General features: G+C 43.6%; 1 protein-coding gene across 1 annotated transcript; it reads right to left on the bottom strand.

The window, feature by feature from the left end:
* Positions 1-47,949: 47,949 nt before the first annotated feature.
* On the bottom strand, positions 47,950-69,006 carry Pctp (phosphatidylcholine transfer protein). Its single transcript, XM_048446872.3, has 6 exons — positions 68,826-69,006; positions 54,800-54,917; positions 52,173-52,252; positions 50,653-50,824; positions 49,527-49,594; positions 47,950-48,162 (listed from the first exon to the last, which is right to left on the bottom strand). Exons 1-6 carry the CDS (start codon positions 68,964-68,966, stop codon positions 48,097-48,099), a joined length of 645 nt encoding a protein of 214 aa, XP_048302829.2. The 5' UTR covers positions 68,967-69,006; the 3' UTR covers positions 47,950-48,096.
* Between the last annotated feature and the right edge of the window lie 3,083 nt (positions 69,007-72,089).

The raw sequence follows: 72,089 nt of genomic DNA, 5'->3' as shown, positions 1-72,089 counted from the left end.
CATCTCTGATGATTCAGCTCTAAGAAGAATTTGGATAGGAAAAAGGGGGGCTATACTTGTGACTGGCAATGCTGAGGCCAGAAAAGGCAGCAAATCATTGAGGCAGAAGCAATGTAGAAACCAGGAAGTGGGAAGCACACTCAAGAAACTGTGGAGCCTTTCACAGCAGGTTTGTCACCAACCAAGAGGAGAGACTGAGAGTCAGACACTTCTGCTGCTGCTCCCGCCCAGGAATTCACTCTACCATTTAATCATCTAGGGGTTCGGTACCGAAAACTGAGAGCCTATACAGCTGGCTGCATGCTGTTAGGGCAAGCTCCATACTGGACCTCAAGGATAGTGCTGATGAGCAGGGCAGGGAACTGCTTTGTTAAGGGACCTCAGCCACTATCCGGAAGCTGAGAAATCACACCATGCCAGTTAGCCAAACGTCTCTCTCCTACCCACATTGGTTCCAAATTTAGGTCCTTTCCTGATGAATCTCGACTAGTGTCCTAATTGCAGCCACAGTTCTAGCATCAAGACGCTTGGGAAAGACAGCACAGAGGTTTAGACTGGAGAGAAGTGGGAAGAGACACTGAATGAGCCGATCTAGGGCATCCACCACCCTCAGGCCTGTGGCACTGCATTTCCTGAAGCAAGTCAAGACCATGGGACCGTTTTCTTACAAAGTATCTTGAGAGAAAAAGTACTCTGGGAACATACTTTGGGAAATGCTGACCTAATTTTGCCTTCTTATTAGGGGGGAGGAAGGAAGTAGATGCCCAAAAAGGTTGGCTTTTTGGCTGACCCCACCTTATGAAAAAAAAAAAAAGCAGCAAGGAAAGGCCAGAACCAGGGCCAAGTCTCCTCTATCCTGACTCTGTAAGCCTCTCCCTGGGTCCTCTCCATCCCCTCAACCACTGCCTAAAAGGACCGCTTGGAAGAGCGTCCTTTGCAACCCAGAGGCTTTTAAAGACGCTTGAACTGAATGCCTGAATTATGCAACAATAGAGCAAGCTAATAAGCTCTCCTGAACCTCCAATTAAGTACAAGGATAATTGTACCCTGGAGCAGGGAGAGCGGCTGAGGCTTAGAACATCCCAGAGCCGGCAGTAGCCACCATGCCTTTTCAAGCTGCCATTTCACCCCCTTGCTCTTTTCTGCAGGGAGGGGGAGGAGGGAGAAGAAAGAGGCTTGGCCAGAGCCCTCTCCCGGATGGACTGTATTGACTCAACCAAATCTTCTCCTGTTTTGGCGAAAGGATAGAAGCCCGCTGTCCCTGCCTGTAAACCTAACTGCAAGGGAAGGCGCTGACAGCCAACAAGAAAGGGCTCTGTTAGGAACACGTCTGTCTTTGTGCCGTTGAGGCTGACCTCAAGCTTTCAACGACTCCTTTCTGAAGTCTGATTTTTTTTTTCCCTTGCTGTGTGGTTCCACAGCTGCCGTGCAATAGTCAGCCTTGAGGCCACTTGCATGTTCCTGGGGAAGATTAATCCTTTTCTAGAACTCATCTTTTATCTTGGCGACCCCTGGCCACCCCCTCTTCCTTCACAAAGATCCGTTTTCTTGGAGTCTCTGCTTGGCCCTTGAAATCTCTTTTGTACGACTTCAGTCACTCTGATTAAGGACTGAATTGTAATCATGGTCCCCGTTAGGCCCCTCAGACCATGAAACATCAAAGACAAAGTTTCAGTGGTAGAAAGGGAACCTTCTAGATTCACCATAATGATGTTTTTTTTTCTTTCAAATCAGAATGAAGGATTTCATCCAACCTTCATTGTTCAGGTGACAGGTACATTCTCATGTGGCAGGATGAAAATCGTGAAGTGGGTTGATCAAAACTCGCAAAAATTAAGCTGGAAATAAAACGCCCCGGATAAATAGATAATCAGGCCCAAATCAAAAGAAAATTGTGTGGCAGATAAGGACTGTCAGAAGTAACAACTGTCCAGGAACAAAGAGTAATAATGGCATGCCCAGCCACGGCTGCCACTCACTGGGAACAACCCAGCCTCCCTGCCCCCACTTCGAACTATCAAATCTCCCGGAGCTTTGAAAGTCTCCCATGATTCCCAGGGTACAGTCTAGACCCATTTCATGAGGCTCCCCTGGAGCGGGACCCAGACATCAGTCTGGGATTCGCATACACAGAGCTGGTGTTGCTGATCACAAATTATTATTGATAGCAATTCGTGTAATATAAATGTTTACTCTTAATTCGACATGCCACATCTATTTGGTATTCTGAAAACACAGCCAGCAGGAAACATAAAACGCTTCACAAAATCAAAAGCAATTTCACATCTCATTTAATCTTCCCATTAGCCCCCTGACTCATGCCCTATTTGGGTAGATGAGAAAATGGAGTTAAAAAGAAAACAAAAAAAGCTGAGTGTACATTATGTGATACCATGGAAGGAAGAAGTAGGAAAACAAAAGTGCCTTGGATATTGACCTCATGGACAACGGCGTCTCCAAACTTAAAAAGTTCTTTCATAGCCACATAGAAGGTGTGTGTGTGTGTGTGTGTGTGTGTGTGTGTGTGTGTGTGTATTGGTATGTACTTGTATATGTGTGTGTGTGTGTGTGTATTTAAGAAGTTATTATCTGAGCTGTATAGATTAGAAAGCTGAGGAGGGTAAGAGCTTTGCCAAAGTCAAGGACTGTTGACTTGAATGCCTGTGACTGCCCTGCAACCGTCTGGCTCATGGGGGGATTGTGTGTGGGGGAAAGTTCCTCCTCTTTCCTGCCTCTTTAAGATCCTTCCCCAGCCCTTGATTATCTTGCGAGCAAGTCTCATACCTGTGGCTCCACTCAGGCTTTAAAAAGTCAAGTTCAACACCATCACGTCTCAAAAGGTCAGGCTTAATGTCATCAGGTCTCAAACAACCAGCTCCTGGTAGGCTAAGCCCTCACTCTCTCCTCCTTGGAGGTTACTATGGTCCTGTGTGTTCATTTCTAGGACACTTCCTCGTCTGTCTGCATCTCTGTCACCTCCATCATGCAGGGCATTGGAAGGCAGACATGAGGGGCAAGGGCAAGTGTCTTTATCTGACATTCAGAAGGCCCTGGCTTTGTTGTGTGGGTAATCGTAATTCTAAGAGAATGGTAGGGTGCATGTCCTCTAAGGAGTTAGGCTCCAACATGTCACACTGCTATAATTATATCTTATTTGCTAAAAAACAAAAAGCAACCCATAAACTAGCTTGTGTTCAAGATTGAGAAATAAACTTTTCCCGAGTAGTGAGAGAAAGCACAAAGTTAAAATGAAAAAGCCTGGGTACAAGGAGCAGGGAAGAATTGTGGTCATTCTTACTTTTTGTCTTTAACAGTCTACCCTAATATAGATCTTCAGCTCTGTTTGCTTCAGTCCAATTACATTAAATGATAAAACAAACAAGACTCGTATTTTCTGTTTTGTTCTGTTGTTTACCACCTAATCCAATGAAGAGAGAAGAATCTGCTTCAAGTAGTTTTTGTTGTTGTTTTCTTTTTTGTTTTGCTTTTGTTTTTAAGGACCAAGGTTTGATCCCATTTCATTCTGAGACCTCAAAGTCACTCCACATCTCTTCCCTGGCTAAAGAAAAAAGAAAAAATCACATGCAGGGTCTTGCAGGAGGCTATAGATACCAGACCTGGAATGAAATTTATCATGTTCATTGACTTGAACTTTCCCAAAATTTCATCAAGCATCAGGTACAAAGGCAACAAGATGCTTTTTTGCTGCCAAGGGAGAAAGTGGACCGAGTTCATCTTCACTGGTTTCAGCTTCTGGCTTTCATCCAATTTTCAAGATAGTAGAAGTCGCTCTACATCTGGTTCATCGTCACCGGTGTCCTTTCCTCTGTACACCAAAGGGACCGCTGGGACTGGACTTCTCGCCTCTCTCACACTTCTTCTTGCCTTTGTAAGCTTTCAGAGATGGATACCTTTAGGAAACACGACTTTCTTCAGAGGGAGGAGTGTTCATTTTACAAAAACTTGCCAGAGTTTCAGCCTTTTGCACCCACGTCCATCTGTGCTCCCCCTCACCTTGCACAAGCACCAGAGGAAGCCATCTGAGGGTGTCCAGCTCAGTCCTGAGTTGAGGGAGCACATTCCACCATCACGCTCTCCGTGCTCCTTCTCACCCACATCACGGTGCCTTCCAAGGCACATGCTCCCTGTACCAAGAAAGCAAAGGCATTGGCTTCATGCTGTAGCTCTACCATTGTAGTTGGCTGGCTGTGTCATCTCTGGTCATTTGCCTAACATTCCTGCCCTTGAATTTTCTCATCTTTCTCATTAAGCCCTAGTTATTAGGACGTTCCTACTGCCCAGAAACATGGTAAGGGCAGCTGGCCTAAGGCAGGCAATCCATCCTTTCTCAATCATCCTATTTTTCTTCTGTCTTCCTTCTCTCTACGTAGCACTCAGCAGAGCTCCACTTCAGGTCGCTTCCTCATTCCCTCCGCACTCACGTACATCGTAGCTGCGAGTGAGCTCCGTTATGTAGAGACAAGGCTTGTGCTAGGCACAGCAGGGGACCAGGATATCACAGTCATGATTACAGCTTAGGGATCATGGAGTTGTCAGAAAGAAATTGCCGAGGTTGACGAGAAGGCTCAGTGAGTAGAGGTGCTTCCTGCAAAGCATGTTGGCTTGAGTTCCATTCCCAGGACTCACATGGTAGGAGAGAATTGATGCCTATAAATTGTCCTGTGTCCTCCTCACATGTGCGGTTACATGTGTATACACACACACACACACACACACACACACACACACAATCAAAAACTTAGTTTAAGAAAACGTTCGCTCTTCCAATGAAGGTTGTTTTAAAATGCTTTTTACAAGTGTTTGTGGGAGTATATGTGGCTCACATGTGTGGGCACACATGTGCATGTGTGTGCAGTTGTGTTTGGAGACCAGAGGTTAACACTGGGTATCTTCCTTAATCACTTCCATATTCATGCAAGGTCTCTTACTGAACCTGGAGCGTGTTGGTTTGGCTAATCTAGCTAGCCAGTGCCCCCACTTGCTCCGTGTATTCCCCAGTCTCTCTCTCCTGAGCTCTGGCATCAAGCATGCCAAGTCCGATGTTTACATAGCTCTGTGGGTGTTGTGAGTTCAAATTCTTCACGGTTGTGCAGGAAGAGTTTTACCAACCATGCCATCTCCACGGGCCCATGCAATGAATACTACAGCAGACGACACGGAGTTTCCCTTCTCACCCGCGAGGAGAAGGGCCTTGTGCCACCATTCCTTCCTCTAGTTACCCAGGCTCTAGGCCCAAGCCTGCAAGGCTAGGCTAGGCTGCAGGGCAATGCCATACCCCTTTGTAGTGAAAATCCGACTCTGTCAGCGGGAGGTTGAGTCATCACTAGATGGCAGTAACATCTAATGCTTCATTTTTCTAAGTCCCACCCTCCCACTTCTGGGTCCCTTTTGCTTCTGTTTGAAGCAAACACTCACTCGACACAAAACCGAAATGATCTAGTGTTTGTTTATCTCAGTCCTCATTTTGAAGTTGACTTAGAGACACAGTATTTTAAAAGGCAGGGATCCAGGCTACAAACCACAGGCCTGGACTCGCAGGACTCCAACTTGGGAACTTGCACTCTGCTTAGGACATGGATCAAAAGGTCAAGTGTTTAGCATCCTCTGTACTGAACGGGGAGTCATGAGCTTGGGACAGTTTCTCCCTTCCTTAAACATGAAAAAAGAGGCATTTAAGAAAGCCATCTGTGCACCTGGCGGGTGTAAGCTGACTTGCCTACAGCCATTTGACTCACCAAACAGCTTCTGTTTAGCTTCACTTTTATTTTCTTACCCACAAACTCATTACCACATTCAATGTTAGATTTTCTTTCAAGGCATAATTAGAATAAAGACGAAAGGAAAATGGAGCACTGTTGAAACTCGGCATTACAGCAATGGTCTAAAATCCGTGCAGCGCTCTGCCTACAGCAAGAAATAAGGGCACATGGATACTGTGTTGTTTCAAGACGGGACTTAATGGGGTCTTTTCTTAAACCCAGAGAGCTTCTCTAGGCCACTCCTAGTTTCAAAATGTTGACTTCCTCTAGAGGACTGGACCCAGGTCTGTCTATCTCTATAGCTAGGGCCCAATCCATCTGGAGAAAATCTAGCAGCCCTAATAAATACTGACACCAAATGTCTCCCTCCTGACCGTGAAGACGAGTCAATTACAGATGGGCAGGGTTTAACGACTGGACCTTAGAAACTTTGCATTGCTGTCTACAATGAAGACTGGGCTATAGTTCAGCATGAATTAACTAGAGACACACACCGTGAGACAGACCAGGTAGACATTGAGACAGACATATGCACTGAGATAGCTCAGGTGCCGGTATCAGTTTACACTCACTACTCCTGGGTCTACACCTGCCTCCATCTTGCTTTTGCGAATGGCCACACTAATAACGTGTATGTGACAAGCGTTGGTTAGAGTGGATTGCTAGACAAGGGGTGTCTAACAGGCACATAGTATAAAGTCATATCCTAAGCAGACAGACAGGATTCGTCACTGTGTTACAGGAGCTACCAGAAAGGGAGCTAGTATGCCAGGTAAGCTAACTGTTCAGCTAAAGAGGAACCACTGGGGATCCAGCTTTGCCCTGCAGAATGAGTGGACAGATGGGAACAAGACCTAAGAAGGAAGCTGAGCGCGCATTTAGTCTGGGTACCATGGTCGTCCGCATCACCAGGAGTTCTGAGACCTAAGTACCAGCAATTTGCTTGGGAACCCTTTGTCATCCACTGAGTCTTGTGTCTGACAGGCGGAGTTAACAAATTCGCCAAGAATGAGGAATCATGGTACAGGATTCATTTCATTCAGAAAAGCCCAGGAAAAGCTGAACCTCCAGCTGGAGAGCATTAATGGACCAGCTGTGGCCAGCTGGGGATGCAGCGGCAGTGGCGGCAAGACTGAGACAAACACAGAATTCAGAAATCTGTGCCGCGGGGTGTGTGTGTGTGTGTGTGTGTGTGTGTGTGTGTGTGTGTGTGTACGTGTGTGAGCTACATGTAGAGTCTATAACTCGACATCAAGAGTCTTTCTCAGTCACCCTTCCCCTTATCTCCGAGGCATAGCGTCTCACTGAACCTGCAGCTCTTCAATTTGGTTAGAGAGTCTGGCCAGTGAGCACCAGGGGTCCTAGACTGGAGCTGAAATTTCCCACTAACGTGAATTAATATTTGATTCTGATGGGCAGAAAGGGAGAGACAGGGAGACTGGAAGCTATACTTCTGTCTTGAAGAAAAAAAAAATCCAAGACTGCTAGTTAATTTTTTCTTCAACCTCTAATTTCTCTTTTTACTGTAAAATTTACCTTTCTCTGTGATTAAAAAAAAAACACAAATAACTCATATGTGATAGAGAAAGGACAAAATTCTGAAGAGGAATCTTTGGTTCTGTGTTAATGTAAGTACTTCTTAATCTCTATGTTTTTTCATCATTTTAGAGGAAATATTTTAAAATAATCATCTAGTTTTCCTCTTCTTAGATAATTTAATTTTAATTGCAGGATATCAAAGAAAACCACAGAAACAATAGCCCCTTTCTGAAGTGGCAGTGTAGTGGTCAACGCTAGACTTTATGTCAAAATAGAATAAACATTTGTAGTACCGGGGTAAAAGTTCTGAGAAGGAATTATGGGAGAAAATCTGAATTGTACTCTTGTCTAACTAAACAATTGACCTTTTAAGAAATTTGTAATTTGAGGCCAGGCTAGAGGATGTAGGTCAATGTGAGAGTGCATGTTAAGCATGTGTGAGGCCCCGAATCTCATATCCCAGGCCCAGAGAGCAAAACAGTCTCGATGATTTAACATGCTATCTTGCAAATGACGAGTTACCCATCACATTGTGAACAACAGGAGGGTAAAGAAATTTGTCTATTTCATTTACAGTTTGAGCTGCATAGACTACAGTAAACACCCAATAACTCCTGTAAATCAAAGAGTACATTCGGGGCCTGTGGGAGATGCCAACAGCAGGCCGTAGCACCTGCCCTTAGGTAACCACGTGTCAACTCTCTTCAGCAGGAACTCTGTTCTCTCCACCCTTACTGCTGTCTAGTTTCTTCTTAACCTTCTTCTTAACCCTTGCGGAGAGATGAGGCTGAGTGATCTCTGAACCTCAACACCCCGTTTGGTTCTGCTCTGATATTAAAGAACCCAGTGGAAAGACCAAAGGATGCGAGTACTCAAAGAAATAGACGTTTCCTGATATCACTCTAGAGTACACAGCCAGTGAGATTGAAACCGGCATGAGATGCACCCCTCTAGCCTCTGCTCTCTATCACACAGAACATGAGAAGAGATGCCTCTTCCCTCTATGGCTGCATTCCTTCCCTTGGCTTCTTTCTCAAAGTCCCCTTGAATATAGCCCTGTGCACAGTTAATACTCCAAGGGTATCACTCCAGATGACAAAGGGGACCACTGTACCACTTCCCAAAAAAAACCAGTCCTGTCCATGGCTTTGTCAGACCTGAGTCGCTGTAGCTATTCATGAATTTGTTGAAGGTGGGACCACGGTCAAGATATGATTCTGTCAAGCTCAGTCAAATCTCCTAAAACAGTCTCCAGCCTTTGGAAGTTGCCAAGACCCCAAGCACGTTTGGCGCTTGTCCCTCGTTTTTCCCTTAGTTGCTGAGTCCAAATGAAATGGGAATCCATCTGCTTTAGAGGCATTTTCCCCAAATGCATCCAAACTCTCCTTGGTGAGAGCCAGTCTTCATGGACCTAACACTTTTCTCACGTTTTTCTTCTTGGTACTGGGAAGCGAACAGAGCCAACAGCAACAAGACTCCGTTTCAAACACAACTCACAATCTGCAAAATCAGGCGCTGGGGGTACAGGGTCATGAGTTTCATGCACAGAATTATACATCTTGAGGGACATTAAAGGCATCTTGAGAACAAATTTGTGAGCAATAGGTCAGACACAGTTCGTTGAGGACAGAGGCCTCTATAGGAATGGCCCAGCAGGAGCAGGGAGCTAACACCTCAGCCCAGTTCTGTGGTGAGAAATTCAAGAATTCTCTGAGACATCATTGACTTTGGCTGTTGAGTGATTGGTCAGTGTGGTGAGTGGCTCAGATTGGGATTGTAAACGGGCTGGAAGAATCTGGAAAAGACTAATCTGTAGGACGTTGAAACTCAAAGCAAGCCAGAAATTGTTCAGGATCCTAACTTCTGTTTTATGATCTCAGATTATTAATTCATGATCTCAGATCTCAGAGTCTCTTGTTCCCATCTACATGTCTTTTTGAGACAGCCTCTCCTCTCTCCCTCCCTCCCTCCCTCCCTCCCTCCCTCCCTCCCTCCCTCCCTCCTTCCCTCCCTCCCTCCAGCCCTGACTGTCCTTGGAACTGCTATGTAGACCAGGCTGACTTCAGCTCACAGAGATGCACCTTCCTCTACCTCCTGAGTGCTGGGTGCACACGTCATCACACCCAGTTCCTTACCATCTCTTAACTCAAGTGTTTCCCTTGTGAATAAAGAAAATAAACATTCTTGGCAGATTTCTAACTGGTAGGTAAGATTACCTATCTCAGGACAGTGCTTGGCATTTAGAAAGTGTTCAATTCAAGAGGCTTAGTTTTGCTACTATTCAGTACTGCGGATGGAGCACTAGGCTTTCAGGGCATGCTCTACCCCTGAGCTGTATCCCTTGCCCTCAACATTTTACAATAGTTTTATGAGAGAGAACTCACACCATACAACACCCATTTCAACTCTATGGCTCGGTGGTTTTTAGTATGTTCAGAGTGAAACAAGCATTGCCACATACACACAAGGCATGACAGCTGACAATCAGTTTCTTCCCCTAAAAGAATCACTAGGCAATCACCAATATACTTTTAGTTCTTATAGATTTGCATTACAGGCATCTCATGTAAGTTCAATGATGTAATAAGTATCATTTCCAGTACTAGGCTCCCATTAAGCTGGTCTTTGATAATTTGCCAGTCTTTCATTCAACACAGTATTTCCAGTTTCATATACATTATAACATGTATCATTTATTTCTTTTTATTGCCAAGTAATATTTTATTGTATAGATATACCACAGTTTGCTTACCGATCATTGGAGCCTTATGTTATTAACACTACTTAGCTAGAACAAAACCTATATGTGCATATTTAAGCTCCTGTGTAGGCCTCTTGGTTACATACCAGGAGTTGATTTCTATGTTTAATTGTTTTAAGGAAACACCGTGTGTTTTAATGAAAGCGACTACATTGTTTTATACTAAGCTATGTATACGGATTTCAACTTCCCCAAGTCTAGTCATCAGTTGGCACTGTGTTTTGCTACAGATGTCCTAATGGGGGTGAAGTGACACCACTTAGCTAATGACATTGGTCACATTTTATCTGTCTGCCCTCCATTTGCACATCTACTGCCAAGAAATATCTACTCTGTTCTTTGTGGCTTTGACTTGAGTTGTTGGCTTCTATTTCCTAGTTAGGATGCTCTTTATCTATTATGGGTATGGGCCCCACTATGGTCTGAATGTGTCACAGTAGAACTTTTACAATTCTCATGCTGAAACTTAATCAGCAGTGTGACAGATTTTGGAGGTGGGGGCACTTGGGATGTGATTAAGTCACCAGAGAGGGGTCCTTGTGAGTGAGATCAACCCCTTTTAGAGGGTTGCTAGGGAGCTGTCATTCTTGGGCTTTCTGTCCCATCAGGAGAGCACACAGCAGCAGGTGCCATCCTAGGAACAGAGAAGTATCCACCGACCCTGATAGCACTGTTGTTGGAGGCTCACAGCCTGCACAGGACGACAAGCATGTCTCCACTGCTCATTTATCACCCAGCTGTGGTCTTGTTGTCTAGTAGAAAGAACAGAGGAGTCGGGCCTCCTATGGATGGTTTCCCTCCATTCCAAGGCTGTATTTCTCTCTCTCTCTCTCTCTCTCTCTCTCTCTCTCTCTCTCTCTCCTTCCTTCCTTCCTTCCTTCCTTCCTTCCTTCCTTCCTTCCTTCTTTCCTTCTCCTCCTTCTTTTTTTTGAGACAGGACTTCTCTGTGTCACAGCTCTGGCTGTTCTAGAACTCACTCTGTTTACCAGGCTGGCCTTGAACTCACTGAGATCCTCCTCCTCTGCCTGCCAAATCCTGGGATTAAAGACATGGGCTACCACTGCCTAATTGTATTTTTACTTTCTTTAAGGCAGTCTTGGAAGCACAAAACTTATTAATTTTGGCTGAGTATCTAGTTTTCCTTTTGTTTTTCATATTTTCCAATGTCAGGAAATTTCCCAACCCCTCTGAGGGTTCTGTAGTTTTTGCTCTTACATTTAGGTCTTTGTTTCACTCTGAGTTACCTTTGTGTATGACAATAGGTAAGAGTCCAACTTTATTATTTTGCATGTAGAGATCCAGGTGTCCTGGTACCAATGGCCAAAAGCAGTGTTTTTCCCCACTGAATTTTCTTGACCCATTTTGTGGAAAAACCAACTGACTGTAACTGAGATAGTTTATTTCTGGACACCCAATTCTGGTTTTATTGATTTCTGTATCTGTGTGTAGCAAAGCAAGGCTTGAAATCAAGAATTCGGCCTCTCCCAAAATTTGTTCTTCCTTTTCACAATTATTTTATATATATAAATTATATATATATACAAGATCACATTATCTGACCAACAGACCATTTTCATTATTCTTTTCCAATGTGGACACTGTTTGTTTCTTGCATAATTGTCCTGTCTAGTAACTCTGATACCATTTTGATGTTTTGATTGTAAACCTAACCTTGAACAGCTGAGTCATCTCTTGAAACCCTCCAGCATCACTTCGAATAGATACATGAAGAAAAGACATCTTTATGTTATTCTTGATTTTTAGGGAGATTGCATTTATCAGTTTATCATGTAACACAGTGTTCCCTGCAGGGTTGTTCATGCTTCTGATCGAGTTGAGTCAGTTCCTTTCTCTAAGTTTGTTAAATGCTTCTGTTGAACATGTCTGCCATTCCTATCGCACCAAAAAAAAAAAAAAATTCTTTCAATGCCCGGTAGGACCCCAGGATAATAGGAGGGAGGAGGAAGCCACCAGCTTCTGAGTATTCCTAGGCACCCTCTGATCAAAGCTCTGGCACCTCCTCCCTTCTGGCCACCCTCTGCCCCAGCAGCACCCTTGTTTAGGCACAGGGTACACACCTACACTTTGATCTGCCTTGCTAGCTTGCTCTTTCCTGATGCTGGGGTGCATGGATTCCTGTCACTCCTCCTCGGGGCTCAGATTCTTTTTCTCCTCTTTCCAGGTGTCCTAGACTGCTTTGGCAGCTGCTAGTGTTTGGAAAGCTGAAGGTTGTTTTTCAGACAGTAGAATTTCCTTTCCACTCTTTTACCTAGTTGGATTCCACAAATATTTTATGAGTACATTTGTATGCCAGGCATCATTCTTGTTTGAGGCTGAGAATATTCAAAATAACCCCATAAATGTTTGGCCTCAGAAAGAAAAAAAAACTCAGAAAGAGGCTCCATACAGCCAACAGATATGTCCAAGGCTGTGTATGTGTCTGGCGGCAAGGACAGGATTTGATTTCAGATTGACCAATTTGGAGCAGAAGAGACGACACTTAGGTAATTACAAAGGCTGAGCCAGAAGTCAGGGTCCCAGCTGTCATTCACCAAGAGAACCTGGTGAGGCATGTCTCATTTCATTTCCAATACAAAGCTCCTGTGAACCTGACTTTTGCCATCTTGGCTGGATTCTTCTTTAGAAAGACACACACCCAATGCTCCCCCTACAAGATACACCAAATCATCAAACCATCTCTACTTCTCTACATTTCACCGACTGGCCCTTAACTTCAACCAAGTCATCTCTTCCATACAGCTGCCAGCTCCTGCCTGCCAACTGCCTACTCTTCCTTCAGTACCCCACCTGGTATTCATTTCTCCTGGAAAGTCTTTCTTACCCCCATGCTCTTCTTGACCACACTCTATAATGGACATCATGCTAATCTGTCTCCCCTCTCCTTATTCCCTGGAGCCAATCAGCAAGCAGTCATGAGCACTTTCAAGGTGTCTCCTCAATAACACTGCAACTCCATTCCCGGCACGGCTAGTGGATCTTAGAGTTAGCATTTCCTAAATAACCCATTGAACTCTTTAGGACACATTGCCTTCTTTTCTGGGAAGACTATATGCTAAAGCCAGGAGAGTCGTGTGAAATGTGAGCTTGAGACAATAAGACTGTTCTTTTACATTATAGAAATTAGCCCAGAGTTACCAAGTGACTCGGGTTGACCTTGGGCAAGATGATAGTAAAAGGAAGAGACTGGGGGCTTTGCATGAGTCACTCCTCCAAAGCATCTCCTGGCTTTTTGGAAGACTTGACCTTCTTAGGCACTTCTCCCAATCCAGGGACTCATTGTCCTGAGACCACCTTTGGGCTAGAAGGGTGAGTCATTCATTTCTTCAACTACTAGACAAAGCAGTAGTTTAATTGCTAGCCCAAATGCCGGCTCATTGACCGTGAGCCAAATGAAAGCGTGTTGGTTTGAGATTGTGGGATTTCTTTGGAAAGTAATGAAAATGCTCTAGAGTTGGTTGTGGCTGTGACAGAGACTCCCCTTTCAATGCACACTGCTCTCCTCCTTCCATGACAATGCAAACAAGCATCGACTTTGGGCAGCTGCCACATTTCTGGTATGGCTCTTGGACCTTTGGCCTCCCCAGCAATGATGCCACCAGCTGAGTGACACAGACCTATTTCCTGCCCAGATGCAAAAGGGATTTGGTGGGCTATTGGTGGCGAGACTGAGACAAAGCATTAGTCTCTCCTCCAAGCAAAGATTCTTAGGCCCCAAGCAGGCTGATAATGCTTAGCACCCTCCAAAACTCTTGGTGTTCATCCTGGCTAATTTCTCTCCAAGCCTTGGCACACCTTGGGCTGTAGGCACTCACGTTATTTTCATTTAAACTTAAATGCTAAACCGGTGGGTTGTTTTCCCCCTGGGCTTTCTGTTAACTCTGACTACCAGTGTGGTTTTGAGGACTTTTCCTCTTGGTCATTTATCTAGCAAGACATACTGGGATCCGTACCTCCATCCTCCTTGCAGCTTTCACATTTTATTAAAACAGGATCTTTTTACCAGGAAATCAACCCAGATGGGGAGTTCATTTGAGGTTGGAGCTGTAAACTGGCCAATTATCTCTCAGTCATTGGTTGCATATGGTCTTTACCCCAAGCATTGGAAATAAAGACAACATTTAGCAAACATTCTGCTCCAAAGCTAATGCTTTGGAAAGAATAACAGCATGTTGGGAATAAATTACATGGTCTTTAGTGCGTTTTAGTGTTATTGCCTGTTAACGCGCAGTGTGATGTGCCAGCTCATGAGAGAACTCCATTCTCTTAAGGAATCGATTTCTGGTTGGTTGGGTGCATGGTGCCCAGATTATATCATCAGATAGACTGAAAGTACAAGGGCCTAGGAAGCCCAGGTCATCCTTCCAGTCCGATAATATTGAGATCATTCTCATACACTGAACACTGGCAGGGTTAAGGATTGTCCAGTTTCTCATTCATGGGTTATCTTGATCCTAAAATGATCACGTAATATTCCAAATACAGGGTCTTGCTAAAAACCTACTAGGCACGGGGTCTTCTGTGAGGCTCTGTTGGTGGATAGCAAGGTATTTACAAAGAATCACTATCCCATCTACAGGAACCATGTAGAATTAGTAAATTCATCGAGACAGAAACCAGACTAATGGTTTCCGAGAGCTGGAAGGACAGAGGGACTAGAGAGGGCCGGGGTTTCTTCAGGAGGTAAAAAAAAAAAAATGCTCTAGAATTGGTTGTGGTTGTGAGAGAGATTCCCTTTTTAGTGCACACTCTCCTCCTTCCACGGCAATGCACGCAGCACTGGCTTTGGGCAGCTGCCACGTTTCTGGTGTGGCTCTTGAACCTTTGGCCTCCCCAGCAAAGGCGACGATGCCACCAGTCAAGTGACACAGCCCTATTTCCTGCATGAGTGATGGCTCAGGTGCCAAGGTATGTGAGGCATTTCTTCCTCCATACTCTATCCAGCCTCCGTAGAACTGTGGCACAGCCAGAACTGCCTGCCCTGGGAGCAGCGTCTGGGTGCCAGCCGAGGCTCCCTGAGGCACAGCTGCTTGTTGGCTTATGTGTATTTCTTCGCCCTCAATTTTCTTAACTTAAAAAAAAACTAGTATAAAACTTATTTTAACCTTTTATTTTGATCTTTTCTCCCTCTTTTGCTTTTGTCCCTATGCAATGAATATTTATCTTCAATGGAAATACACCACAGAATAGACTAGTTTACATGTGTCTAATTCACAGTCCAACCTACCCTCTACCCTCTAAAATGGATGTCAACAAACAGAGAGTTTAAGAGCAGAGATGACAATATGTGCCAAGAAGACAGGAGAGAAGCCTAGGAAGCCACGCATTGCATTGTGTTTTCAGAAGACATTTTCATAAGAAATTGGACCACATAAAAATGTTGTTCTGTGGATATCATTGCATACAAATGGAAAATACATGAGCAAAGATCAGGAAGAACCTTGAGCAATGAAAGGGGGTTGTGAATATTCCTCTGCTGAGCTTCTTTAAGGTGGTTATTTATCACTTCAAAATTGCTTCAACCATAGACGAAAGGGACAGAGTGTAATCAGTCATGAACACACACAATACAGCTCTGCACATTTCTTTAAGCTTTGTACACTAATAGCTTAGTATAAAATAGATCTTCATTCGGCCTCCGTGTGTGTCTTCTATTCTCCTTGAAAGACGCAACTCAAGTTCATTGTCATCAGGAAGTGATGGACAGGGCTCAGCTCTGCTGTCAATCACTCCAAGAAACGGTTTTATTCCCTAGATAGATTGTGGCTGCCCACCATTCTCCTCAGGGAGAATGATATTCTCATGACTGGGGTGGGGGAGGGCATCTGCTCTGCCTTAAAAATGGATGGTTAAGAACTCTGACTAATCAGCCGACCTTCTCATACTTCAATGTGTGACTTCTCGAAGACTCCAGAAGGCTCCTGAGCATCCTCCACAGTTTATTCTCAATAAGGTGGGATGAGAAGAACCAACTGACACAAGTGAGTAACCTGGGTACCTTGACCACCAGGGTGGGGCAGACTCATTGTCACAATGCCACCACCTACCTGAGTTGACTGCAACTTTCCTAAGTCACTCTTCTAACACATAGGTCAAAGCTGGGAATGGTTGTCTGGGTTCTTCTGGTAATATTGACCTTCAGACCTACACTTTCAGATGGTTGACCTTTATACTTTCTTTAGGTGATCTACTTGAAGAAAAAAGACCAAACTTCTCTGAGGATTGTTTTTCTCTTTTGGAGTGTGGGAAGATGAGCATCATGTCTACTTCACATGGCTTCTATGAGGGCAAAGGGAAGAGGAGTTTGCAGAGTGAGCCGATCCTACAGTGGGAACTCAGTAATGTTAGTCAGTTACAATTGAAGTTTTCAACTCCTACCTGGTTGGTGTTACATTACTTCCCTGTTCTTTTTATCCACCTCAAACCTTGAAGGACTCCAGTTTGGATAAAAAAAAGGCAGGAAACCTGGAATCAAATTCTTCCATCTTATAGGCTGGATAGCCTTTACCAAGTTACTCCACACATCCGAACCCACTTTTCTATTTGTAAATCATGTAGGGCAACGCCCACCTCACAGGGTTACTGGGAAGACAACAGGATGCCAGAAGAGGTTTGAAAGTGATGGATGCACGGTAAGGAGTCAGCAAACCACAGCTGAATCGAGACTTCAGTTTGAGTAATTTAGCCAGATTGTCCTTTTATTTTTTAGCTTAGGTTTGCAACTAAAAAGACATCATACGCCGCTTTAAGCAAAGAGCGTCAGGACAGCCAGCCAAAGCATGAGCGAGTTTTTGGCAGTCGCCTAGCTGGAGTTGATCACAAGACCTCCGTGAAGAACTTTGATGACTGGCTGTGCAAATTACGCTTATTCAAGCTGGAATATCACCCAAGTGGGTTTTGGAGCCACCGTGACCACACATCCCAGCTGGCCTTGGGAAGTGATGCTGTGTAGCCAAGGTTTTTTTTATTGTGTTGATTTAAAAGCATGACTCATCAGACATGCGGTGTTCTCTCACCAGGTGCTGCGTTCTGATTCGGAGTCAACATCTACCTCTTTGGCAATTTAGCAAGGCAAAAGTGCTGATGAGAAATTGCCCTGCACCAAAGACCAATGCTGGAGTGATTTAGGTAGAAGAACATTGGGACTGTCACTAAAACTCTTTAGGACTTGGTGATCTCACATGTGAAGTAAGGCAATAAAAGATACTGTGTGAGTTGTTGCCAGGATTAAAGGAAGAACTGTGTGAAAAGTGTTTGTGAGACAACGTGGTGCAGAGTATGTCCTGGGTGTGTTTTGTGGAATGATGATTAGGGCGCTAGGATTTTTGGGATTTGTTTGTTTGTTTTTTCTGTTTCTGTGATAAAACACTCTGTCACAAAGCATCTTGAGGAGGAAAGAATATCCTACTTACACTTCCATATCACAGTCTAGTAGTGACAGGGGTCAGGGAGCTCAAGGTGGGAGTCTGGAGGCAGGAACTATGGAGGAGCATGATTGGGGGACTACCCAGCGGCTCCCACTCAGCTAACTCTCTCATGCAATGTAGTACCTTCTCCCTAGGGATGCTTCTGACAGTGGTGGGCGGGGTTCTCCTACATCAGTCATCAGACAGGAAAATCTTTCAGGTCTGACCTCAAGCCTGTCTGCTCTGGAAATTTCTCAATCCAGGTAGCCTCTTCCTAGGTGATTCTAGATTGTGTCAAGCTAATGCTAGAAAAAATTTCATCATTCTGAGAGTGCTGAGTCCTTTGAACATTTCCAAGATCACTGAGTTCTTACTTCTGCTCTGATTAGTTTATAGTCCTTTGGGACAAATACATATGCACATAACGACAAACACGATGGCCAATAGCTATTGACCATACATCGGAACTAAGTGTGATACCTGTGTCTGGGTGGTCAGATATTATTCTGTGGAAAATAAAGAACAGAGTGAAGCCTATAAAGACATAAAGTAATGGATAGGAGGATAAGAAGGGAATTTTATGTATAGTGAACAGAAACTGTGTATAACGTCCTGCTATATTCTGATAAACTCTGGCAGTTTGATCATGACTACACACACATACATACACACACACACGAGGGAGAGAGAATAATGGCTTCCAAGTTTCAGACTTTGCTTCAGCTACCTACTTGCATGCTCCATTCAACCATCTTTGTTTCTATTCTGTTGACCTCTTAGGCACAACTCTCCTGTCCTGGGCACTCGGTCCCAGTCTTTCCTTGACAGTTCAACATATGGCTCATCGTTTTTCAATTCTACTTTCCAGAGTCATTTCCTCTAACAATGGTTCTCAACTTTCCCAATGTTGCGACCCTTTAATACAGTTCCTCATGTTGTGGTGCCCCCCCAACATCAAAATTATTGTCGTTGCTACTTCATAACTGTAATTTTGCTACCATCATGAATCATAATGTAAATATTTCTGGAGATAGAGGTTCGCCCCTGGGGTCGAGACCCACAGGTTGAGAACTGCTGCTCGATCCTGTGGGAGAATTCAGATTTGTTTCTGGTGCTCACAATAAAATTTCCAAGTTGTAAGGGGAGAGTTTGCTAGTTTCACCAACAGGTGATGGGAGGCTGTTGCAGGTTTGGCAGTGAGAGGGGAGCGGAGAGTGAGGCAGGTCCATTTCTGGGGAAAAAAGCGAGAAAGGCAATAGAATGTATTAGAGAGGTAGGTGTGGTGGTACACTCGGGAAACAGAGGCAGGAAGAGCACAAGTTCGAGAACAACCTAAGCAACATAGAGCAGTGGATCTAAGGCGGAGGAAAGCACAGAGCAGCCATAATGGGAGGATTTTGTCAGAAATACAAATCATTTGGTGAGCCAATTTCCCCACTCTTGTTCCTTCGAGCCAATGGAAAAACTGGGAATACATATATTTCACCTAGGTGTAGATACCCATATTCTGAGACATTTTCTGATGGTTTTTGCTGCTGATTTGCTCAGTCCTCCTGTTAGCAACCAATTAACAGTTTGAAACCTCTACCTGGGTAGAGATTGTGGGCAGGCAAGGAGAAGGGCTTCGAGTGCTGCTCTTGGGTATCATTCACGCCTCTTGCTGCTGCAGGACAGCAGTGGCAGCAGGCAGGCAGAGGCCCCAGCAGGTGGTACCTACAAAGCTCTCCTACAGCCCTAAGTAGCAGGACTCTTAGCTCTGCAAATGTTACATCTTTTATGTCGTCAGGATGTCTTGGCCTTTAGCAGCAACTACATTGTGGCTTCCAGGGGGTTCTAGAAGGTTCCTTAGGCCTTAACAGTAGCCAGTGATGCGACCCTTGGGCCCGAGGCTTTGACAGTTATCTGAAACCCTGCCAGTGTCCTAAATTTCTTCTCTGCCGCTTTACAACCATCTATCTTTCTATCCTTTGCTCCCAGCCTCTTTCCATTCCATCCATCCCTCTTGGTCCCTCTCTGGATGTTCTCTCCAACTGCCAATTGCTCCTTGTTGCTATGGCTACAGTCGCAGTTGCTGGTTTTCAGGAAGCAGCTACTGGTGCTGTTCCACTACTGCTGTCGCTTGCATGGTTATCTGATGCCAGTCTTGGGGCTCTGCCTCTTCTGCATGTTTTGCAGCCAGCCTCTCTGCTGCTTCCACAGCTCACCCTGCCAACTGCTTGGCTCTACCTCCTCTTCTTCATTCATCAAATGGCTCCTCCATTGCTTCTAGGGCTCAGAATGCCATCTGCTTGACTCTTGCCTCTTCCAGTATGCTGCTTCACTGCCTCTGCTTAGTCTTTCTTCATGTTACCATTTTATCCCACTCTACTAAAATCAGACTAGAAATGACTTCTCTAAAGAAGTCTTTTACTGGACCTACTACTGCAATGCCTGGAGAAGGAGTAGAGGAGGGCGCCTCCCAGGCAGCCCATTGAGCTGAAGAGTCTGCTGAAATAGCCAGAACAGAGGTTGGCACCGTCACAGTAAATGCCCCCATGTAAATGGAGGAGTGCATTTGCACCAACCGTGCATTATCTCTTTTCTACCAGTCACAAGCAGGGGGAAATGCTCTCCCTCCGGTGATAAAGGTTGCAGAGTCGCCTGGAATCCCCTGAGGTTTCCAATAACAAAAAGTCTGATACAGATTGCTTGAAGTAGACACGTCTGGGTCTGCAGCTGTAGAAACTCCTCGAGCAAGCAGCTGGCATTATCATGCAATTTCCTGAAGACACCCAGGAGGTGTTCATATGGCTGGTACACACGCATGGGGTGGTCTTACTAACGGGATGAGTGACAGCCATTGTTTCTCCAGGTATCCAGGGTAAGAAGAAAGGGTCAAAGATGTGACAAAGAATTACCTGTCTTTCAACATCTTTGCTTATTTAAGGAAAAGAAAAGGAGAAGAGCTTATAATAAAAGCAGTAAATTTATCATCAGTTCTAATAGTGATTGTAACAGCTAACACCTGACCCACACTCCAGAGAAAGATGGGCCTTGCTGTGTTTCATCCCCATCCCTTAATTACAGGGCCTTGATTTTTTGTTTGAGATAATATCTACATCTACCTACGGACTAGGAGATCAATTTCAAAACAGCGACAGTTACATTATTTTTAGCATATTTTTGCTTTTAAGATTTCTACAAAACAAAACTACTTACTTGAGAGTGTGCCAGGAAAACATACCACCACCAACAAAACAACCAAAACTAAAATCAGGAGGCGAGAGAGAGGCTCCGTGAGTAAAGGACATCTTGCATAAGCAAGAAGTTGTAAGATCCTGAGTTCAGATCCCAAGAACCCTTGTCAAGTTCGGAGCAGTGGCTCATGTTTGTAGCCTCAATGCCCCCACAGCAAGATAGAGGGCAGACATGAAGATCCACAGAAACTTCTGGGCCAGCTAGCCTGGTGTGTGTGGCACTGAAGAGGAGACTGTGCCTCCAACAAAGTAGAAGACAGCACCTGAGGTTCTCCTTCACTTTCTGACTGCATGCTGTGCTACAGAGACATCTGCCATTACACTAATGTACATGTGCACAGATGCATGCATGCATGCTCGCACAGACACAGGAGTGCACCAACACACACACAGGTACACATGAATGGACATACACACATACATCCTCACAGACACACAGGCATGTGCACACACATACACATTACATACACACAAATAATAGTAAAATCTAAGAAAATCTGAAAACGAAGATGAGGATACTCTAATTTTGAGAAGCAATTTGAAGTCAAAGTTGTGGGATCTATTGCCGGCTTCAGGAGGCACCAGAGGAAACCCGTGGGTATGTTACCGTTGGAAGTTGTACCTAGTTTTGGACCAGTGTATGAGTGCTTGTCTCCAGATGAGGCAAAAGCCCATGGAGACAGCCTCTCTTGGCAAGGACTTCAGGACAGAGGAGAATACCGCTGGGAATGCACAGCCTGAATGTTCTCCTCTCTCTCAGAAGATTAATGATTCTTTTGGCTGTCTTGGTGTCATTCTGTCAATCATGCATGGAACAGATACGATCATTCCTAGAAACCCCAGTTGTTTTTCCTCAAATATCTTCCCCTAAAATTCTTTGGGAGCTGATGCTTCTCAGGTTCCTTGTCTAAGTATGAAGTCTAAGGTCACTTCAGACCCTGGGAGCTGTTCTAACTCAGTGCTGACAGGATCAGAGGCAGGTCACCCCTATTTCTGTAAATATGTTTTGAATGATACTGTTCTAAAAATGTGTGACTATGTTTATCACCTTTAGTTTTGTAAAGACAGGATGTACCTGGCTCAGTATTTGGCCAAGCTAGCAAAATGGTAAGTGTTGTTTTGGGTTTGAAGATGCTTTGATGTAAAAATTGGGGGAAAACATATTTGACATATTTGTTTTTGCCAGAGGTTAATGTTGGAGAATAGGAAGAACTTGTTTGTTATTATGAAAAAATGTGCTTTTTTTATGTGTAAATAAAGACAGTTGGAGCTATTCAGGGCTGGCCACTTGTGTAAAACTCATCTGGTGGTCAGATAACTCATTTCTTTGCGTGGATGCCCCTTCCCCTTCTCAGGACCTGAACCCAGGCTGAGGCTGGGACTGTGGCAAGTCACTCAGTTCTCTATCAGCAGAGCAGAGCCTGTGACATTGATCTTGATTATTCCGTAGGACATCACTGCTGTGTAGAGAGATAGCATCTGAGAGCACACAAAGCATCTTTGCAAAGGATCCTTGGGAGGGCAGTTAGTACAATGAAGCGAAAAATAAGTTTTCAATTGATTTTTTTGTTTGTTTGCTTAGAAGCAAGAAAATGACAACTATGATTTAAAATTTTTTTCAGGGAAAAGTAGTAACCTTTTTTTTTTTTATATCCGTATACCTTTTGCTTATTTGGACCCAAAGAGGAAGAAAGATAGTATAGTCTCAAAAATCTTTTACTAAAATCATCTTTGTTGCCTCCAAGCTGGCATAGCTGAGTGAGATAGGAGCTGAGGTTGCCTGGGGTTTTCTCTCCCTTCACATTTCAACTGCATTTTTTAGGAATACCAGTGTCTCACCAGGTATTGGGAGAAATGTATCGAAGAAGATGCCCAGAATTGGATTGGCTCAAATCCCTAATTCTTAGCTAATCTCTTGGAAACTCTTCATAATTATCCCAGGGAAGACAAATTAAAACCCTTAATTCTTCTTGAGGAAGGTGCAAGCTTCGCTTCATTCCAGCTAGGACTGACCTCTCAGGGTTTTCACTTTCCCTGTGTCTTAGCATCATCTGTAAGATATTTTATTTTCTCTCTCTCTCTCTCTCTCTCTCTCTCTCTCTCTCTCTCTCTCTCTCCAAGCTCCAAGTAGAGTGCTTTGGTGCTCAACATTGGGTGAAATTTTGCTGTAATAAGACCACTTGTTTGTTCCCAGCTGCTCAGCTCCGAAATAACCACACAGAAACTATATTATTTGCAATACGGTTTGGCCAATAGCTTAAGCATATTTCCGGCTAACTTTTACATCTTAACCCATTTCGATTATTTTATATTTTATCATGAGGCTTGTGGCCTACTGGCAAGGTTCTAGCATATCTGTCTCCAGAGACAGCTCTACGACTTTTCCTGATTCTGCCTTCTTTCTCCCAGCATTCAGTTTAGTTCTTCCTGCTTAGCTAAATTCTGCCTTGCTATAGGCCAAAGCAGTTTCTTTATTCATTAAGCAATTAAAACAACACATAGACAGAAGGACCTCCCACACCACAGTCCCAACATGGTCGCTCACAATGGTTTGTAACTCCAGTTCTACATGATCTAGTGACATTTTCTGGCCTCTACAAGCTCCAGACATGAACTTGGAACATAGAGAGACATGCAGGAAAACACCCCACACACACACATAGAACAACAATAAAATAAACTTTAGCAAAAGTATTGCAAAATCTAGGATATAGAAGAGAGTCCCTTATTAAGCTACATTCAACATCATCATTATAATTATACTAGTGTTCTCATTAGCACAACATCATTAGCACTAATATCCACTTTATTTATTCAGCATTTTGGACCATTGTATCTGTCAGCACTTAAGACTTTTATTTCCTTTAAACTTGGGAAAACTCAATGTTGAGTTCACCATTCCCCAGTGGATGGTTCCAAACCTGTGGTCAAACAGAAGGTCCTGGTTAAAAAAATCAATGGATCACAAAACAAAACAAAAGGCTATGACTATAAAATAAATCCTGTTGGTTCAGAAGGAGAATGACAGAGTGGGAGGGAAGTAATAGAGGGTAGGGCTGAGAGTAAGCAATGCATTATGACATGTGAAATTGTCAAAGAGCAAATCTAATCATTGAAAGATGGAGAACCACATGCACTTACCATTTCAAAGTATTTCAGTGACATTAATAACACTACAATGTTGGAAATAACAACTGTTAGCTTCATCATTTCCCACATTTCATTGCTTCAATCAGACACCATGTACACATTAAGTAATTACTCTCTTCTTGGCTCTCCTTGGCCCCAGGTAATGTCTAATCTCCTTCCTTCTATGAATTTGCTCATTGTAAATGTTTTAGATTAATATTTTAGATAAGTGAACTCATATAACAACAACACAATCTAGGGTAGTTTAAAAAAACATTTGCAAAGGTTGTAAGATGGGTTCTCAGGCATTGTGAAGCTTTTCTGTTGTTTTGACTTGAGCTACCACAAAGTCTTATCACCAGTGCTCCTAGAAGGTAGCTGAAAATGAGAAGCCAGTCCACTAATCAATCTGTCTGAGCCATTATGTTTTCATTTATGAAAGCCTTCAATATACTGCTATGAAGATGGACACTAAAAAGAAACCCCACAGTAGCTCAAAATTGAGTATAATAAAGGGTTATTTATTTAGGAGTATACTCACAGAACACAGTCCTCTGCTCAAACACAGAACAGCAACTGAATCCTGCAGCCAGAAGAGAGGACAAAATTTTTTCAAAACTGTCTTACCCTGTCTTGTCAAGATTTGACAGTCTTTTTGCTTAAATTCTGCTTGTCCTGTCCAGACATTGTGCATTTTGTCAGTGGTCAATACATGGGCAGTTCTTTGTCCAAAGACCAGTTTTGCCAAGAAGAAAACAAGCTTCAGTGTTCAACATGCTTTTGGGAATAGATTGGTGCTGCCAGGAGCAATCTTGTCTCATGTCAACAAAACCCTAAGTTATTTAAATGCCATATTCTATAGCTCTTTGAAGTAGTTGAAGATTACCTATTTATGCAGAATGGAATTTCTATGTATCTAAAGAACCTGATTAGTCTAGCTATAAGTATGACAAATATGGATGACTATTGACCTATAATTCTTAATACCTATATAACTTGAAGTCTAAGACTTCATATTATAATATTAAACATTATGTAAACAACTGTGCAACAAATGAGGACAATGATCTCAAAATGCAAACAATGTATAAGTATCTTAATCAGAGGTAGAAATGTATATTGTGATATGATAAATATATCCTAAAATGATATCAATATACAAAATGTCTTAAGCAGAGGTAGAAACATACAATATGACAAAATGACATTGCCTAGGTATACAAATATTGTAGAAAAATAGGGACATATTCAATATAATTTTAGTTTGTATCAATATACAAGAATCTATACCAATGTAAATTGCCTATAAATAATAGCTCACAAGTATTCACTTCATTACTCACTATTACTATTAGTGTAAGCTCACACTAATCTGTTATCCCATGCAATTTCCCTTTTTTTTCAAAGAGATCCCTGAGCTTACATGATTCCCCCCAACCCCCAACCCTATAACAATTATCAACCCCTAAATGATGTCCCTAACCCTGAGGACAAACTTTGTTGGGAGAGGGGATGTTGTCTTCTAGAGTTACTTCCAGCTGTCTTGGGGATGATGTTCTTTCTCTGGAATCCTATAAAAGTAAAATGATGGTTACATTTCAAAGTTACTGTCTGGTATAATTGCAAATAGCCTCTGAGTATTCAGCAGGGTTTTTCTGAGGTTTCTATTTGGAGTTCTGGCCAGAACATTGTAAAAAAAAAAAAAAGTGCAACATTTTAGCTAACCAAGTTGGAAGCATCTTGAGCAGCTGGTACCCAAAACAGGTCTTATAGTAGCATTATCAGCATCATGATGTCATATCAACCAGGTGGAGTTGTTGTGGAGCCCCATCTTCTTCCTGAAAACTTTAAAGATTACTGCAGGAAAAATTCATTGTTTATTGTGGAAAGCTTAAACATTATTTATACAGACATATATATTTGATGAAAGGTACAATAAAGACAAAAAAGGTATGAAGAAAAGTAAATTTTTTTCTAAATTCTTTTTTCTTTCTGTCACATACCATGGTCTCTCCTAATCTGTGCCTTTTGTGTTTTAATTTTTTGTAAACCTATTTTATAACCTAGGTAATTGATAGAATCTCCTCTCTGTATTTTCAAGAGCAATTTATAATCCCCATTTTGGCAAAAACTTTCTTTGTTTCTTCAAACATTTTTTCTAAAGTATCTATGTTTGAATCATATAGCAAAATGTCTTCCATGTAATTGTAAATTATAGATTTAGGAAATTTTTTACATATTATTTCCAATGGCTGACTTGCAAAGTATTGACATAGGGTGGTGCTATTGAGCATTCCCTGTGGAAGGATGGTCCACTGATATCTCCTAGTAGGCTGAGAATTATTTTTAAGTAGGCACTATGAATGCAAATTTTTCTCTGTCCTTTTCTTGTAAAGGTATGGTGAAGAAACAATCTTTTAAATCAATAACTTAAAGAGACAATCCTTTTGGTAATAGAAAAGGCAGAGGAATTTCAGATTGTAGATGGCCCATATGTTGAATTACCTTGTTGACAGCTCTTAGATCTGTCACCATTCTCCATTTACCGAATTTCTTTTTAACATCAAATGCAGGAGAATTCCCAGGGGGCTGGTTGATTCTTTAATATGGTGAGCATCTAATTGTTCCTTGACCAACTGTTCTAAAGTCTGAAGTCTGTCTTCTGTGGCCACTGTTTAACCTATATTTGTTTCTCAGTTAACCATTTCAAAAGTAAGGCTATTAGTACCTCTAAAAGTTTGCTAGTTGCTTTGAGCTCTTGAATAGCCTGAATGACTGGTGACCTTTGTGTATAGGACCTTATAATTTCCTTCCCAGAATTATGAGTACCTGGGACTTCAGGAATGTTAATTTGGGTATTCCATTGCTGCAGCAGGTTACAAATCCATAAATTCACTGTAATATTTGCCATATACAGCCTCAGCCTTCTTCTCTGTCCTTCTGGCCCTATGTTTTCAACCCATCTTGTGCTTTGTTACACTTGAGATAGGGTTCCAATTCCTAGTAATTGAACATCCGTCACTTTAAGAGTCAAATTTGGATGCCAAGATTCTAGAGTAATGATATTCATGTCTACAACCCACAATTGTAGGTAGATAAACCCATGTCTATCAAACCCACAATTACAATGTCATTTATATGTACTCTTAGCTTTGGTCTTTGATCATTTATAGAAGTTTGCCAGAATATACATTTCCTATTTCCTATTGGAATTTTTTATTTATGCTCTTTGTTTTTTCCATCATCCAGAACAGTATGCTCTGTTACAGAAGGATCTGGATATTTTAATTTTCCTGGTGAGACATGTCCTCCACAGTGACTGGGAATGACTAGACCACTTTTGACTTGGGGACCTGTGAGAGCCCCCCCCCCAGGGGTTTCACGATGGTATCAGGTTGCATTGTCTGTCTTTTGCTGCTCTGCATTCATTGGTCCAATGTCAGCCTTTGCCACACCTTCTACATATACCTGAAGGCTGAGTCCTCCTATTCTTGTCATTCCTAGAGGAGATATTATTTCTAGGAATTCCTTGTCTATAATCCCTTCTCATATGTCCTATTCTACCACAATTAAAACATTTGGTATTTTGATGTCTCCTCGTACCTTTGGTAATTGCTTTTCCTACCCAAGATTCAGAATCATAGTCAAATGTCTCATTGTTCATTGTGTACAGGATCCATTCATCCATTGGTACTGATCTAACCTTTAAAGGCCCAAGTGTTTTTTGCATTCTAAGTTGGTATTTTCAAAACCAGATATTCAATAAGTACTTGTCTAGCATCTGGATTTGTTACTTATTTGTACAGCCTTGGTTAATCTTTGTAAAAAATTACTAAAGGATTCTCTCTGGCCCTGTTTAACCCTGGCATATGATTCAATTAATTTTCCTAGTTCTTGAATTCTGTCCCAAGAATTTAATGCTGCTTTGTGGCATAGAGACAAGATTTGTGTTCACAGTAAAGAGTTCACAGTTAGGCCTGTGGGTCAGCCTAACTGCCCCCACCAAGAATTTGATCTTGGAAAATCTCAGGTCCTTTTGCTTTTCTCAGTTGTTCTAAAATTTTAGCCTCTTCACTGAAATAACATTTAAACATTAAAAATTAATCATCCAGAACTGCTGAAGCTAACTAAAGCCAGAGGTGTGGTATGGCTTTAGTGCTAGAAGCCCATGTCTTTACCATCTCCCTAACAAATGTGGAATGCAAGTCATAAGTTACTACTGCTTGCTTAATTTCTTTTAGATCATTTATTCCTATAGGTATCCATCTACCTTCTTTGAATCCTTTTGGTCCTTTAGAAGCTAATTGTTTGTCAGTGTAGATTACAGGGTAGAAAGCTAAAATCCTGGGTAAGTCATCTCTGACAGCTACTGGTGATGTTAAATCCTGGCCTTGTACCTTCTTTTCCTGCTCATCAGCTCCAATAATTTCCTCAATTGTTTCAAATCTTTTTACTACTGTCTTTTGTAAAGCCTGAATCTCCTGGCCTGTATATCTTTCTAGTGATTTCATTAAGTCACCTAGCCTATGGTCCTCATTCTGCACATGTGATTCCAAGGTCTGAAGTTTTTCTTTAAAGATAACATCTCATCCTTGGACATTATTTGGATAGTATGCAGATTGCTTCCCTGGAGAGATACTCTATCTGCTAACTTATCATAACTTTTTAACAAATTTTGATTATCAAATTCAACAGTGTAAATTTTTTCAGATAATTTCTCAGTACTCTTTGACATGGATTCAATTTTGTTTGTCAAAATAATGTTACCCTTTTAAATAGTATTAATTTTTTCAGGTAACTTTTGATTTTCGACGGTATTAATCCTGTCAGCTAGCTATTCATTATCGGTGTGTAAAGACTGCATCATTTCTAAAAGTGCCTCATTCTTGACTTTGTTAACAAACCATTTTCTTAAGGATATAACATGAAGAAAAACACTGAGTCCCAATATCCAATAAATGGATGTATCACAATAACCATATAAGCCTTGCAGAATACAATCCATACTATTAGCAAAAAAGTTACTAAAATTCTCAGTGGTTATGTTGTCTGCAATTATATAACTTTCAAGTGTATTGGTTTATTAATTAATAAAATATCTACCTGGTATGAAGTCCCGTAAATTGTTTTAGGTGTAATAATCTTTATTGTCCAGCAGGTGTCGTGGTTGCAAAGTTGTGACTAGTGACAGTGCAGCAGGTGGCAACATGAATGGTCCTGAGCTGCTTTGACTTCCCACATGGGTGCTGGTTAAATACTTGAGAAAGATGCTTTGCTTGACAAATTAAATGCAATTAAATAAATTTTGTACATGGAGCAAGATACCCAGATACCTCATGGGCAGAGAGCACAAACCAGAAGCAGCACAAGATGCCACATGGCATAGAATGCAGCAGTGGAGGGGAGATGTATGTGAGCTTGGGAAATTTCTAAGTCACTGCACGCAGTTAGCTCTGTTGTGGTGGGTGTTTTACAAAAAAAAAAAAATGCTTAGTAGGTAAAAACCAGCCTAGTGGGCAGGGTGGGAGACCTTCTGGGCTATGGACCGTTTGGGCCTTTTTAGACTTGTCCACCCACTAGGTTTGGAGTTTGGATCCATGTGGGCACCAGATGAAGACTGACGCTAAAAAGAAATCTCACACTAGCTCAGAATTGAGTATAATAAAAGGTTATTTATTTAGAGGTAGACTCACAGATCACAGTCCTCTGCTCAAACAGGGAACAGCAACTGAATTCCACAGCCAGAAGAGAGGACAAACACGAGCTTTACTTCAGCATATATAGTATAAGAGGCCATGCCCAGGTGGACAGGTAACTTAAAGGCTACTGACTGTAGGAATTCCTACAGCACTGTTGACTCAATTAATTAATGACTCCATGCTGATAGAATTCCCCCATGGTGTTTTCCACCAAGAAGGGTGCAGGGGGCTGGATGTGGTAGCACACACCTTTAACCCTAGCACTCAGGAAGCAGAGACAGGCTAATCTATGTAAGTTTGAGGCCAGCCTGGTCTACAAAGTGAAATTCTGTCTCCAAAAAAAAATGTATTATTATTAGTCAGAGATTTATTGTTGTGCATAAGGCAAGATTACATTACATCAGTGAATAAAGAGAAAAATAATAGTAAGGATTTAGAAATTTCCTTTGTGTTCAAAGAAGATGGGAAGGTGGGAAAGAGTTTACAGTTGATCAAAATATATATATGTACATATGATTCCAATATATATGCCACTCTTGCCAACCCCGAGTGAGGAAGGAATAGGGTCTACAAAGTCCAGAGCAGTGGGCACCAACTTTGCTTGGTAGAAATCCACAATTGCCATCTTCCTGGAAATATGAAGAAGGCTTGGCCCTTAATTAGTAAGATGTCACTAGCAGCTGGTTTGAATCTGTATCAAAGAGGAAACCTGAGCATTGGAGAAAGATGGCCACCATAAGAAATACTATTACCCTTGTTACTGTTCTTTGCATGTTCTGACATACTCTGAGTGTCCTTAAATATATTTTATATATGTTCACATTTGTTTATCCTCTATCACCTGTGTTTAGTCTAAAATATATTAAATATTTCATTTCAGATTTAATGTTTAAATTCCTTGGAATTTCTTTGATTACTTAGTTGATTCTAATTCTCATCCAAAAATTGTGTCTTCACATCTAATGTTTTTGCATATAGCTTTTGTAGTATATGTCACAAAAATTAATATCCTCCCTTACCAGTTAGACCCTATTATATGTCTTCATTTTTTGTTACTGTATCTTGTAATTGCATTCTTGAATTTTCTTGAAAAGCATTGTATAGGGGAAAAAATGTAACAAGAGTAAGTCTGAGTTATTTTGTCTTTCCTAAGAAAGATTTACTTTTGCTTATATCAGTGGAGATAGGTCACAATAAAATTTCAGATCTGGCTATTTTAGAACTGGTCTTTGCTAATGAAATAACTACACTTCATCACTTATAGACAGAACTTCAAGTGTACCAGTAAAAATCAGGCCTAGGGTGAAGTCATAGAGCAATTGATGAGTGATGCCTAAAATTAATACCATATAATCCTCATTTGTTTTACCTTAGTATTGGGTTTGGGGACAGCAGACAGCCTGGGGTGTTCACCAGATAGTTCTTTAAGACTTCTTAACCTCTGTTTAGCTTTCAGCCCTCTTGCTTGACTTTTAAGTCGGCAATAAGCCCAGAAGCAGCCACAAAGCTCTGGCGGACCGACCTGTCTGTGCTTAGTGAATGTTTTTTATCGTTTTAAAAAAATCACTTGTTGCATAGCTTTCTGTGCTTGCAAACACAATTTTTAAACACTAACCTTTGCAGAGATTCTCCACAAGGTGGTCTGTCTGGTGCAGTCTTGCCTATCACAACCGCACATGGAAGTCCCTTGCTTTTCTGTGACAACGAGAGCTAGAGACCCAGTTTCACACCTCACTCAGACTAGAAAACCTCTGTTGTCAATGTTTGGAATATGCCCATGGTTGCTCCCCCTCTGCTATCCATCATTTCAATGTTGAAGTTCCTTAGAATTTCTCCTTGATCAGTACTGTCCTGGCACCCTGTTGCCTACCTCCTGATGAAGCCCAGTTCACATCTCCATTCCAGTACAATTTCTGGGCTTCAAATATGTCCCCAAATACTGTATGGAAACGTGTCCAGCTCTCTATGGTACTCTTAGGATTTAGAGCACCTAACACGAAAGCCCTATGTTCCTCTGCTCCTTTTCATTGCCATCAATTTCCTTTTAAGCATCTTCCTCTGCCTTAATTAATTATGATTGCTTTAGAAAAGATTCTGCCCTCAATGACAAGCTCTATAAAGCATCCTCTAGTCTTCCTTGAATAATTCATAACTGTCTATGTGCATTATACAATGTAGTATACATTGTATATAATGTATAACATGGCATATATTATTTACATGTAAAGTTATTGCCATACTAGCCCACTATAATCTATTGAGAGTGCCATAGTTTAAGAGAGGTGACTTCTCTCACAGACTTCCCAGCACCCTGCTGACACAGGGATGACAAATGCTTAGCTCATACCTGTTGTCACACACCCCACCCCCATTCCCTCCTGACAATCACTATTGGTACCATTCTCTTTCAGTGGAGATTTCCTGGTGAGGACAGACAGGGCTTTTAAAATTCTTCTCAAGAGAGGAGATAAATCAAAGCCCACTTGTCATCTTCTCTCAACTTTCCTCTACCAAAAAGCGTGGATTGGCACCAGAGATGTCTCCCTAAGGGAAATCTGACCATGTCTGGCATCTGTTTAAAAACTCATAGGCATGGGTTTCCTCTTATTTATAAAATAAGGTAAGAGTTTGTAGCATAAGCCTTCATTTTACACTCCTAGGGGAAGTCTTTACCTTTCTTTATCATTGGTGACAAAGTACTGTAAGCTCTCACAGCAACATGTCCTCTCTTATACCCACAATTCAAAGCGTTTTCAAGTTTCCTTTGTGTCATTCTCCTTCTTCCCAGAACCTGAATCCCAATTGGCTGTCTGTCCACTTAGCTCCCATTTTCCTTTATTTTTCAGATACCTTGCGATAGAATTAGTCGATCTGAACTTTTGATCACTACAACTCTTTACTAGGGTGCCACCTTCCACTCACATGTTTCCAAATATTTACATATCCATCTGTCTAGATTATCCCAAATAATAGAACTGTGTCTTTACTCGTTGCAAATTGCCTAGCAGGTGTTCACTTACCACATCCTAACATAATAAGTGAATGGACCAATTTCCCTTTCTCTTGAGGGCTACTGTCAATTATTTCCTTTCTGTCATCAATTCAAGAAGTGGTTTTCTTTATTTCCTATTTTGTGATAGCCATCCAACATGATCCAGGACACAAATCTGTGATCTCTTCAGACGCTGCATCCAAAACACCAAGAAGCGTGTAAGAATCTCCTTTAAGTCATTTCGCACAAACATTTCAATCTGTCACGCTCCTTTCCATGGGTGAAAGGGCTGAGAATGAAGTATGTGGCTCTTGGTGAGTTATGGTCCCATTCTTGGCTCACCTTGATAAATATTGATCTTGTATAAATTACTCAGGAGAGGCAGACGAGGGCTCTCTGAACAGCATGCACAGCCCCCCACTCTCCTTTATGCAAAGACATAAATCATCCATGAATAGAGCCCCACATGCTCTATGAATAAGTCCCTTGGATTCCAGGATGACTGATACTCAAGTATTTTTCTCATTTGAGTGCAGACCTAAATGTAAGCAAGCAATCAGACTACAGACTACGTGAAGTTACAATGCCCTTTTGTCCACAGTAAGGTGAGAGATGCATAATAGGCTTTCAAGGGTAAACATCGCATGTTTCAAAATAAACACCATTAACTGTGACTGCACATTGGTGCCCTTAATAAAGCTGATGGCAGGCAGAAAGCTCTGTAGAAACATCTCATGTCATGTTCATTCAATTTTAAGTTTTAGTGACTGGTGGAAAAAGAAGCGTGTGTGTGTGTGTGTGTGTGTGTGTAGTTGTGCAGAACTGGTCTTCTTTGACTACAGTTGAATTGAGTCTTTGGTTTCATCTAGAAAGTTGTGAAGAGCTGCACAATGAAGGGTCTGTGTGTGGTGAGGAGTCATTAAAACGAAGGACCAGAGGGCAGCAAACATTGGTTTTCTGAGATTCTTGTGGTAAGATTAATAATGAGTGTTTAACCTCTGGGGACTTCATCACTGGAGAGACATGAAGGAAGATAAATAGACAAACTGACAAATAACTTGTGGTCTCTTGGCAGGGCCAGGAATTTGTCATTAGGGCTCACACAAAGGGTTGAAATGCTGAAACTTCTTGGGAAAAATCGAGGAATGTGACTTATGTTTTCAGGCACCTTTATTGACGTGACTTTCCCCCACCTTCAATGCTTTTGTTCTCTGACTCCAACTCTCTTTCTTTTTTTTTTTAAAGCCTGTGAATTTTCATCAGTGCAATTTCAATTGCATCTAACTCAGCCCTAATAGATCCAAGTTTTAGGAAATGATGGGCAGAAAACCTTTAATGAGGACTCATGGGTATGTATTCATGGGGGAACTGCTGTGGAATTCTTTCTAGAGGACGCGATGAAAAGTCAGCCCAATGCCCGTAATGGGAGGCTGGCTTAACAAATTAGAAAACATGCCTGTAAGAGAATAAAGTACAGGAGGTAAGGTCTCAGGAAGACAAGGATGTGTCAAATGGAAGGTTGTCTAAGTTTTATTGAGCCCAAGCAAGAGATTCAAAACAATTAAAACCACCGTATTGTGTGTATATACACAGCTCTTTGCATGTGGCCATGTCATAAGAAACATAACCAGAGGAAGACGTCCATGTCCTACATAGAGTGTGTGCTAGTATTCAGGCGTCTGTACTGACTTGACCTTGGGGAATACATCCTCAGCTGTAGCCACTAGGAGCACCTCCTGTGCATGTTCACTACATTCCCTTCTGAAAGGGCCCTGCCCACTGTAGTAGGAATGGTGGGCTGCTTCCCACCGCCCGCCCGGCTAGCTTTACCCAAAATAATTACATGGAAACTGTATTCTTTTAAACACGGCCCGGCCCATTAGTTTTAGCCTCTTATTGGCTAATTCTCACATCTTGCTTTAACTCATATTTAGTAATCTATGTAGCACCACGAGGTGGTGGCTTACCGGGAAAGATCCTAACCTGTATCTGTCTCAGAGAGAAGAGTCATGGCGACTGCCTCATTGCCTTCTTCCCAGCATTCTGTTCTGTCTACTCCACCCACCTATGTTCTGACCTATCAGGCCAAGCAGTTTCTTTATTAATTAACCAATGAAAGCAACAGAAATACAGAAGACTCTCCTACATCAGCCCACCTCCCAGCTTTCTCTCTCTCTCTCTCTCTCTCTCTCTCTCTCTCTCCTCTTCTCTTCTCTTTTCTTCTGCTACTCCTGTCCCCTGAGGCCAGTCTCCCGTTTCCCCTTCCCTTTTTCTCATTCACTTTCCCCAATAAAAACCCCTCCACCTGAGCTCTGTCGCATGGCATCTTTCTCGTGCCATTTTTTCTAAATTACAACAGTATTGCTGTGTTGGATTAATTTACAATAACATATAGAGACTTTGTTTCAATGATTGATTTTTTAATTAAAAATTTTAATTTATTTTACAAACCAATTCAGTTTTCTCTCCTTCCATTCCCTCCCCAACCTCCCTCCTACCCTCCCCCATCCACTCCTCCTGTATCTCCATTCAGAAAGGTAAGGCCTCCTATGGAAGTCAATGAAGCATAGCATATCAAGTTGAGGCAGGACAAAGCACCTCCCCCTGAATGATGACTGAATTTTTAAATATGAAATATTATCTTATCTACAAGTGAACTATGGACTTTGGGGCCTCTTTGGCAGAACACATTGAATATTACTGTGGCATAATGAAGACTGCTTAATTTGCACTGACCTGGCTGAAATTTAAATTTGCTTCTACCATGCTCTGGCTATAGAATAACTTTGGGAAGTGACATCACTTCTAAAGCTACATTTCTCTGTACAACATGGGAGAAGTAGTGCTCTTACCTCAAGAGTCTTGGGAGCTGTAAAATGAGACACATTAATACACTCACTATTGGAGCACTTCGTATTTTATCTGTGAAGTTCATTCCCTGTGAAGGCTGACACTAGCATCTTCAATAACCATTTGTTCGCTAGTATAGGCAACTATTGTGTTGGGCACGTGCTATGTTTCAACACACTGAACAAGTAAATTTACCAATGAAGTCTAGAAATTATATGCATGAGCATCAGACAATGGCCAAGAACGACAATGGAGAATTAAGAAATCAGCTCCAGGAAGTGATTCTCAGCTCACGTCCACAGACGATGATGAATAAACTTTAGCTGGTGAAGGATGAAGAGAGGATTTGAAATGTATGGAGAAAGAAGAGAGGGACCAAAGAAGGTAATCCCACAGTGTTACACATCAGAGCAGGGTTGGAATCTGAAGGACCTAGAGAAGGGTGAGATGATGTGAAAGGGGAGCTTAGACCTCCCAGACATGCCTCCTTCCCAGAGTCAAAACATAGACTACACAATTCGAAGACATCAAACCTAGAATATTGGAGAGCAAGTGTAAGAGATGTGTTTATGTTTGTTTGAATCTGGGTACATTGGGCATCTGAATACAGAAGCATCCCCATCCTTGAAATAAAGCCGCTGAGAAATTAAAAACAAAGGTCCAGCAAGAAGGCATAAATATGCCTTCAAATGTCATTTGTTTAAAATGATGATCCTTCTGACCCATGCAGAAACACTAGCATGAAGAAGGCTTGTTGAAGTGTAACCAATCTATTTGAGTGATTAATCTTAGACAGGAATGAAAATCGTACCATGTCAGTGCCAAAAGATGCTCTTGAGGTCATCTGATACTCTCACATCATAAAGCAAAAGACTGAGTCCTGGGAGAACAACCCTTAGTCATTCATCTATCCCAACATCTATGCATCGCCTCTGCTAAGTGCCTGCTGGTTGTTGGCAGGAAGAGGAAAACATAAGGCTCTTGACTGCACAATTCTTATCATCTAGTAGAAACCAGTGCAAGAGATTTAATGATACAGCATGACAGAATGGGGCTTCATGAGTAGAAGCTGGCAGAAGGAATTCAAGGAATCTTGGGAAGAAACTGTAGCACTGAATTTATTTCCGAAGGATTCATAGCAGCTGTTTACCTATAATCTTAGCCCTTGGGAGAAGGCAGGAGGCTCAGGAGCTGGGAGTCATCCTCTCCTGCATATTACGTTTTAGGTGAGCCTGGGCTTCATGAGACCTTGTCTCAGACCTCTTTCCGCACAAGCGAAAAAAGAAAGGATGCCCAACGTTTTTTGCAAGAACAGAATCAGGGAGACAGCACTGTAGGAAGCAAAATCAGGGCACTTAGATAATAGTAACACACTGAAGACAGGAAGTGGAAATGGAGCATTGACGGCTTATAGCAATGGCATCCCATCTGGATAGATATGCATATCACGTCTCTGATGTCAACCCCATATCTAAGGAAAAAGGAGCCTTAGATATCTCCTCACTTAGGGACAGTGAGGAGATTCACATCTGTGACACTATACTTACCAAACAAGAATATCAAGAAATACATAGCAGATTTGAGTTTCTAAGACATTTAACTCTCAATGAGTAGAGGTAAAATGTGGGCACTATAATGGACACTTGGGGCTGAGGCAGAGGTTAGCCTGGACTAGCACAGCAAGACCTTGTTTCAATAAAATTAAACAAAAAGAGAAAGTGAAGAGAAGAGCATTAGTTCTTTTCTTCAGATTTTAATGGGGAAGAACTATAATTTATATAGAAGGTAGGTAAGTGGGAGAACGTGGTAAAAATGAGTTGTGTTCATTGAAAAGATGCAAAACAGTTACGTTCATAATTTATTAAATAATTATTAATAATTAATTATTCATTATAATTAATATATAATATAATAAATAAATATATTAAATATATTAATAATGTATATAATATAGATTAATATGATATATGATGTGTATTGATAATAATATATAATATTATAATATATAATTAATGATTGATTATTAATAATTATTTATTAAATAATCATAATTTATTTATCCCCATTTATTATGGGGATGTAAATGTTATCATCCCCCAATTTAAGAATAAGAAAATTAAGATTTAATCATACTCTGTGACTTTTCTGGAAACCCAAAATCCATAGGCTCCAACATCAGAGTCAGAACCCTGGTTCCACTGTCTTTTCAAGGAAGACAGAGTTTCTCATAGAAACCCTGGAAAGAGACTGGAACATTCTGCAGTTCTTAAAAAGCAAGGGGAACAATACCAAGTGTTTCAATGAGGAGGGTGGGGTACTTATTTCAGTTCATGAAGACTAAAGGAAATAGAGTTTATGGAGGAGAGAGAAATTTCAGCCAATATTTTCTTAGGATAAATTTTAAATGTATGGAAAGTTAAAAGGACTGCATAGTGAGCACCCAGATACCCCATAGATTCTACAGTCAAATTTTGTTGTAGCTGCTGATGAAGTCTGACACTTTTTTGTGGTGTTGTTGTTTTATTTTTCAAGAAAGGGAGATGTGAGATTCTCCTCTGTATGCTGTGATTACCAATGATTAATAAAGAAACTGCTTTATACCTATATCTGGGAAGAACAGAAGTAGGTGGGAAAAACTAAACTGAATGCTGGGAGGAAGAAGGCGGAGTCAGAGAGATGCCATGTAGCTGCCACCAGGAACAGACATCCTGGAATCTTGCCAGTAAGACACAGCCACATGGCAATACACAGATTAATAGAAATGGATTAAATTAAGGTGTAAGAGTTAGCCAATAAGAAGCTAGAACTAATGGGCCAAGCAGAGATTTAATTAATACAGTTTTTGTGTGCCTCCCACTACACAGGGTTTCTCTTTAGCTTTGGAACCTGTCTTAGAACTAGCTCTTGTAGACCAGGCTGGCCTTGAACTCACAGAGATCTGCCTGCCTCTGCCTCCTGAGTGCTGGGATTAAAGGTGTGTGCCCCCACTGCCCGGCAAGCCTGACATTTTTTACAATTTCTGTATAATCACTAGTAATTACAACTAAGTCTATATATAATTATTAAAATTCAAGTACTATATCATTAGCTATAAAAGGTCAAGGATAATCTTGTGTCTATGTAGCCAATGACCAACTTAGGTACAGAGACAGTTGGCTCCTTAGACATCTTTGGTGAACACGTGACTGATAATAAGCCCAGTAAGGACAACTTGATTCAGCTAATGGAGCTAATACACTTTTAGACATATTAGTAATAGAAGAGAAACTATATGGTGGGTGGAAGGAACCAGAGTCTGTGAGGACCTCAAGTCTCAGAAGGTTGTGGGTTGGAGAAGGACAAGAATAGCTGAAGGTGGTCTTCCTGGAAATCCTTTCCTGGAAGGAACTACTTCCTGGAAATAGTGTGAGGGCTCAACACCTACCTGGTAAAAGTCCACTGTGGTTTAGTGGAAAATCTTCTGTTCCTGCCAAGGCTCTGTTACACAAGTAGAGGCTCCGAGAGCTTGGAGCTTAGCAGTTTATAGATTTAAATTTGTGGAAATTCATAGAGAGAACATTGGTTATTATAAGGTAATAGTATGCATGACTGATTAAAAACATAAAGTCTGAATTTGCATTAAGAGGAAAAATAGATTACAAAAATGATAATTGTCTTGTTCTGCAAGCTCTCTCAAAGCTAGAGAAATTATTTAATATAATTTATTATATATATAATAGTATTTCGGTTACATAAATTATAAATATGTCTATATATTATAGATACATAGAAAGAGACTGAATAAACAGGGGACTCTGGAATAAAAGCTGGAGTTTCAAATGATGAGAGCCTAGAAAATTATTGTAGGGGGCTGGAGAACTTTATCCATGGAAGCCATATAAAAATGGAAGGAGAGAACCAGCCTCACCAAGTTGCAGTATGGCTTCCACAGACACAGCTTGGTATGTTCATACCTCCGTCATAGATATCATGTGCAAACAAGCACACATAATTAAAGAAACTTTCTGTAAGATCATTAAAGGAATTGGAAGTGTGTAGACTAAGGTGGGTGTGGTAATGATCTTCAGTTGAAGGGACGGTAGGAAAGAAAGTAGAAGTAATGGTCGTAAATTGGTAGTCAGGCTGACATAGCTACCCAGGCATTTAATATATGAATAGGCACTCTTAATTTGCATATTCAGATATCAAACATTACTATATACGTAATGCATGTGTAAACAAATTGGAACGAAGGCACAACACTTAGAGTGGCACTGTGACTCGTTAATGGATAGAAATGGGTGCGATAAAATTGCAGAGGACGCTGTGTGCTGGGACATTGGTGACAAGCACAGCTGAAACTGACAGGAGAAACAAGGATCTTGGTTGCTCAAAACTGGGCATAGATGCCTCTTACAACTCTGGTGAGGGTTAGATAGTAGATGGTCCAACTAATGGCCTCACTTTACACATGCAAATAAAATACATACATCCATATCCACATGTACTTCCACACGCACACCCATCTGCCATGAGGTGAGGACAGGGAATGTGGGACTTTGGTGACCCCAAAGAGCGCCCTACATGTAGAGCTGATGATGCCATTCCCATCAGATGAGGCGTGAGTGCACTTCCAATGCACCCCGCACATGGCTCACTGGGGCCCTCTGGCGGGACATCTCACAGGGGCAATGCAAAGCGCCATTCAGAAGGATCTGCTAAATCACTCAGGACCTTGGTGGTAGAGTCAGTTCCTGCCAGACCACACAACCGACATCTCAGCTCCTAGGTGGCTATTGGCCAGAGGCCGCCCTCCATTCCTTGTTGACCTCACCACAGGCCAGCACACAAATGGCCTCTGTATCATCAGATAAAGTAAGAAACGACAGAGGCAGCGCGTGGACAGGAGCGGGAGACCCCGCGTTCACGGACTGATTGGAGCTGTCCCACCGATTACGCTTGTGCTATTCTCCTCTTGAGAAGCCAGTCTGCAGATCCAGCCCACACACAGAGAAGGGCATTACACCAGAGGGTGGCTGCCAGGAGGACAGCCTACCGGAGCCAAGAGAAAACGCTGCCTGCCCTGGGCACCGCACCAGAGCTAGGCAAGGGCAACCCACAGGGTTGGAGTGATTGATGAGAAAGAAGATCATGATGTGTTTGGAGAATAGAGAGAAAGCTAGAGGGATGCAAAACAGGATGGGGAGGCAGGGTTTTAAGGTTGGGGGCACGATCTTAGGTAACATGGCACTTTTAGGGCAGGTATTTCAGAGATGATGAACACAATCCCTTGAGTTGAATGAAGCTTAAAAAGGAAAACTCATCTTTTAAAAAAAGACTGTGTGTGTGTGGCGGGGGGGGGGGGGGGTGCGTGTGGGTGTGCACACACACAGGTGACTGCAAAGACCAAAAGAGGGTATTGGATACCCCTGGAACTGGAGTTCCAGGTAATCGCGAGCATCCAGTAGGTGCTGGAAACTGAGCTCAGGTCCTCTATAAGGGTTACAAACACTTTAAATTTCTGAGCCATATCTCCAGCTCCAAACTCACATCTCCTTTATGAAATCATGGAGGTGGTTCGTATGCTGTTTGTTTACTCAGTTTTATTTTAATGGCATTCTAGGAGAAAGCTGGGAAACCATTGTCAATTGTCCTCCACAGCATTTTTTTTTTCCTGAATCTTAAAATCCCTAAGCTCATGGTCTATAAGGAGATGATTTCAAGTCATACAATGGGGGGGGGGGTCCTGTATGTTGCTGTTTAGGTGTTTAGGGAGGGAGAGTTAATTGTTTGTTTGGTTTTTGTTTTTGAGACAGGCTCTTGATCTCGTGTGGCCTCTTAAACTTCTGATTCTCTTGTCTCAACTTCCTGAGTGCTGGGATTATACGCATGCACCACCACACTATGTTTAGGTGGTTCTGGGCGGGAACTCAAGGCTTCTTGTGCACTCAGCAAGCTCACCACCTACCAAGCTACATTCCCAGATCTACTTAATCTTATTGTCACAGCTCACTGCTGTCAGCTGAGCCACCCCACTTCAATCTCAAACAAGGTCAGGGTAAACAAGAAGTAGGGATGGGCAGCTATGGGGTTGATTAAGATCCTAGCTATGTGTGGCGTGGTCGGCGGGAAGGTCTCCCGTAACCTGTGTGCTTTCAGAAAGTCGAGGCTTGTTGACTTCCTGAGGGAGAAAGAACAGCTGAAATTGCTGATTCCTTCTCCCTGTTATCTGGGTCAGTTAATCCCAGCACATAGCTGCCAGCTAAACTCCTCCCTGGCCAAGCTGTTCTGCTTTGAAATTCTCCCCCAGGCCACCTCGCCCAATGATGTCAGACCCGGGAGAGCCGCGCCAGCCCCCACCCCCACCCCCACCCCCACACAGAGATGATGTACGAGGGGAAATGCACACTGTCTTTGCTCAGGAAACATCTGCTTGGTCCAGCAGTCCTCAGGCAGGTCACCGCTTTATAAGTTAGTGGAACAGAATCAGATGGGAAGGTGGGGAGCTTCGGAGATTATCCAACCTCCCCATCCAGAGTCACAAAGGCAAATGTGATGTGAGGAAATGGCCTCCGGAGCAGACGCTCTCCAGGGACCCGGCACTGTTGCGCCCTGTAGTCACATTTCCTAGCTTGTAATGGAAAACGAATGCTGTTTACAAGAGCTTAAAGTAGCTGAAACGGGAGTGTGAGCCAAGCTGTGTCGCGGAGGGTAAGCTCTTCTTGGAGGCTTTCAGCGGGCCTGTAATCATTCAATACCTGGCCTGAAATAGAGACTCCTAATGAAGAATGTTATTCAGTCTCCCTCAGAAAATGAAACGCCGCATTCATCGGGAGGCAGAATGCATGACCACTTAAACACAGGTCTGGGCCCTCTGAAGCTGCTTGACATAACACAAAAGTCACTGGATGGCTTCAAGGAGCTCTCAGTACCATTTTCATATTGCTTGGATTCCAGCAATTGTTGCTCAGCCTGCCAGCTGCTCCGAGAGGAACTAAGTACAACAGATCCGATAAGATGGGCGCTGAGATGCGCCGTCCTCCTCACCTTCTTCCAGCTCTGACCAGGATAGAGCGCTTCTCTTGGCCTTCAGGTTACTGCAAGTAGCGAGGCTTTCTCTTTCTTTCCTGATTGTGTTCTATCCCTCCCTTCTCTCAGGTTGACTATTCTTGCTGGTATAGATCTCCCAAAGGTGCTGAATTCGAATGAAAAGGCAAATAACAGTGATGAGGAAGGGAAGAGAAAAAGCCTTGAAACACTAAATGACTCATAGTAAAAAGTTTAAAAATTCTTAAAATGCCGGATCTGGTGGCACTCATCCACTATTTGGGGTTGATGCGGATGAGGTAGAAGCGGGGACCACAAGGATAGTTTGCCATGTTTGATCTACTTCCAACTCTGACTCATCATTTCTCAGACACAATGAAGTGCGGGACAAGTGAGGTCTCTCCACTGAGGACCCTGAGCTGGGAGAGGTACATATTGCATTCTTGGCAGTGGCCGGCACTTGGTCCCATGCCCACCCCTCCACCGTCTTCTGCTACAACTCCTTCCTTTGGGATCCTGCGGGATAAGCAGCAGGGAGCGGCAAGCTTGCCTTAACTCTTTCACAGCACGGTGAGCCCACGCCTCCCCATCATCATGCACATGCTCTATGTCTCTGTCCACGATGAGTTTCCCAACTGAAGAAGCCATTCCACGTTCAGGGATGCTACCTGACCACGCTCTGTCCCTGGGCCAATGCTTACCAGAAGAAACGGTGTGCCTGACTGGTGCCCATTTCTTCCAGTCAGCAATGGGGACCGGTCACGAGCGCCAATGCTTGCACTCACAGAGACATATGGTAGACTTCCCTGTAGGCTGCTGTATCTGAACACAGTTAGTGGTGCCATTCAGGGAGGCTATGAAACATTCAGGAGGTGGAGCCTTCCTGGAGGAAGCATGTTACTCAAGGTGGGCTGTGAAGTCTTGTAGGCTGCCCCCTACCCCCTTCCCTCGGCTTCCTGTGTGCAGATGAAACATGACCACCCTGCGTTCTGACTGCCATACCTTCCCTGCCATGATAGTTTGCGCCCTTCAGAAACTCCAAGTTAACTGATAATTTATGTAAAGCCCTCCATATGAGACCCAGTCGAGCAATATAGTTCTGTTTTCTCAAAGAAAAACAAAAGAAAATAAAAGCTACTCTTTCCTACAGTGACAGAGTATTTTAAGGAAGGAACCACTGGCTTCTTTTAGTATCTCACACTTCGGAACTGTGCGATAGTTTTGCTCTGACTGGTGCATGGCATGAGATCAAACAGCATGGGCAGGAGAGGCAAGGTATACATGGATGCCTGCCTTGGCCTTCTTTTATTTTTCCAGGTAAACAGCAGAACTGTCCTCTGCTTTAGAAGCTCCATCAAAGCATGGGCCACTCTGCACACAGAGTAAGAAGGCTTTGAGAACCTTGGGGGATATCCTACGGTCACATGGAAGGAATCCCATGGTTACAGTTGTCAAGGGGCCATGGGGAAGATGGGAGGTGTTAGGAATGAATCCATTTTTTCAGGTCACTCCTCCAGCAACAATCCTGCGGATCTCACTGGTGACTTAGATATCAAATCCTGATTCCTTGTGGGGCTCTCAGGCTCTCTCCTGGCCTGCATATTACTTCAGGAATGCGGAGCCCCAGCTCCCAGCCACACCAGTCCTGTGGATTCCTCTTCATCTGGAATGGTTTTTCTTTCTCTACCTTCTCCCAGCCAATTCCAAGATACAGTTTTCCTTTGTCTGTCCACCACACCTAGTGTCCCATGTGAAAGCAGCCTCTCTGTCTCCATCCTTCAGCTTGTTCACTGTCTTCCTCAGCCCACCACAGGCTCCTTGAGGGCAGAGGACAGGTCCCTGGTCCGACTCATTCATTCCAGGAACCATCCTGCCTGCCCTCGGTCCTGATGACACCAGCGTTTGGAGAAAGACCTACGGTGACTCAATGTCTCCATGCTCTTGCAGATAGCTCTCGGAACTGACTGGGTGGTGGCTTCCTGATTTGCCTCTTCCAAATCCTCCTGGGAAACAAGAGGTGCTAAGGGCAGGCATTGTGGATGTGGGTCCTGAGGGAGAAATCTCAACCAGAAAGCGAGGCCGGGGCTCCCACTGTGAAACATTTGTGAGGGAAATGACCCTCTCCAGGAAGGACATCAATGCCAAGGTGATCTTTCACTTTGGATTGTTATACAGTGGGGACGATTTGCCTGTGGAAAGGATTTAGCACTATGGTCGCAAACCTTTTGTCATTGGCTTCTCTGTGGAATCCTGGGTAAGCTGGGATGCACCTCGTCCAGACTGTATCATTTCCAAACATCACAGTATATCTTACATATGGCTGAGCAGCAAAACCACCCCTCCCCAGCGCAGGACTAAGGCATTTTCAGGGAAGGACCAGTGGGAACCTCGGGAAGCTAGAATCTCCCCAAACACTGATTCGGAGAGTCAATTGGACTGAATCAATGGAGATGAACCCTTCTGTCAAGATGGGTTTAATCTTCTGAGTTTGCACCATTTGTTCAACTTTTCCCTAAATCACTAGTTCACCCGTTTCCATTTAAATACCTCTGGCGTTCTTTCCTGAGGCCAGTAACTAGTGGGCACTAACTATGTCTATCCAAATAATTGCTGGGCGAGGCAGGCGTGTGAAAAACAAGCCCAGCAATGTAGAGGAATGGGGGCATGTTTCCCACTCTAAAAGCCTGACGGACACACTCAGCTTCCACGGCAAGACCGACGGAGAACTACCAACCACTCCCATGAAGACCAATCACACTTGCTTTTTTCACTACAGTGCAAGAGGTCCCAAATTTCCCCACACATCATATTGTAATTTTATGTCATATAGGATTGTGCTCTACTCCAACTAAGCCAAAAACCATTTGTGACTATATGAATTGATTGGAATTCAAAGATTATTTTGTATCTTGTGAGAGCAGGTGCCCATGGAGGTTGGAGGCACTGGCTTTCCTGGAGCTTGTGAGCCACTGGATGTGGGTGCGAGTGATCAACCTCGGGTACTCTGCCATAGTGGTATACGGCCTTAACCACTGAGCCACTTTACCATTTTTGTAGGCACTTTTCCTAAAATTTGGTGTTATGACAGGAGGTACAGAGATGCGTGGCTGTAATCCCAGGGCCTGGGAAACTGAGGCAGGAGGATTTTGAGTTTGATGTGCAGTCTTCACAGAGATTCTGCCAAAAAAAAAAAAGACAAACAATGTAATTGTTTGGTATTCTTAGCATCCACAAACTCCTTAGCTGTTTTATAAAATGGCTTCATGAAGCTGGAGACAACTCAGCGGTTAAAGCATTGGCTGCTCTTCCAGAGGATCTGGATTTGATTCCAAGCACCCACACGACAGCTCACAACCAGCTGTAACTCCAGTTCCAGGGCATCATTGCCCTCTTCTGGCTTCTATGAGCACTGGATACATAAGTGATGCACAAACAAACATGTAAGCAAAACAGTCATATACGTTTAAAAAAAAAAAACTCCTCAAGAAAAATGGTGCCAGGGGATGGTGATGCACACCTTTAATCCAGCACTCAGGAAGCAGAGGCGGGCAAACCTCTGGAAGTTAGAGGCCAGCATATTCTACAGAGCAAGTTCCAGAGCAGCCAAGGTTGTTACACAGTGAAAGCCTGCCTTGAAAAACAAAACAAAATGAATCAAAACCTCTTTAGGAAAAGAAATGGCTTAAATGACACTGTTTCATGTCAATCTTCTGTTCAAAAACGGTGACCTGATCTTCATGCTTATATTTTAAAGGATCGTTGTCAGGGATCAACTTAGACTCACAATACAGGACAATTGGATGCCCCATTCCTAAAATTAAATACCAGTCACTTATTGATAATGACATTTTAAGGATCATTTTATGAAGCATTCACTTACTTGAATAATCTTATATCCAGGATCAATAGACATATGTCATGGAGTTTAAATTACAGGGAAATGATATTCATTGACAAAGAGTCTGCCTTCACCATCCTTCCTTCCTTCCTTCCTTCCTTCCTTCCTTCCTTCCTTCCTTCCTTCCTTCCTTCCTCCTTCTTTCGTGTTTGGCGTGAACCTATGTACCACTTTTGCTAGCAACCCTACCATCAGATTTAGAAAAACTGAAGAACAGAGTTGAATTTGAAACTTAACTGAAGCCTCTGAACTGGTTCCTCCCAGAAGTCAAATATATGTGGCCTTGAATGTAAGTGAGCTATAAATTCTCTCTTCCTAAAGATTGTAATTTAACGGGTGTTTTGCCAGCCTATGTGCATGGCGTGCCTGCAATGCCTGTGGGCGCCAGAAGAGGGAGTCAGAGCCCCTGGAACAGAAGTTGCAGATGTTGTTGCGCTGCCTTGTGTGTGTTGGGAACCTAAACCTGATCCAGGGTCCTCTGAAAGGGCAGCCGGTGTTGTAAATAGCTGAGTCAGTCTCTCTGGCCTCAAATGTTCATTCTTTCTCTTTTGAAGTCTATGAGCTGGGCCAGGTGTCAGTGCAAACAAAAGAGTCCTAACTAATTCATTCTTCCCAAAAGAAAGAGGTAAGAAGGAAACAGCACACATGAGAAGCGTAAGTCACCGTGTGTTTATTCTTAAGACATGCCTTCCCTCCCAGTGAGAATGCACTGTGAGGACCACCACCTTAACAACCCCCTCTCTTCTGGCTTTGCATCCTGAGTTTCCATATCTGTTCAATAAGGTTTGCACAGAGCAGAGCGATGGGAGCTTTTCCCTGAGGTCACCAAGGCTGTGTCTTGGCCACAGAATATATTTTCCTACAAGAATTCAGGATAAAACGAGGGCTCCGAGAGTCCTTGTTTTGAAGAGGTAGAATTCCAAAGAAAAGGGCAAAGGGTACACCAGATCACTACTTAAGTTTTGCCTGGTTGTAAACTAGTCTTGTGCCTTCAACATCTCTAAACGTTCCAGAAGGGAAGATCACCCTACCACTTAGGAAGACACAATCATAGTGCTGTGCTCAGGCTAGCTTTGAACTTGAAGCCTGGGGCACACGGTAAATGCACAGCTAGAGAGGTAAAGGCAGCGTTTTCCCAGTGGCTTATGGGAAAGGAAAAATCCAGATGTGGGCAATTAGGGAAATGTGGTCATGTCAGTATGTGCTCAGTCAGGCCTGGGATGCTCATAATGGCCCTGATATCACAGCAGCCACCGACCCTGCACAAGTAGGAACATCTGCCTATTACCCCAAATCCCGGCCTATCCAAGTCAACAAAGCATAAAGAGAACGGACATCACCGTGTCTTCAATGTTGGGACATGGAAGGACAAACATAGCCCAAAGGCCACCTCCAGCAGCCACTCCTGAGTTGCAAGACAGAGTATTGAAAAGAGCCTGCTTGCCAGGAAGAGTCACTCTTATGTTTTCTCATTTTTCCTCCAATCACTCATTCCCTTGAGATGGTACAAAAAAAAAAATGTGCCTCGTCCCTGCTGAGGATTTCCCTAACTAAAGACACCCACGCAGAGGCCTCCCACTCAACAGTGGAAGAAGGTAGTTGGCCCTGAAAAGGATTAATGGGGAAGGCAGCAAATGAGCCAGGCAGCCAGCAAGCATGCCTGGGGATATATGTAGACCTATGAAGACGGAAAGAGTGGAGGGAAGGCCGAGCATCCGTTGAGGCACATCCAGAGATGGATGCTGGGGTCCCATTCTCCTTCTTAGGTTTTCTTGGGGTAATTCTGACAAGCTTTCACCATGTCTTTCAAAAAGTTTGGAACTCCATTCTGCAAAGGAAAAGAAAATATGTTTCTATGTATTCTTCATTTTCTGGATTGCGGCAACAGATAACAATGATGGCTTCAGGGGTAATAAAAGAAAATGAGGGCCCTAATCCAATTTCTACATGATACAGTCAGAAAACGACACAAGGCAAGACCCAGCCAGACTGATGCTTCAAAGACGGGGCCTTCAGTTTGACCTTTGCTCATAAAAACTACAGAGCCCTTCTTGAAATATTTATTAAAAAGAAAGGAAAGGGGACTAGTGAGCTGGCTCAGGGCCTAAAAGCACATACTTTCCTTGTAAGGGATATGAGTTCGATTCCCAGCATCCTTATCACTGGCTCACGGTCACCCATAACTCCATCCTCAGGGGCTCCAACGCCTCTTCTAGATTCTGCAGTGTGTACCTACGTAGGCACATCCCCCCACAAGTACACACACACACACACACACACACACACACACACACACCTTCTTAAGAATAAAAAAGGAAAACCAAACTGAAACAAAACAAAAGACAGGATCTGGGATTAGGCTGCTGGATTCTTCCTTAATGAAAAGCTTGCCTTACTGAATTAGCAAGTGGTGCTTTGGGGTTAGAGGGTGGGATTCACAGTTGCTTAGTGTCAAGCACTGGGCAAGACTTTCCATAACTGGCTTCTACTCCATGCAGTAGGTAATACTCACCCTCTTTTTTCTTTTTAAGATTTAAAAAAAAAAATAGGAAGAAAGACAGGGCTTCCCTAACTATACAAAGCATTTCATAGCAAAGCCCGGATTCAGAATCACACCTGGTGCCTACAGGCATCCTTACTTTCCTTTGAGTCTCCTCTGTGCACTCCAGGACCTGTCCAGAGACTGCTGATGCAGGGTGCACAGTGCTGCAGGATCATAGGAGTAGCAGTCTCTAGTGACCCGGGCCACTAGCACACTTCTCTGGCCTTAGAAAATAAAAAGAGCAAGGGCAACAGAACTAGGGCTTCCTTTGGGCTGTCTCTAAGCAAAGTCTGTCTGTCTTACCCTCCACAAGCAGTACCGAAAGCACCCTAGTCCCTACAAGGAGCAGACTTTTGTCTGGAAGTTCCAGAGCGTGATCTTGGAGAGGCTGGGGCCACACCAGCAGGGAAGGGCTGGCATTCCAGTCTAACAGATTCTTTGTCCTTTGTCACAGCCTCCACCCTAGGTGATGCCTATTGCAGCTCTAACCAAGTCACTCAACCAAGCTCTTCATAAAAGAGTCTCATTACCCTAGGACAATGTGTCTCTTCAACAGGACAACCCACAGGCTAAGTCAACATTTGTCAAATGTACATACCCTGCCCCCCCACTCCCTACCCCCCATCCCCGCCTGTCTCCCGGGATCTCACCTTGGCTGCCCAGTTAATGAGCCAGGACGGAATTTGGCCACCCGGGTTATCAAAGTAGTACATAAAAACTAAAGGGGGAAAGAAAAGACAGTTCAGAAGGGGTGGGGGTGAGGACTGGGAGAAATGCAGCAACAAAGCCCTGCTGACCTTCTCTCTTCAGATTCGGGCCCAGAGAGCACAGCGGAAGGGAGCAAGTGATCCCAGTGAACTGCTCCGACCTGCCTTGTGGCTCCTGACACAGAAGCATTGTTGAAAATACAGCCAGGGGAACAACTGGCTGAGACCGCTTAGATGCCCGACAAATGCTAGACACTTGGATGCCATCTCTCATTTCATTATCCTAACAGCCCCCAAGGAGCTGACAATTAACCCAGCTCCTGCATGAGGAAACACCGATTCAGAAGAGTTAAAAGCTGACAGACCTAACAAGCATCAGAGTTACAGTTCAGATTTTTGCCTGACACAGGCCACACTCATGCCGGTATGGTGGAAGGTGGATGCCCGTGCTTTCCTTTTGGGGGACTGAAACTCAGTGTTCCTGAGTCTTTGGCCTTATGCCGAGCAGAACTGTATCCTCCAATGAACACCTGGCAATCCACTGGCCCTCTCCAGGTCCCAGGTCCTACAGCCACAAGACAAAGCTGAAGTGACTCTTTTGAAACCCTCGGGTCTTCCCTCAGTGTTCTGATTTCACCTGGTCGATAAAGAAGGCATGAGTAGCGTGTGGGACTGGAGAGCTGGCTCACCACTCGAGAGCTCTTCCTCCTCTCACAGAGGATCCTGGGTCAATTTCCAGAATCCACATGATAGCTCACAATTATCTGTCAGTTCCAGGGGATCTGAGGCCTTCTTCTGACCTCGAGATATGAGGCAGGAAACACGTGCAGGCAAAACACTCATGCACGTGAAATAATAAAGTAAATAAATCTAAATAAACAAACAAAAATTGCAGGCACTGGGTGAGATTGATACACCTATGTGAAGCTAGGGCTTGACATAAATCTCCAGTCTATGTTCCCAGGCCATGGTTACCCTTAACAAACAAACTTTTGTACCTAACCTGCCTCCTACCTGCCCATCCTTCAAGTGGCCCTGGCTAGCTGCTAACCCGCACCCCAGACTTTACCTCTGCTCCCCTTCTTGCTGTCGCTCTCAATTGCCAGGCTCTGCTTGTACTGCTTCACTCGGATCACCCCAGACTTCTCCGGAAACTGAGGTACCGAGATGTTCTGGGCCAGGACCACGTAGATCTTCCTCCCGTCCACGTTCAGGTCTCGCCGCTGGCGGGTGTAGACATACTGCACAGCCAGTCAAGGCACAGCACCAGTATGGGGAAAGCAGCCCACGGTGGCGGCCACGGAAAGCCGCTCTGTGCCTGTGTCTAGCATATGCTTCCTTCTACTACGACCTCATGTACTGCCTCCTTTTCCTGCAAAGCTAAACTTCACATCCACCCATAGTTCTCGCGTGGAGAGGACTATCACCTACCTATGGGTGATCCCTTGAGCTCAGTTATGCAAAGATCATACTCTTCCTTCTCCAAGAAGGCATACAAAGAGCATTGTTCACATAGCTGTAATCATGGGGAAGCTAGCCAAATGCTCTCGGACTCTGTTTCTCCATCTAGGAAAAGGAAGTGAGCGCTGTTGGTCCTCAGACAGGAACGTTGGGAGTGTTAGAAAATTCCAAGCACAGAAATAGAACTGGCTAGAAATCGTATCAATTCTGTCCTCATCCACAGCTGTAATCACAGACCTCTACACACTGCAGGTGCCCATGTTACAGTTAAAACCGTAGAAAGTCACGTGGTTACCTCAAGTTTTAGTAGGCAGATGTTGTATTTGAGGTAACACTGGTTCGCCAAGAACAGCCAAGTTTTTTCACCTCTAAGCGCATGCACAGAACATTCCCATGGTTGGCAGCACCATTCTCTAACACACAATGGCATCCTTAAACTTCGGTGCATGTGCATCCCGTCTTTATTTTTAAGGTAGCGTACAGAATGGAGTCTTCATCCACACATATTGTCCTTTTCCACCTCCACTGCCCTCAGATAGAGCACTGTCAGGAATCTGTAATACTTGTCACAGAAACAGTAATCAATATACTTAGATTAAGAAAAACTCCTACTATTTAGTCGATTGCTTTACTTTATTACAAAGAAATGGAGAGGAAAGGCATCCAGTGTCCAAAAAACAGCAGTCAAGAGGACCACGCTGGAGAGAGAAAGCTAGAAACAGAGAGAGTGAGGCCTGGTTCCTCTCTCAAACCAATCTGTCATCTCACTTTTGTGGGCCCCGCCTCCTCCTCTGTAAGATCAAAGGGTCTGGACCAACACTCTCCATAAGCTGTTCCTCCTGGACCCAATTCCAAGGCTCATCAATTTCCATCTCTGGACACTTTCTGTGAAAAGGGTTGGGTACCTTCCAGTGACCCTACGTGTGGTTACTATCCTATGGAAATCACACTCTGAAGTCTCTAAAAGTCACACCAGCAGCTGCAACGTTAGCAGATGGCTCCACAAGAATCCAAGAGAGCATTGTCCGCAGCAGCCTTGAAATCAGTGGACCCCAGTGTGATGTTGGTGCCTGGGAACCACGGGACACTGAGACAGCCAAAGAACGAAGCGCTGAACAGAAAGGATACATCTCGGTTGGACAACGGGAAAGGGTACTTCACTTCCCAGTAGGCCACCGTCTGTCCATCACACTCCTTTTCATAGAGCTCTGAAGGAGGACACAGGAAGTTAGTGCATCCGGAAAATCCTGTGGCTTCAAGAAGCCTAGCTAGTCTCACTGTGTGCTAAAACTCTAACTCCAGACATAGACCTGGTTTTGTTTTGTTTTTGTTTTTGAAGCAACAGTATATTTACTATCACTGAAAGCTTGCTGCTCGGGGATGGTCTGGAGTACTGAGAAACGTGAAAAACCTAAATAAGCCCGAGGCTTGTCCATTGTACCAACAGCATGCTGGGATAGAATGCAAGTAACTGGGTATCAAGAACTAATCAGTGGCTTTAAAGCAGGTAAACCACCAGATGTCAGTAGAGCACCAGGAGTTTTGCTTTTGAACCCACCACATACACACACACACACACACACACACACACACACACACACACACGATCAAGGTCTGCTTCCCTACAGTTAGCCGGAGATCAAGGAAGTCACAGGGTCTTGTGTGTTTAGGTTCGTGGCATTTGGGAAAGAAAGGGCTGATAGACGGCTGTGTCCTTAAACAGCCAGAAAGTGGCCGAACCCTAGGTTTCTTGTTTCTTTCCTTTCTCTACAGCAGCCACGGCTTCAGTAACTAAATTCCCTTAATGCCTGTGCTCCTGTGTCAGGACGTGCAGCAGCTCTTGGAGGCAATAGCAAAGGAACTAGAGAGCACATATATGCCTAGGGTTGGGTGGTGGGCTCTCATCTAACCGTCCAGAGAAGGATCAAGGCATCCTTGCAGGAGATGCGTGGTGGTGGTGGTGGTGGTGGTGGTGGTGGTGGTGGTGGTGGTGGTGGTGGTGGTGATGGTGGTGGTGGTGGTGGTGATGGTGGTGGTGGTGGTCGTGGTGGTGATGGTGGTGGTGGTGGTGGTGATGGTGGTGGTGGTGGTGGTGGTGGTGGTGGTGATGGTGGTGGTGATGGTGGTGGTGATGGTGGTGGTGGTGGTGGTGGTGGTATAATTGGCATTTAAAAGACTATTGGTTAAGGAGCTTTGTGGCCCCTCAGCGCCACAGGACACTGAAGACAGTTAAGAAGGGAAAAGATGAGTAGTCTGTTGCCTCTACCTGTTCAGTATTCACAACACACACACACACACACCTGCCTGTCCGTCTCTACTATGAGGTTTAAGTAGGTAAACTGGCAATTTCAGGGCTAGGCAAAGGAACAAGCCACGACTAGGATGATCAGGTGATCAGGGCTTCAGTTTATTCCCACAGTAACTTTAGGCTCAGTGAGAGTCACAGGGCTCTCGGGTACTCCTAAAACCCAGGGGCAGAAAGGCAGGGGGTTCCAGATGGTTCTAGCAAAGCTAACAGTGGCTTCCACTGTACCAGAAACCACAGTGTGAAGAGCTGATAGGAGGAAACAGAGTAAGAGGCTCGGCAGCTACTTTTCTGTTTAAAGTCAGGTGTGTGAGCTGCCGTGAGCAAAGGGGATTGTGGGCTGTCGGCTTCCTCACACTGTTCTCCTCCAGCCAGAACCACATGGCAAACTCTGTATCATATGACAGCATATGGCTGCTGGGGAGAGGGAGACAGTGGCAGTCTGCTCGCTCGGAGAGGCAAGTGGTCTGATGTCCCCAATGACGAAAGCTCTACACAAACGTGAAGGTGCCCGATAGCACGATGAACATTCAGAGACTAAGCGGTCGCTCTGAGATGAACTGTGGAGACCGAGCCCTGGGACTCGGGTTGACTTTGTTAAGAAGATGTGACTCTCTTCCCTAGAGTTATGTGCATGGCTAGAGTCTGAGCCTGTGCCGTCTGGAGGACACTTTCACAAGGAACAGGAATCTGCCTGAGCAGTAGGTCACCACAAGGGAACAGTCTAGAGCTGAAGAAACATTCTGACGGGACTGTGGAAGGGCACAAAGTAGCATTCCTAGAGCCCAGAAACTCCCGAATCTTTCCCCGCCATGAACAATATATTCTTCTTTTTAAAATACAGGGGTGAGCTGCTTTATTGGTACCTGCTGAAGTCTTAACTAAAGACTCCACTTGCCCTTGGCTGACTACACGTTTCTTCCCCAGAGTCTGAGATGGCAGGGGACACTCCCCTTCTAAGATGCAGGTGGCTCCCTGTTTAATGTTTTTCAACTCTATGTAGGCTGTGGATTCTCTCTCTGCCACAGGTCATGAAGCCTTGCCAACATAGCGGGGCGGGGCATCTCCACCCAACACCACCAACTGCTGGTGGCTTCTGAGCAGGCTGCTTTGTGCATTCCCGCCCTAGTGTCCTGGAATCACTCAGGCTCCCACTCCCTCACCTCCTCACATGTGTGTACCCTCACTTATTTAGAGGTCTTTGATCCATCTTCCAAAAGGAAGTCTGGATACCCATCTTCCAAAAAGGCTTCCACGGCTATCAAGGTCAACACAGCTCAGGAAACAGAGCAAAGTAACCTTGAGGACAAAAGGGAGACCAACTCTCAGACAGGGGCAGGGTAAGTACTGGAATTGGCAAGATAGGCTTCAGTCTGGAGTATACAAGACTAAATTAGCCGAGCATACATTAACTTTCTCGGGATTATTTTTTAAGCAACCCATGACTCACCTTTCACATACTGGTCCCATTTTTTCCTGTAGTCTAAGTCCATGTAAACATCTGCAAGTAGAGCTGGTGAGCAACCTTCCAGAACACCGAACACTTTGTACTCATAGAGTCCAGTCGGCTATGGAAACAGAAGCAGGGACAATCTGTTGATACCAGCGCTGAGATCTCATGTGCATGAAGAACAGCTGGGACTGGGGTTCAACCATTGACCTCCTCTATAGAAGCAGGCAGGACCCCTGATTTTATGTATTTTCTAGACAGCTGTAGATACTGGTGGAGTGGGTAGTGGGAAGCACTGGCCAGATGATTTAAGTAGCAAATAAGACAAGTTACATAGTAAATTGTATTTGTGTGTGTGGGGGGGGTCTATGTCAACAGGTAGACAGGAACCATCCCCCAAGACTGCAGGAGAATTGTCTGTATTCTGTCAATCATGTTTTAAATAAACGCTGATTGGCTGGGCAGGAGGTGTAGGCGGGGAAACCAGACAGGAAGTGAAAATGATGCAAGGAGAGCAGGAGAATTCTGGGGTAGAGGAAGTTAATTCCTCCCACTCCTGCCCAGGTAACTGAAGCAGCAGGATGTGATCTGTCCCACTGAAAAAGGTACTGAGCCACATGGCTAACATAGATCAGAAAAATGGGTTAATCAAGATATGAGAGTTAGCCAGTAAGAGGCTAGAGCTAATGGGCCAATCAGCTTTATAACTTATAGAGATCTCAGTGTGATTTTTCTCTGGGACTAAACAGCTGGGAGAACTGGGCAGGACAAAATCCCCAACAAGCAGGCCCCCCATGTTACACAAGACTTATCAGAATATTATATTACAAATGTCAGAAGGACCAGTAATTGGGAGATGAAGAAAGACATGCTTAAAGAGAGAAGTCTGGAAACTGTGTTCCAGTGGTAGGAGCTGCGGGTAGACAGACTGTAGAGTCAAGACACCAAAGAACCTGGAAAACCATGGTAAGAGGTGAAGTTTTGATTGTCATCGCTCTGGAAAACTAAAGATCTTTGTGGACTGAGGCATGACCAGATATGACTAGGGATAGATTAGGAATGACCAGACCTAATTAAATTTCAAAGGATTGGTAGGTAGTCTTGGTAGAGAACAGTGCCATAGGCAAACAGAGATGACCTTAACACTCAGTGCACTAATTCACGTACTAGATGGCAACTAAAATCAGGGAGCTAACAGATATAGTGGGGATGCCACAAAGGTAGAGCCAATAGGAATTGTTGCTGGAAAGAAGGGGAGAGGGAAGCAAGGAGAACTCTGTCAGCCATTGCTGGACATGGCAGGTGGGGGAGTGGTCCTCGCTGACAGAGAAGAAGCTGGAGAAATGGGGATCGATGAGCTACCTGACCATGCAAGAGTTCTAGCTTGGTCTCTTTGACTTACAGATACCAGGTATATATTTATGTTACATAGTCAGTCAGAGTTCTGAGGGAGGGGCATATTTTATATATCCACTGCGTGCAATGAAACTAATGCCTTTGATAAAGTCATTTACAAGATGGGTTTTTCAATCGTTTTTATCAAAATCATGTTGAAACAGATGGTCCTGTTGTTTAGAAAAAGACAAGTTCTAGATTACATGTACAAGTGAGTTCCTTTGTTCTCAAGTCAAGCCACACCCTTGTCTGTGAGGATTCTATGCTCCAGGTGGCCCCACTATACATTTCCCTGGGTACAAAGGCAACTCCCAGTTCCCTGAACCTGCCTGGTCTGGCTTAGTGTCCCTAGTGCTAAGACAAAAGCAAGCAAGCAACAAGCAAATGGATAAACACAGCTGATAGATGGGCTTCGGGTTCCATCAACTACTCTAAAGAAGCTCCTTAGACTCATGTCAAGGACCCATGTGAAGTCTAAGAAAGTCTTGGGAGTTCTTACTACAGAGTGACTTCCAACTCAGCTGAATATGATTTAGCGTACCAAATCATATCCCAGTGTAAGAATCTCAAATGGATGTGAAGGAACTCTGGCTGAGATGGAAGGTGAAATGAAAAGTGAATCCATAGTGATCCGCCAGCTGTCCAAGCACATGACTTGTCACCAAGGCTCTCTACTAAGCAGATGGTAATTGGGTGTATCCAAGACCTGTGTACCTCAGCATAGTGATGTCCTGAATGAAGGGCTATCCTTGGGATCCGATGAGAGGCCTCAGGAGAAACAACTTCTCCCCACCCTCACTACACTGACAGGAAAGACTAGGGTGAGGGCTTCTCTGAGTGTACCCATTTACACCAGGATGGGCACATTTTAATCAATGGAGAGAGAATGGATGTTTGTTGGGGTAAATACAGTGTAATGATTCTTTTTCTGGCCCTCCAGCCAGCTCCCAAATAATGACATGAAGACTCTTATTAATTATGAAACTTTGGCCATTAGCTTAGGCTTATGCCACTAGTTCTTATAACTTAAATTAACCAATTTCTATTCATCTGTGTTCTACCACCTACCACCCATGCCCATCCTGTGTCCTCCGTGTCTCCTTGTATCTCTCCTGTGCCTCATTTTCTCCTCCTACTTCCTCTCTTTGCCCAGAAATTCCTGCCTAGCTAGCTGTTGGTTGTTCAACTCTTTATTAAACCAATCACAGCACTATGTCTTCACACAGTATATAAATATCCCACAATAATAGAGGTCCTATTTCTATATATACTCACTCAAAACACGGTTATGGTAATGGTCGTGGAGTTTTCCATGATTTGCTCTAGATATCTACAAAAATTAAGACAACACTGTATTCTTAGACTAGGTCCCTTCTGTTCCCGAATGCAATCACATCCCTCCATGACCCTGATTCTATCTGTATCACAGAAGAGGACCAGAAAGTCAAAGAGAAAAAATAGAATGACCTACAGTTTGCAAGGACACAGAAGAATGAACTATTGTGGTGACTTCCTTTAGTCCCTCCCATCACAGCAGGACAGAGAATTGCCAGCACTCCAGAAGAACAAGACTATTGGTGCCCCCTTCCTAATCTCTCAGTCCCACATTCTTTTGCTGAGCTCCCCAGCCTCTCCCAAATTCCTGCATCAAAACACATTCTTGTTCATGATTTCTAAATGGATATAGCAAACATACTCATTTCTATTTCATCCTTTAAAAGATAAGGTGAATTTTAATCATTATGAAAACAATCCATATTTGTTGTAGAAAGTCTGGAGACATTATAAAGAACAATTTAATGAGAGATTTGCACCTCATAATTTATAAGTATCTGCCAATAATATTTGATGGTATTTCTTTAAAGGGAACAGATATTTGTCTATGTGAGCAAATGGATTATAAAATGGTATTAACAGGTGGTATTCTTACCTCAAATTTATTAGTATATTAAGACTATGGAAAGTTCACATAAAACAATTTTTCACTAAATACATTTCTGTTCCAGAATATTTTATAGAAATAAGTATTTCAAAAAAATCATAAAACATGCAGTTCAAAATCCCAGTTCATTTTTTCATTAGGAACATTTTCTCAGAGATGAGGGTTAGGATGCGAGCACTGACATTCAAAGGTTGTCTGCACTCTTTTTAAATATTTATAAAGCTTATGCAGCAGAGTGTACTCTCAGAAGCAGTGAATAAGCAGCTCCCTGGGATTAGGTATAACTGTCTTACAATTTCATGTAGAAAAACACAATGCTTAGCTTTACTTAAACAGAATTTATATTAACAATGTATGGGGCCTTTTAAAAATTAGATTCACAAATCATTTGAAAATTTTTGGGTTATTTTTCCAAGCTTACAAACACTGTAATAAATAATTCCATATATGCTTATGCAAGAGATGCTTGGCTCCTCCTGAAGCCTCCCACAACTACCTCTAAAAAAGTGACTCACAGTCCTCATTTATGGCAAAATATACAGGGTGTGTAATGCTCCATTTCTACGACCATTTCTTACACTTCAGATACTGAAAGGTTATGTGGGTGGAGGTGAGTTAACCAATATCACACATGGAATACAATAGCCAGAAGGAACAAGGTCTTGTTGATATGATATACATCCATGTTCTTCCTTGCTGGGTAAGCTCTCATGAGAATATGAATGGCTAGTAACTTTTCTAGTCTCCTGTGAAGGAGAGCATTCAAGCAATGTTCTCTCCTTGCTTCCAATGGGGACATGGTATTTGGATCTGTTCTATCTCTTCTGAGACCGAAAAGCAAATAATTAAGAAACAGCAGAGAAGAAAGATTCATAGCCACTGGCATGATGAATCAGCTACACTGATATCCACGCTGCAGATCTATGTTACTAGCTATGTTAGAGCAAAAAAATACCTTTATTGAGGGCATCCTCAGTCTAGTGTTTTATTACTTGCCCCGAAAAGCAATCCTAACTGATTCAAGTGGTCGTCACTGACATTACAGACTTTATTTGAAACTTGTGATACTAAGAAATGGTGAAAGCTTTAAAAAAAAAAAAAAGACCATGTAGGGATGACAACATAAGTTTGGATCCCCAGCACCAATGTAAAAATTCTAGGGAGGTCGAGACAGAAGGACCATGCCATGGGGTTTGCTGACCAGCCAGTCCAGTCAGTCAGTGAGCTTCAGATTCAATGAAAGATCCTTTCTCAAAACAAGATGGAAGACTGGAGAGATGGCTCAGCAATTAAGAGCACAAGCTGTTCAGGACCTGAATTAAGCCCCAGCACCCACATCAACAGCACTCCAGTTCCAGGGGATCCAGCATCCTCTTCTGGCTCCTTGTGCATAGACATGCACTGTAGTACATGTGAACTCAATTAAGCACACATAAATAGGTAGGTGGTAGGTAGGTAAGTAGGTAGGTAGGTAGATAGATGCTGGATGGATGGAAGATAGATAGATATATAGATAGATAATATATGGATAGATAATTTATAGATGATAGATATATGATTATAGGTAGATAGATAGATAGATAATATAGATAGATAATAGATAGATAGATAGATAGATAGATAGATAGATAGATAGATAGATGATAGGTAGATAGATGACAGACAAACATGTGGACACATGCATACACACAAAAGAAAACTTTAAAATCCCAACTCCACATCCTTTTTGGTTTGTAATACTTAATACAAAGGAAATACAAAACAACAACATAAACCAGTCCCCCATATGACAGAAAAGACTCTCAAACACACAGGCCTGAGCAGACCCTCAAAATTCCCTTTCTTTGCTTCATAAATGATTAGCTGATCTGCCTGCTCTCACTGATCAATAAAAACAAAACATTTAACCAAACTAAATAATCTTTTCTCCTTGCTTCAAGGCCCTGATCTCTGACCCATCCTAACTTGAGCCAGCTACACTCTCTCTCGTGAAGAGACTGGGCTCAGGGTAAAGGACTTTCTGCTCTCTTGTCCAACTGTGCCACCCTTTCATCCCACTTTCCATGCATGGCTCTTCTTAACCCTGTTTACTACTGTTTACAAAAGTCACTTGCTTAACTTTCACAGTGTCGAAGACCTTAGGGTCAAAGAACTCTCCCCATTGAAACAGTCACCACTTCCTGAAAGTCTCTATCGCTAGGTCTATATTGATTCTTCACATTACTCTAAATCAGAGTGGCAGAATAGTGTTAACACTTGTGAACATTTGAAAGACCATGGGATCATGTATCAATCCACAAAACACTGTAGAAATTCAAAGCATTGCTAAAAAGCATTGTCAAGGAAAAAGAGAAAGGACCACGTGGGTGCTTTGAGAGTAGCGGAGTTTCTCTTGACTCCTGGTGAATGTCTTAGCTACTTTTCTATTGCTGAGAAGAGATGCCATGACCAAGGCAACTTATAGAAGAGTTTACTGGGGGCTTCCTTACAGTTTCAAGGGTGACTCTATGACCACCATGGTGGGGAGCATGGCAGTAGGCAAGCAGACATGGTGCCAGAGTGGTAGCTGAGAACTTACATCCTTGTCTGAAAATAGGAGACAGAGACAGAGACAGAGAGAACGGGAATGCTGTGGGCCTTTGAAATCTCAAAGCCTGCTCCCAGTGACACACTTGTTAGAGTGACCTCTTTAACAAGACTCTCCCTCCTAATCCTTTCCAAATAGCTTCACCAAGTGGGAATCAAGCATCTGAACAAATGAGCCTCTGAGAGGCTTTAAACCACCACAGTGAGCTTAATAACTTGAGCAACTAGACTGATTATCACTGGTTCCAACGCCATGCTGAAGCCATGGCTTATGCTGATAAAGAATAAGGAAATATGTCAATGAGCAGATCTAATGTAGATTTATGATGGAAAAGTGAGGAAGAACTCAAGAACATGCCTTATGCATGTTCCCTTCATCTATTTGAAGAAGTCACCCTACATTGCTTGTTCAATCAGGTGAGTGACCTAACGATCCTCAGTGGGCCCTGCCCTTCTTCCTAAGAAGAGCTAACTATGGTTTCAAAGGGCTGCTACAGAGGATGTTAAATTGATGGTTAATGTTTAATTTTACAGAGACACCAAGGACTAAACATGCCCTTCCACTAAGTTACTCATAAAAAACTCACAAACTGGCAGGAATTTAGGCTCTCACCTCTGAGAAGTGATCAGCCACAGGCTATGTCTTAACTTCACCCCTCACCATGTGTTTCCCTTGGTGATCCATCAGGGGTCACCACAACAGCCACAAGGTTTGTGTGGAGAAGTTTTTCCAGCCCTTAGACATGCTATGATCCTTTCAATAATACTGGGAATTGTTTTATTAGTCCTAGTTTAGTTTTCTAATAATTTTATAGTCATGATCTTATTGAGTCATCAGCATGGTCTTTGAGGTAGACAGAGAAATTGCTGTGGTCTCCATTTTTTTTTAATATGAGGAAATGAAACTCAGAGATATTGAATTATTAAGTCTGATCATTAGTATCAGGTCAAACAGAGGGAGACTGTGAGTTTTTTGATACCAGTTCCCTCTGCCCCAAGAGCATCTCATTTAGCTCCATACTCTCTACATGTCTTATCCAAACCACAGGCTAATGATTCAGGTCAAGAAGGCCCATCACATAAGATTAGGCAGGGACCACAGACCGATGATGTGAAAGACACCAGAGACTTGCTAGGAGTCAGCTGATGACACAAGCTTGCACAACCTGTCCCTTCTGCCGCGCTAGCTTCAGAGTGGACTTTTATTGGATGGTCTTCCTGAGTCTCTATGCCTGGTGCTTTTGCCCAACAGTGCTCTGGGTGGCCAAAGTGTTGTTTTAGATGCTGCTTCTGGAGAAGTCAGACTCCGACCAGAAGAAAAGCAGGGCGGCAGTAAGGATAATGTTCTCAATGTTAACGGACTAGATGTGGATGTTTTCCACTGTGGTCCCTAAGCATTGTCTCCTGAACTCTGTAGCCAGAAAGGACAGCACAGTGATGACCGCATGGGCTTGGAGCCACAAGCTAAACTGGGCTGAACCTACGTTCTCCACCTGCAAATGGGTCGAAGAAGCACTTCCACTCATGGAATGAATCCAAGGGTCACATCAGGTGACCCAGCAGAAGTCAATGAAGGGTATGCAGATATTCGATCTCCTCTTCCCAGGTTAGAAGTGAGGACTGAGAACCGCAGATATCTACTTACACCTCCATGTCGCCTGCTCTACACCAGGCACTGAGCTTAGGGACATATCAGCATCTCCCCTTTACAAACGAAGAATCAGAGGCTTCAGAGAGAGGACGTGTGGCTAGAAAACTGCCATTGACGTGACTAGATCTTAAGATGGGAGTTTGGTTCTGGTTGGTCATCTAAACACCAAACTGTCTTTTCTAGGAAAAGCCACGCAATTTACTTTCATTTGCACTGTTAAGATCATCAGTGAGTTCATTTGACCTCAGCAGAAGAATTGCCGTGTATTTACGTGAGAGAAATGGAAAGTGTCCAAACGCTGTTTACGGCTGACCTTCACAAATCCCACATAGAAATAATTACTTGGGGATATCACCTGGCCACACCACATCCCCGCCTCGCCCTGACCTGACCAAGATAGAGGAACCATCCATGCATGGCCCTCATTTGTGGAACTCCTCTACTTTTCATCACTAACTCAAGGCAGCCCAAGCCCCACTCTTTGCTCAGTCCTTGTGAATGCTCCCTCTGTTGTGCACTGACTTGGCCTCTCACAGAAGAGTACATTTCTATTCCTCAAGGGGACAAGGTGTCCTTGTCTAGCTGTGGATGCAGACCAACTCCAGCTATTCTATGGGACTTAATAAATTCAGGGGGCATAAAAAGCAGGCATTTTTCTGAAAATGAAGTCAGGGGTCAAAGATGAAGCTGCTATGGCTACAGACCGTGAAGAACACAGTTGGTTAAATCTATGAAATATTTAAGTTCTAAGAAACTGCAATGGGTTTAAAACCTAAGGGTTGCAGATAGCTAGCTAAAATAATGATTGCTAACACTCTCTGAGCCCTTACTGAATACCAGGTAATGAACCGACCATTTGCATGGCTTCTCTTATTTAGTTCACATAATGATAATATGAGGTATGAACTATTAGCCCATTTTTCAGACAAGGAAATTGAGGCTTAAAGGTGTTCAGAGGGATGTCAAAAATGGTAAATTTATGGATAAAAACTTCTATTCAGCATTACCCCCAATATTTCTCTGGTTCAGTTGGATATTGGTATAGACCATGGACCCAGTAAATTCAAGTATTACTCTATGAATCGTCAACCTGTCTCAGGGGTCTGCAGGAAATAAAAAGGTTTTCACCATACTTGAAGCCCCCAGCAGAGGGGTGATGAGAGACAGGACAGAGCACAAAGCTTGGAAACAGAAGTGAGGCGTCCTCCTCAACCTCATCCCCACAAATCTAAACCTTGGGATCAGCCTTATCACACCGCTCACACACTCACCCTAAGAGCGAAGAAAGGCTGTCCCCTTTCTCTACACACTTGGGGGAGGGGAAAGAGGCGAAAAGTGGCCTCTTTATCCAGCGGGATACAGGTGCCCAGCTTGTAGACAGGCTGGCCCTGCTTGTTTGTGAGCTACAGTTCAGGGAGTGTCCTGAGTCTGGAAACTGTCCTATCCATCACAATGGTAGGAGGAGCAGGCAAATCAGGCCTCTCATGCTCCAGGGAAAGAAGTTTGTGGTGCAAGTTGGATTAGATCCAGCTACGGGACAGTAGAAGCTTGTAGTCCGCAGAGACTCTTGTTAGCTCAGGTCGCCTGTGCGTCTCTCCTCAGTTCACAGCACAGCTGGATCAAGGCATTTTCACTGTCCTCTGGAGCAGGCCTGGAAGACTTCGTGAGGTCAGCAGCACCAGGAAGAGCCACCACTGGGAATGGTGGGAGGTCAGCAGCACCAGGAAGCACTGGGAATGGTGGTGACTGTTGGTTCCTCACCTAGCTGAGACACAACCAAGGACTAGTCCACACCAGGATGGAGAGATATCCTACAATGTCATCAGACAGAGCCTTTCGATCCAGCATCTGCCTAAACCACACTTGTGACCTCTGTGTGCCAGACTCGGTCTATAGTCCATATTGTTGACAACTGCCGTGGTAACACAGTCCAAAGCTGCTGCAAGACATGACTATTGACCACTGGGAAAGATCACTGGGTCACTAGCCCAACCATTAGGAACAGCTCTTCTAACAGACATTGGCTTTGGCTTCAGTAGTCACTCCCCTTGTTTTCATCTGTTTATAACCTTCCTCATTTCCCAAGGACTCTCCTGCCTCTGACCATACTTCTCAGTATTAGAAAGCCCACAGGAGCCACAGTAGACGATCCCTAGACATCAGTGGTTCTGATGTCCAGAACAGTCTCTGGACCAGCAGCCTCATCAACAGACAAACATGCCACGCAGAAGAACACACAAGGTAGGATCAACATCGAGGCTCTAGGCCTATGTAACCATGGTCAGACATCTTTAAGTAGGTACTGGGGATTTGAACTCAGTCCTCTTGCTTTCCCCAGAAGTCCTCTTTCCTGCTGAGCCATCTCCCTACTCTCTCCCTCCCACTACTTGATTTCTTCACAGCATTTTATTACCCAATATCTCTTTATAATCTAGGGGGTTTATTCCCATCAGTGAATCCAGTTCATGCTCAAAAGGCTTATTTGGTGAATGATCTCCTTCACTCACCACTGCCTGCAAAGGCCGCAACACGTGACTCCCCTGAATGACAGAATGAATGAGAATAGGGCAGAGTTGAGATCTGAACTCAGGACTGCCTGCCTTCAAACTCATCATGTGCTCTTCACATGATGCCACAGGGCAGCCTTGGCCTAGTTTTGCTCAGTTCCAGAAAGAGAATGTGTCCTTGCCTCCCAGCAAGCCGCACATTTGAGAATGATTTTATCCAAGCAGACTAGCTCTGGCCAGTTAATTCTCCCAAGGTTTTCTGTGGCTGCTTCTCATTTCTACCTGTGTGATAAAAGAGGAAGCCCATGCCTCCCCAAATTCTGGATTTGTTTGAAAGAGTGGATGAAGACATATATGAGAGAGTATGTTGCATGTGGTATGTTGCTAAATTATTACCACTACAACATGGATAGAAAAAAGAAACAAGTAGATTATAAAACAGAGAAAGTTCAAGCAAAGTATAGCATTGGAGAGAACGATCCTGGAGAAACTCTCCGTGTGGAACAAGTTGTGACCGAATAAAGGGGAAAACCAAAGATTTGCTTGTCAAAAGTTCCCATCTAAGAAGGTATGGTGGTGGTATGTGCCCATAAATGCCAGCGCTCAGGAGGCTGACAGAGAAAGATCTCTGGGAGTTCCGGGATAACCTGGGCTACACAGTGAATACCACACCAGTTAGAGCCACATGATGAAACTCTGTCTCAAAATAGATAAATACAGTTACAAGAGGAAAAGTTCCCATTGTCCAACAACAGGATTCAGAATCATTTGCATCACTTTACGCAATGGCACAAACTTACTTTTTAATTTCAGATAGAATTTACTACATTGAAGAATCTTCCAAAGCCTCGGCATTTGTTTTAATATTTTTGAAGTATCATAGTAAACCTATCACAGGCACATTTAGATGTGATCGAAGTTTTGAGTCTCCCTATCCTCTTCATTTTAGTAAAGGATGTTAAGTGGGGAACCATAAAGAGCCTCCAGATTACTACTCAGATGAACTACCTCGGATGCTGAAGATGGGAGGCCAAGCTGCCAGTCATCAATGGCCACCATGAGGCCATCATGAACATTCCGAGCATGATCCTTAAAGACTCATCAGCGCAGGCAAAAGTGACACTGTCTTAGAGTCACAGAATTTCATTTATATCTCATAGAGCATCCATAACTAGTGATGGGGTATATAAGAACTCTTTGGTTTCTTTTTCAATACATTAATAATGAGGCAGTACATCTCCCCCAGGATAATCCATCTCACATTTCAGGTGTTTCACCAAATGGTAGTGCAGGAGGTAGGATAGGGAAGGGGCTTCCTGGGCAGAAGAACTGAGAGTTACTCTTGTAGCACTCCCTAATCCTAAACCTTGGATGGATCATGGACCCTCCCCGATTCCTTTATCTTCATAAACAGAAGATGGCCTAAATGTATGAGAATGGGGAGTCACTGAGCTGTGAATGGGCAAGCTAAGACCTTAGCATCCCCCCCCCCCCCCGCCCGCCAGGCTGTGTGTGCCTTCTGCTCAGAGAGGCGGAGGGCTTAAGGAACAACTGTGGAACCAGACAGCTGGGTTCAGATGTTGGTTCTAATGTTGATAAACCAGCTTGTTCCCTCCACACACCCGTTTCCATACGGGTAAAACGGCAATGATCAACAGTGTCTATCCTAGGCTTGAAGTTAGAAACGAGCAAGCCAATATCTGGTGCCTGGATTATAAGAAAATGTGCAGCAACTGTTAGCTATTACAATGACTGGTGGTAATTCTGTGACTAAGGGTGACATTGTAGCAACTGTTAGCTATTACAATGACTGGTGGTAATTCTGTGACTAAGGGTGACATTGTAGCAACTGTTAGCTGTTGCAATGACTGGTGGTAATTCTGTGACTAAGGGTGACATTGTAGCAACTGTTAGATGTTACAATGACTGGCGGTAATTCTGTGACTAAGGGTAACATTGTAGCAACTGTTAGATGTTACAATGACTGGTGATAATTCTGTGACTAAGGGTAACATTGTAGCAACTGTTAGAAGTTACAATGACTGGTGATAATTCTGTGACTAAGGGTAACATTGTAGCAACTGTTAGCTAGTATAATGATTGGTAGCAATTCTGTGACTAAGAGTAACATCTAAGGGCGGACAGGATAAGATTATTATCTTTCTTTCAGGTCTGGAATGTATGGGATACAGGACACTGAAGAGAGGGAAGCCAAGAAACCAGTTAAAAAGATGAAGCAATATGAGGTGAGAGGTGCTGAGAATCCAGCCTGGAAAAGGAGAGAAAGCAGAGGGAAATAGATGGGGTGCCTGATACACAACTTGGCAAATGTCTCAATAGGTGGCTGGCAGGGAAGGTCTAAGGATCAGGGAGATGGCAGAAGAGTTTTGTCTAAAGTGTCCACTTCACAGGAGGGCTGCTAAAGTCTCATTAGGATGTTAATTCTGTCTGTTCTGCACGACACATCTCTTGCTCATCTTATAACCAGTTGTCCTGCTAGACGATAAGCCAAGTTTGGGGAGTAAATGACTGCCGTCCTTAGCAAAAGATGAGTACAGTGGGCATGTGAGCACATGGGTGCATGTGAGCACGGTTATCGGAAGACAAAACGGCAGCTAGAAGCTCTCTATGTGCACTGAAGTGTAAGGGAGGCATATCATGGCCAGGCTGACAATTATCATCAGTAAATTACCGTCCCTAGCATGGCAGAGGCACACGGTGAAATTTCCCATTGCTGACCTCAAGAAGGATTCCCAGCCCCAGAGGCCTGTGAAAGTACGTTGATGCCAGCTGCACGGTGACCTCAAGAAGGAAGTACGGATGACCTTCGCTGACAGGCCTCTACCTTTACCCACCAGAAGCTTCCTCTATTTTCACAAATTATACCACAAACTACTTTTACCAGGCTGTGGACCCTCCAACTGCACCTTTGTCATGACCTTCCCTGGCCCTCTGGGTAGTTATTTCATGCCTCCGAATCCGTTTCCACTCTAACACTCTGGTCTTGTGCCAGGGAACTTTGGTTGACTATGGCAAATCAATGAGGACAAACCTCTGGTTTCTCCCACCTGGGGGCTACTTGGTTCTAGAAGCTTCCAATAAAATGCCACAAGATGCTCAGCAACCAACCCCACTCCTCCTACAGTCTCCACTGCTCTTTCTGCCTGAAGCTTCACAAGCAAGTTACTAAATACTGCTTCAAATTGGAACCCAAAGAAGACAGCCCCTAAAATGCCGAGATTACTGTTGTCACCTCTTGGCCACTCTGAACACCCCAGTCTCTCAGTCTTGTCTCTTTCCCACCTGTCTCAGAATATGGACCCTCCCCACCCCACACAGTACTGGGACCCATCTGTCCGAAGGCATGTCCTCCACAGGCATGAGCATGGTCTAGGAATCAGTTGACGAATGTTTTAACTCTATCGTTGACTGCTAACGAACTACTTCCTGAGTTGGGCCAAAGCCCCAAATTACTCATTTCCTACTGTCTGTTAACTGATCGCCGCCAAATGCCTTTCTCTTCTGAATGAAGATAGCCACACACTCCCAAATGCCTATAGGCACACCATTCCAGCTCCGTATCTGAACAGTGTATTGAACGCATTATATACTGAAAGTCCGGACCCTCAACCGGTACCTTTGGCACTCTGCCTGGTCTCCAACCACGGACCATTAAATACAATTCCCTGCTCCCAGGTCGTTTGATGTTTTTGCAAACGCGACAGAGTAAAACATAAAGCATAACAATCCACAAAAATCCGGCAACAAGAATGACCTGAGGCTGAGCTCGGATAACTTCCAAAACACATAGGATCTGCATGGGGCAAAGTAACTCAGAGGTGCCTGGTCACTCCCGCACAGCACAGCTGCCAGCTCTGTGGGGAGTCCTGACCGGGGTGGGTACTCAGGGCCCTGATCTCCTCCAGCAGGCGGGTCAGCCGCTACCTGGTCGAGCAGCCTGTAGATGGTGATGCCCGAGGCCTCCACCAGCAGCTGCCAGTCGGCCCCGGCCAGCGCTGGCTGCTGAAGCTCCGCGCAGGCCTCCCGGAACTGCTCGTCCGAGAAGCAGCCGGCGGCCCCTGCCATCCTTCCGCAGCCGGGATACAGCGCCCCGAGCGCAGGTCACCCACTGGCCCTTAGAGAGCTCGGGGGCAGTGCCACAAGGTGGCCCCAACCTGATTGGCAGGGAAGAGAAAAGGCGGGACTTGGCAGAGGTGGCAGGGCGTGGGTGTGGCACGGAGCGAGATGGATGGGAGGGAGAGGGACAGAGGCTGGAAGGGGTGTGCCTAGGCCTCAAAATGGGCGGGGCTAAGCAAAGGGTGAGAAGAATGGAAAAGAAAACTAGAAAAAAGCAAGAGCTAGATTGGGAAAAGAAGAAAGAGCTGAAGAAGTAGACTTCGGTCGATGGGGGAGGGCGTCCTATAATCACCTCCACAAGCTTCAAACCTGTGTGGGACTGGCTGCTACCTGCCTCTCTGAAGATGGAAGGTGAAGCGACACTAGCCCACTTGCACAATGGCTCTAGTAGGCCTTGTGACCCCCCCTCACCCCCCCCCCGCCACTTCCCTCGGCCTTGCTAAAAACTGTTAGATTACATTCCTAAAGCTAGCCACTAAGGTGTTCCTTTATATGTTCACTCCTTCCTGAGGCTGACTACCAAAGACCAGCAATCAGAAGCTCCCTTTGGGTCATCTAATTAACACGCCCAATTAATAGTAAACACCACATCCTAACAAAGGGTTTCCCTCTTCGCCTTTGTAAACCGACATTTTTCTATGTGCCACATCTGTCTCCTCTCTATCCAGAGGCAGCCTTTTGTCCCTCTGGAAGACTTGTGGGAAGAAGGGCAGAATAAAAAAGCTGAAATCGCAGGAGTCAGATGCTCAGACTCTACTTCAACAAAATTGCTCTTCTTTCTGTTATACATTTTGAAACACGATTTTGAGAATCAATCCCTTGGGTTCATCAGAAGGCCAAGGGAGTAAGAACATGGTACAAAACTAGTTAAGAAATTGAAACATAATGAGCAAGATTTTTGCTACCCCAATGAGTACAAGTGATCTGAGAGATATGGTATCCGGATCTCTGTCGCTTGCAAAAGTTAGGTCTTTGTGCAACTCAAAGTTCATTTGTTCTTTCAAGTCTTATGGTATTACCGAATCTCTCGGTAGAAAACTGTTCCTGCCTTTGGAGGTAGCTTAAAGATTGGCACAACAGCTACACGGTTGCCAATATGGTCTAGAAAGCCACATTGCCTAATCTATAAAATGGGACAAAGACTGCCCTACCTTTCATAATTAAAGCATAATTAATATGCTTCCCAGGGCCTAGCAAAGTGTTGTTTAATGTTTACACCCCTTTGTCTGACCGCAATAAACTGAAATGCAATTCTTTCTATAACTAGAAAAAAGAAGTTGATAGAAAAACTATTGAAAGCCAGTTTACAAAGGCTCCAGGATCCCATTTGCCACAACATGGATAAATCACTACTTTATTCAATTCAGCACGGGTTTTCTTGTTCAGGGCAGAAGGAAAGTAAGATATTCCTAAACTAAACACACAAAAGATTGCTTCAAGACAAATGTTCTTGCAGTTTTAATAGTGGCTTGTAAAACTTTCTCAGTATTGTAAACACTATATTTGACTTAAACCAAAATCTATTACTGAAACAAACAATCCCATCACCCTCAAAAAAGAAAAAAAAGAGTACCATACATGAGACACCAAATTCAAACTGCACTTAGTACTTATTATATGTGTTTTAATACATTGTCTTACACACACACACACACACACACACATTTATTTTATTATAGTAAGTACAGACATAATAATTTTAGCAAGTAGTTTTTCTTTCATGCAGTCCAGAAGATCTGGAATGACTTAGTAAAGGGTCTAAATAAGTCTGCTCCTGATGATTCACACAAATAAACCAATGTGTCTTCTGCATGAGGAAAGGCCATTTTTTTTTTGAGAATGGGAGGGCAAGGGCTCACAATGAAGACCAGACTGGCCTTGAACTCACAGAGACATCTCTGCCTTTACCTCCTGTATGCTGGACAAGAGATACTTTTTAAATGATCTGACTACACAGTGACCCAAGCTCCTGGTCTCAGATGTAGAAACACTAGATAAGACAGACCAAACATAATTCTATACACTCTAGATTTTAGACCGAAGAGACAAAGTGAAAGCCTCAAAGAGATACAAGCACTGAAATGTCTCGGTATGGATGGCTCCACCCTACCCCTTGCTCACCCCCCATCCCTGTTCCCCATCCTTGCATGTTTGTGGAGAAAGTCTTGCTTAGAAGAGGCTACTGAGCATGACCAGAAGAAGGAATTCTTTCTGGATCCCTTTTTAACACTTGTATGCGCATAGAAAATATGCCTTAGGTCTTGTTTTAAAACCCAGGGGCCGGTTCTGCTGCTGGTACCAAGCCATTGGGAGTGCTGTCATTCCCTGCTTACCAAAGAAAGGCCGCCCAGCAGGTTAGTGTGATGGAGGTGAAATGCTGGCTCACTGCAGATTTAGCATGGGTTTTAATCTCTCTCCATACAAGGCTGTAGGAGAATAGGCAGTTGCTTCCCTGAGGATGAGGACTTCCTCAGGGAAGGACAGGGAAAGTTCCTGAAGGATTCAGGTTTTATAAGGGAACACTGATCCAGCTTCCCCACCTTCTGCGGCTACCACAGCATCTTCAGTTCAAGTACAAACATTAACACTTCAGACTGTGGCCGTTGGACTTTCTATCTACTGGGGTTGTAAAACACACAAATACTTCTGCCTTTGATGTCTGCATTCAGAACCCATGAGAACCACGGGAAATAAATAGGCACAAAATTTGACTCAAGACTTTTGAACCTCTGGGCTGTTGCCAGAATCAGAATGTGAGACACTTTCACAACCAGGCCGCATGGTGTTACCACAGAGAACATAACACCCACAGAAGATGGGCGTACAAAGCAGAATAAGAGTCACCCAAACCCTAGGGTTGGATGTTGGTCAGTGCTAGAACACCTGCATACCATGCATGAGGCTCCAGATTTGATCCGCAATACCAGAAAAAAAAAAAAAAACCAGAGGAAACAGCTCTCCATATGAATCAGAAGATGAACAATTAGAACAAAAAAGTTTCTAACCTTTTGATGAGACTCAAAGAACCCCCAAACCAGTCCAATTTGAAAGTAATTAGTTAATGCGTTTATA

This window comes from Myodes glareolus, chromosome 9 (assembly GCF_982192425.1).
Source record: "Myodes glareolus chromosome 9, mMyoGla1.1, whole genome shotgun sequence".
Lineage (NCBI taxonomy): Eukaryota > Metazoa > Chordata > Mammalia > Rodentia > Cricetidae > Myodes > Myodes glareolus.
This window is presented reverse-complemented; position numbering and strand designations above follow the sequence as displayed.

What these genes read in the sequence shown, in the direction of transcription:
- Pctp (XM_048446872.3), bottom strand. Translation starts at nt 68,966, where the DNA reads ATGGCAGGGGCCGCCGGCTGCTTCTCGGACGAGCAGTTCCGGGAGGCC. An exon ending in TCCCGTTGTCCAACCGAGAT is followed by an intron (nt 50,825 to 52,172) that starts GTATCCTTTCTG and finishes CTGGCTGTGCAG; the next exon opens with TATGTCTACACCCGCCAGCG. An exon ending in CAGCAAGAAGGGGAGCAGAG is followed by an intron (nt 49,595 to 50,652) that starts GTAAAGTCTGGG and finishes TTCCCCCTTTAG; the next exon opens with TTTTTATGTACTACTTTGAT.